This window comes from Sciurus carolinensis, chromosome 12 (assembly GCF_902686445.1).
Source record: "Sciurus carolinensis chromosome 12, mSciCar1.2, whole genome shotgun sequence".
Taxonomy (NCBI): Eukaryota; Metazoa; Chordata; class Mammalia; order Rodentia; family Sciuridae; genus Sciurus; species Sciurus carolinensis.
In genome coordinates, this window is record NC_062224.1 from 88,515,933 (window position 1) to 88,588,021 (window position 72,089).

At 37.3% G+C, this 72,089-nt stretch overlaps 1 protein-coding gene across 1 annotated transcript; it reads left to right on the plus strand.

Annotated features, from left to right (window-relative positions):
• The first annotated feature begins 26,702 nt into the window (after positions 1 to 26,702).
• Positions 26,703 to 41,691, plus strand: Atp6v1g3 (ATPase H+ transporting V1 subunit G3). Its single transcript, XM_047521622.1, has 3 exons — positions 26,703 to 26,795; positions 37,791 to 37,891; positions 41,393 to 41,691. The coding sequence occupies exons 1-3, from the start codon at positions 26,714 to 26,716 to the stop codon at positions 41,564 to 41,566; spliced, it is 357 nt and encodes a 118-aa protein (XP_047377578.1). The 5' UTR covers positions 26,703 to 26,713; the 3' UTR covers positions 41,567 to 41,691.
• The last annotated feature ends 30,398 nt before the right edge of the window (positions 41,692 to 72,089 follow it).

Sequence of the window (72,089 nt, forward strand, 5' to 3'; positions counted from 1 at the left end):
TTATAGAACTCGGCTGAGAACCCATCTGGTCCTGGACTTTTCTTTGTTGGTAGGCTTTTGATGACCTCTTCTATTTCATTGCTTGAAATTGGTTTATTTAAGTTGTGTATGTCCTCCTCGTTCAGTTTAGGTAGTTCATATGTCTCTAGAAATTTGTTGATGTCTTCAAGGTTTTCTGTTTTGTTGGAGTATAGATTTTCGAAATAGCTTCTAATTATGTTTTGTATTTCACTCATGTCTGTTGTGATGTTTCCTTGTTCATTCCGAATTTTAGTAATTTGAGTTTTCTCCCTCTTTCTCTTTGTTAGTGTGGCTAAGGGTTTATCAATTTTATTTATTTTTTCAAAGAACCAACTATTTATTTTATTAATTTTTCCGATTGTTTCTTTTGTTTCGATTTCGTTGATTTCGGCTCTGATTTTAACTATTTCCTGTCTTCTACTACTTTTGGTATTGGTCTGCTCTTCTTTTTCTAGTGCTTTGAGCTGTAGTGTTAACTCGTTTATTTGTTGATTTCTACTTCTTTTTTTGAATGCACCCCATGAAATAAATCTTCCTCTAAGTACTGCTTTCATAGTGTCCCAGAGATTTTGATATGATGTGTCTTTGTTCTCGTTTACTTCTAAGAATTTTTTTATTTCCCTCCTGATGTCTTCTGTTATCCATTCATCATATAATAGTGTATTATTTAGTCTCCAGGTATTGGAGAAGTTTCTGTTTTTTATTCTGTCATTTATTTCTAATTTCAATCCATTATGATCTGATAGAGTACAAGGTAGTATCTCTATCTTCTTGTATTTACTAACAGTAGCTTTGTGGCATAAAATATGGTCTATTTTAGAGAAGGATCCATGTGCTGCTGAGAAGAAAGTGTATTCATTCTTTGTTGGATGGTATATTCTATATATGTCTGTTAAGTCTAAATTGCTGATTGTGTTGTTGAGATCTATAGTTTCTTTATTCAATTTTTGTTTGGACGATCTATCCAGTGGTGAGAGAGGTGTGTTAAAATCGCCTAGTATTATTGTGTTGTGGTCTATTTGGTTTCTGGAATTGAGAAGGATTTGTTTGACGTACGTGGATGAGCCAATGTTCGGGGCATAGATATTTATGATTGTTATGTCTTGCTGATTTATGCTTCCCTTAAGCAGCATGTAATGTCCTTCTTTATCCCTTCTGACTAGTTTTGGTTTGAAGTCCACATTATCTGAGATGAGGATGGATACTCCAGCTTTTTTGCTGTGTCCGTGTGCATGGTATGTTTTTTCCCCATCCTTTCACCTTTAGTCTATGGGTGTCTCTTTCTATGAGATGTGTCTCTTGCAGGCAGCATATTGTTGGATTTTTCTTTTAATCCAATCTGCCAGTCTGTGTCTTTTGATTGATGAATTCAGGCCATTAACATTCAGGGTTATTATTGTGATATGATTTGTATTCCCAGTCAATTGACTCATATTTGTTTTTGACATGATTTGGTTTCTCCTTTATTTGGCTATTCCTTTAGGCTAGCGCCTCCTGTTGCTGATTTGCATCGTTGTTTTTCATCTCTTCCTCATGGAATATTTTGCTGAGAATGTTCTGTAATGCTGGCTTTCTTTTTGTAAATTCCTTTAGCTTTTGTTTATCATGGAAGGATCTTATTTCATCGTCAAATTTGAAGGTAAGTTTTGCTGGGTATAAGATTCTTGGTTGGCATCCATTTTCTTTCAGGGCTTGGTATTATGTTGTTCCAGGCCCTTCTAGCTTTTAGGGTCTGGATTGAAAAATCTGCTGATATTCTTATTGGTTTCCCTCTGAATGTAATTTGATTCTTTTCTCTCGCGGCCTTTAAAATTCTGTCTTTATTTTGTATGTTAGGTATTTTCATAATAATGTGCCTTGGTGTGGGTTTGTTGTAATTTTGTATGTTTGGAGTTCTATAAGCCTCTTGTACTTGGTTTTCCATTTCGTTCTTCAGATTTGGGAAATTTTCTGTTATTATTTCATTGAATAGATTGTTCATTCCTTTGGTTTGTTTCTCTAAGCCTTCCTCAATCCCAATAATTCTCAAATTTGGCCTTTTCATGATATCCCATAGTTCTTGGAGATTCTGTTCATGATTTCTTACCATCTTCTCTGTTTGTTCCACTTTGTTTTCAAGGTTAAATATTTTGTCTTCAATGTCTGAGGTTCTGTCTTCCAGGTGTTCTATCCTATTGGTTATGCTTTCTATGGAGTTTTTAACTTGGTTTATTGTTTCCTTCATTTCAAGGATTTCAGTTTGGTTTTTTTTCAGTATCTCTAACTCTTTATTGAAATGATCTCTTGCTTCCCGTATTTGGTCTTTTAACTGTTGATTGGTGCGATCATTTAATGCCTGCATTTGCTCTTTCATCTCCTCATTAGCTTCCCTGATCGTTTTAATTACGTACATTCTGAACTCCCTTTCTGACATTTCTTCTGCTCTGCTGTCATTGGGTTTTATTGATGTAGTATCTAGGTTTGTTTGGGACATTTTCTTCCCTTGTTTTCTCATAATGGTCAGTTGTCAGTGGGACCCTGAGATATTGCAGTTTTCCACTATTGGCTTATAGTGTCCCAGTAGATTTCCAGTGTATCACCTCCCAGCCTTCAGTAGCCTGATGTCTTGGAGGAATCTGATAAAGCAGCTCATTCGAAGAATACTGCCCCTAGCCCCCTACTGGTTCCACGTTTTGGAACTGGCTCTGTGCGGAAATGCTCTCACTGTGGGCCTGCACCGTGCAGCTGGCCGTGTGGGAAGAGCCCACTGCCGGAGTGTGGAAGACTACCTTGGGAAGACTCAAGCTGCCCTGCCCGGCTCTGCTAAGCCACCTCTATCTGGGCCTGCCACCCGGGCTGAGCTTTACCCAGTGGGCAGACTCACCCGTGGCTCCACTTCAGTCCGAGTCTCTCAATGCCTCCCCTTCTTAACTCCTGGGTTGTGGAGCGACGGAGGTGCAGTCTCCCTCTAGGCCGCCATCTTGGATCGCCCCGTGAAGAGAGCCCACAGCCGGAGTGGGCAGAGCCGCCTGAAGAGGTCTCCGGCTGCCCTGCCCTTATCCCTGAGGCTGACTGCAGATCGAGACTCTCCGCTGGTTCTTTGCAGGAGTACACTGCACTGCAGGGGCTCCGGGACTCGGAGCGTGCTCTGTTCAGACAGGCTCTCACTAGCGGGCCACTTCCATTCCGAGAACCTGGAGAAGCTGGCTGTGTGGGCGGGGCCCACCGCCGGAGTGCGCAGGACTGCCTGTGGATGACTCTAGCTGCCCTGCCCGGCTCCGATAAGCCACCTCTATCTGGGCCTGCCACCCGGGCCGAGCTTTACCCAGTGGGCAGACTCACCCGTGGCTCCACTTCAGTCCGAGTCTCTCAATGCCTCCCCTTCTTAACTCCTGGGTTGTGGAGCGACCGGAGGTGCAGTCTCCCTCTAGGCCGCCATCTTGGATCGCCCCGTGAAGAGAGCCCGCAGCCGGAGTGGGCAGAGCCGCCTGAAGAGGTCTCCGGCTGCCCTGCCCTTATCCCTGAGGCTCAATAATATTCTTTCTTATATGCTGGGGTCTAGTCCCAGCAGTGGTTGAGGGTCCTAGGTGGATGGGAGATTCAGCTTCAGAACACTTGGTGTCTCTGTCTGCTGTTTCAACCCTGTTAAGTGTCAGATCCTCTACTCCAATAGAACCATGTCAATTGTTGGAGTAGAGTAAATAGATGCAGCACTTATAGATCTTGCAAGTTAACATTAGTATTTTTTCTAATAGAATTTGCACAGTGTTTGTTGCTGTTACTCCCTATTTGTGTTAAATTGATAGGTTCACTTAAAAATTCAACATCAAAATTTTTATACAGACGAAATAGCTAATATATTGCATTTTTATAATATAATTGTTGGTATCTTCAAGGCATAACCAGAAATTCTTGGTAAAATCTAGACTTCGAGCTATATTAGAGGTCAGTAGCACAGAGTATGAAATTCTGAATTCACTCAGTAGTGGGCCATTAAAAGGTAACTTTATAAAAAATAAATAAAACTACCAAATCTGTTGGCTGAGTTTTGCCAGTGCATGGGGAACTGAACCTCACAGCCTACTATAATCAGACTGTAAACCGCCTGTTATTAAATTGTTTTTCCTGTGGTAAGCAAACAAAGATACATTGAACTCAGGCAGGTAACAGCATTAGTTCCTGATTCATTCTGCAGACTTCATGGAGCCAAATTGCGTGTTGCCAATCAATATGGAGCCACACAGTTGTTTTTAAATATCTTGCCACAGAAACTGGCATGCAGCCACCAAACCAGGGTGGTATAAGGGAGCTGATATTGCAGGAAGGGAACAAATGCTTTTTCCTCTCCAGAATCTGTGTATTTGTGTATTTTGCTACCATCAGTATTTTGAAAGCACACTACAACCAGAGAGATAAGATCAGACCTCTTAGAATATGACTTTGTTCTTTAGGATAATTCTGATAAGAAATCACTTCTTAGAGTCCTTAATGTCCCCATGCATGCATCATAAGCTTAAAAGAGGTGGAGATCCAGTCATGATTTATTCGTTTTTGAACACTGGCTCATGGATTAAAATTGTCATTGGAATTCTCTACACCTTGGCAATTTTGCAATGTGTGCATTGCCTCCAGCTGAGGAGAATCCAGCTTTTAGATAACAAAATCCAAGAAACAAAAAAATAAATAAAACTAAAAGGATGTCATCAAGTATGTCATCTCTGAACTGTATCGTTAGGGCTCACTTTCATGCCACACACTTGTTTTTTATGTCCTCACAAGAATACAATGTCTTGCTGCTTTACAATGATTTTTTTCCAACAAACAAATTCAAGTAGGTTGTTTAGACACTTTTTAGTGGTGGAAGAATGTATTTATCTAGAATCCCATTATGAGTAGTAATAGGAAGTACAGCATTTATGTCTGATCATTGCATTTGGAGATTTTATAAAGCAGAAAGCCAGATTTTTGAGAATTCTATCCCCTATAAATAATTTGCCATAAATAACAGAAGATTTCCTGTCTCATTCTGCTATGTAAAATGAAAATCCCTTGGTAGTACAATCAAAATATGCATTGATAGTTCTCATATTGCACTTTTATCCTCTTATTATGACTCAGACCTTTGCAAGGTTGAGCAGGTGTATCTAGGAGTCAAGTAACATGAAACTTTGTCTTCTCTGGTTACTTTTTCTCATTCCAGATGTATAAGCATTTATTAATTTTTTTCTCTCTGGGGAACATTATATCTTCCAAATATTTGCAATAAATTTCATAGTCATCCACAGGAGGTCCATTAGTTGTTCAGATGAGGGGAGGGTGGAGTGTGGTTATATATCCAGGGAAATCAGGAGAAGTTTCTTTCCATCTGAGCCATAAAATGTCTTTAAAACATGCCCAGATATAATACACTTCTGATAAGTCTTGGAGATGAAACATTGCTCAGTAAATTTGCATTGGAAAAAAATGTTGTTTAATTGAATTGCTGTTTCTCATTTCACTCACTGATATGCAAATAGAAATGTAATCAAGTCCTATAATCAAGTCCTGCCTTTAACCTACAACTGGGAAAAGCTGTATGGTATGGCACATTATTTTTCAAAATGGATTTATACAGACCTCTGCAGACATTACTGTACGCAATGTCTAGGAAGACACATGTTGAATTTGGGGCAAGGCATTTTTTGAAGTGAAAATTTTACTTAAGGGAGGGATGAGTCAAGAACTTTGAATTAAAATAATTATAAATCATATACAAAAGATTATACTACAGCAAACATTAGGTGTAATAGAGAAATACACTAAATTTGTACAAATTTAAAGATAGTTTTAGGATAAAAGAATTTGAGATATTTACTAGCAATGCCATGCTTCAGCAGGATATGTTCAACTGCAGCATCCCACACCCTTCAGGTTAGACAATTTCTTATGTTTTTAGTGCTACTTTGGTGGAGAATGTGAGAAATGTAAAGCAAAAGTAACACCAAGCTTCTGGTTATTCTCTTTATTAGCAGTGTGAACTTTGTCATCCTGCTCCAAATCTTTGTCTTTCAAATGAGCAAAATAGTGTCACCAAACCAATTTAACAGAGATTTTTTTAAAAGATCATATACGATAATATAGGTAGGTAAGAACCCTTTAGCAACTGGAATAGAAGAAGAATGTAGGCATTTTTTCATTTCCCTATTCTTTTATTTACATTTATTGAACACATATTCCGTGACAAGGCTTCAGTAGATAAGATTCTTCTCTTCAACGACCATACAAGCTGAAAGAAAAGAAGTGATTTAGTCAGTTCAACACAGTGCATTGAAGTCAATGACAGAGGTTTGCACTGACTTTAGTGAAGACATTTGAGAAAATACCTGAACTTAAGGAGGAACCATAATGATAGCTAAAGAAAAAGATTTTGGGGTGGAGGAAACACTAAGAAACCAAGAAGTATCATTAGTCAGGACACCATGTTTCAGGAATAGCATTTTGAGGAGTCAGCATAGGTAGGTGTTTTTCTCCTTTGATGCTTAACAGAGAACAGAAATGTTAGATATTTTCAGGACTTAGGTTTTGGTATGTGATCACAAAAAGGCATTTGAATGTATAAGCAAAGAAGTGAATTAATGGAAATGCATGGAGTACTCCAAAGAAAAACATGGTGGATGGCACCGGGAGAAAATATGCATAATGTCAATGAATGGCAGGACAGCAATAAGATGGGGAACGGCCTGAGTGAGATACTAAAGGATGAGGAACATATGTGGGTTTGGCACACAAAAACAGATAAAAGTCAGAGGGGGGAAAAGCATGTTATAAAGTCATATGCAGAGTATCATTCCAATTTTGTTAAACTAAATACTTGGAAGGATACGCAACAAAATATTAACAGTGGTTATTGCAGGGTGACAGAATTATGAGGCGGTTATATTTTATTTTCCCTGTCTTCTATATTTTCCAAATTTTCTTCATTGAATATATATTGCTTTTGTAATTGAGAGAAAATTAAAAACAGCTGTGGTAGCCCAGAAATATGGGAGTAAAACCAAACAGGTAATTAAAGACAATCATTCCCAGACCTGAAGAAATGGAGAGTGAAACTCGGCACCACAGAAGCATCACAAATGGACTTCAAGGTGGGCTGACTGGCCACATTAACTGTACTTCCTTCCCATCCCACCCTGCACCCATCTTCCACCCCCTCACATCTCACCCAGAAACACACATGGGAACTCACAAACCAGGAAGCACATGCACAGGCACGTGCGCATGTGCGTGCACACAAACACACACACACACTCACTTCTACACTTCCTTTTTCTTAAGATGACAGCAAGCCCTATAATACCATTGACATGGCAACCACACCCAGTGTATCTCTGAATATGTCTGCTTGACTGTGAAGAGTTGTGCCTGTACCTTTTGTTGTCACATGGTAAGCTCCGGCACAGGCTAGTGTACTGGGAAGGCTAATGGAAACCAGTGAATTTCCCTGTTGCATAATTCCAGTTTCCTCTTTCTGCCTTCATTTTCTAGTCCCACCTTCATTTCCAATAAAACACTTAATAGAGATAAGTATATTCCCAACCCAGTCCTGGAGATGGGATTTGGCAAAAGGGTGACAGATAATCCCTTGGCCAAATTTCAGTTACACTCTCAATAATTTATCAATGCCACTAGCCCAGCAGTTGCAAGTTTCTCTCAAAGATCATTCTCCTGAATTCCATAGACTTTCCCTCTTAGGCTCCTCTAGCAACTCCTATAATCCACAATTTCTACTATGTAACCAGCACAGTATAACATATGAGACTGGCTAATTTGGAAATCTTCATTTTCAATTCAGTTTAAAGAAATAGTAACAGGTACGATATATAGATCACTCAATGTTTTGTATGAACTGTTCTTGATCTTTCCCTCCTCTGCTCCTAGCTCTGAGTCTTGCTCCTTTTGGGATGATTTATTCTGCCACATCCAAAAGCAAATTATTTTCCCTTAGTCCCATGTTGGTCCCTGGAAAAGTAAAATTGTTTTGTTTAAGCTGTAGATTTCCAGTTTCAGTTTCAGTTTAGGTAGGGGACACTGACCCTCAACTGGATGGGATCCCCCAGGGTGCACAAATGCTCTCCATTCTCTGCCCCGATTTTGAATGTGCTTTGCTAAACTACTGAGCTTTTATTTTCATCATCCCTTACATCATTCTAGGTAGCAAACGCAGCCTACATGAGTTCAAAAGTGTCTGAGATCTTGAAGAAAACTTAGCAGCAGAGGGAGTTCTATTAGCAAGGAAGGTGTCCGAATGAACAGGAATGATTTTGACCCTGAATCACACAGACCTGAGATAGAATGTCTCTAGTACCACTTTTTAAAAGACTCTATGATCTTTAAAAGTTGAATTTACTTGAATGCTAGTTTCTTTAACTAAAAGTGGAATTATAATTACTCAACAATGTTGTTTTGAAGGGCCAAAGACATGATGAATACCCAGTTCCCAGCACAGTGACTTGCAATAATGGGTGGTAGTTCACTTCCTTCCCTCTGGGCCTTCCATTTCAGGGTGACTATCTTTTCTTCTGTTAGAGGTTAGCCATGGTATTAACACATTTGCAACTTAAGTTCAAGGGAACAAGACCAAGACCAAACATTGAGATAGATATACAGTCCTCCCCAAGTTTTCAGATAAAGATAATTAAGGTGTGGTTAAGCACTCCACTTACACAAGCATTTCTTGGGGATGCCCTAAGGTCAACTTTAGGGCTGAGCCAAACGTCCACTTGGCCCTAAGATCAAAATTATTTCTTCCCATAAGGAAGAATAATAAGACTCCTTTTACTCCCAGTCCAGCCAAGACCACTGGGATCCTTTGCAGCCTAAAACTGAACCTTGGATGAAAGAAAGAGACAGAGTTCAGGCAAGTGGCAGGGGAGGAGGAGGCAGATCACTGAATTACAAGGACAAGAGGAAAAAAAAAATCATTCTGTTAATGTTCAGAGGTTTCTGAGCCCATCGAATCCTGTCTTATGCATCCAAAGAAATCATTAATCCATAAAAACACAAAGCCCCCTCATAAAATAATATTATTTCTACCTTTTATTTCAGATTTTATCTAGCTTTTAAAGTTATTAAACTTAAACATTTTCTAATTGAGCTAAAACTGAAGAATGTACTTTTGATCACATTTTTTATGATTTTTTAACCTGTCTTCTCTGTGACCATTCTTTCTATAGCTCTTCTTTTCCCTAAATGAAGAAAACAAGATCTCTGCCAGAAGAAAATATTTTTCAGAAATAGCCCTCCAGATAGCTTTATATGAATAAAAAATCAAGGAGGGATATAAAAAGAAATAAAGAATGTGACATCTTGCCATGGGGCCTGCTGCTTTTCTGACTTGCTAATTTAGAGAACTCATTGGTTCTTTCAGGTTTTTGTTTTTGAACTTGGGCATACTGAATTCTCCAGATTGAGTAATGAAGTGTGCCGTGTTAGTCTCTTTGTCCCTACTGAGATTACAGCTAAAGCACCTAAAAAGAATGGAAGGTCCATACTGAGAAGAGGGTCACAAGTTACAAAGTAAACAAAGTCCTACAAAAGAGAAATAATTGATGCATATGCCATACTCAGTCTGTTTCTGTCTGTTAATAGGTAGCTTCCCTCCATACATCTAAATTCTAAACAGCAATGGCAGATAGTGGAAATGACCAAGTTAAATTTTTCTGAGTCGTTCCCTAGATGAATCTAAAACTAGGAAGTTGAGGCGGAGTGTAGACGCTCTCTGGAAGTCGGTGGTGGGCTTCTCAACCAAGGAAGTTTTGGACCAACCGGGAGTACTCGAAGCCATAGACTCAGCTTCTCAAGTCAGTCTTGAGACCACACTGTTCTCATGAATCCTCCAGATTGCAGATGGATGGATTGTCACCTACAATCCCAATATTCTGCATTAGAGTATTTTCTGGTCCAGAATAGCAGTTCCAGTAATTGTCCTGGCTATGGGGGACAGAGCATCATGTATGGGTAGTGATACCTAAAGACTACATATGCTCTAATGGTGCCAATGACCCTGTACATTGTTGCATTAATGCTTAGAATAGTGCGTGTCCTGTCATGTTGTAAGAAAAATAAATAAACAAAAAATAAAAATAAAAAAAAGAAATACTTGCTGAATGAATAAATGAATATACTTATTGCCTACATTTTTATGCGTTGAGCTGAACTATGTTTTGCACGTTATTGCATTGATTTAAAAACTTAACAACCACCCTAGAATTTAGGTATCATACTCCGCATTTTATAGATAAGAAGATAAATGTTACGCAAATTGTCCAAGCAAGAAACAGTCTAAAACTCCTACAGCTATATGCAATTATCCTTTTTTATCCTTAGTCTTAAAATCCAAGGACTATTAAAGAACTACTTGATATTGGACCCTGATGACAACAGAATCAAACTGTCCTATGTTTATTTACAAATTTAGATATCAAATACTTATTAAGCACCTACTACTGAATGCCAAGGACACTCCAGCCTATGGGATGATAGAGACAAAGAAGACATGAGTTCCTGTCCTTAAAGAGCAGACAAGCCCCACATGTAAATTGATAATTATTATGTAGAATGTTGGGCACCATTTTAGAGAGATGCACAGGGTATTGTGGACCTGTGATGAGAGAATATCTGTATCCCACCTCCTTTACACATGTCAAACAAATGATGCAAATTGAGACAGCACAAGGCTGAAAGGACGCTGGCGGATTCTCAGCCAGCAATTCAACCAAGATTATCACATGATAATGTCTTTATGTGTATGTTGCATTCATTATCTCAGTCTCATTTGTCATTTCCAATTTTGGTAAACTGTCATTCATCCCTATTCCAGGCTAAAAACTATCTGGTTTTGTTGCAGTTTTAAAATTCTGTGTTAAAAGGAATAAAGCCCGAATGTTATGCAAATGCTAATTCACAATAAGGGGGGCAGGGTTAGGGAATGGAGGTACTCTGGATTAGACAGAGGGGAATGAAGGGAGAGGAGGGGGCATGGGGATAGGACATTATTATCTTATGTGTATATATGATTATACAACTGTATAACTCTACATCAAGGACAACAAGAAGAATGAGAAGTTATACGCCATTTATATATGATGTGCATTCTACTATCATGTATAATTAACTGGAACAAATAAAATAATAAAAAATAAAATCCCTTGTTCTCAGATATTTCATTTTCCAATATTGTGATCATTTTTGCTGATCAATTTTTGCTACCCATCTCATTCCCTTTAAATTATGGAGCCAAAAATTAAAAGCACCTTTCTAAAATGCATTGGAATAATGATTCATACAATATAAAAGAGTTTTCCTACTACTCTACTCTTGTTTATGTACTCCACGTTTATGTGGGATGGATTTATATTTGTACAAGTAATTCTTGATGTGCATGTAAAATTTTTGATGCCACAAGTCTGTTAAATTGTATCAAGTGCAACTTTTAAATTTACTCTCTTTTTAATTAATGTCATCTAATGCCACCCCAACTTTTTAGGTTCACTAAAAAGAAAATTATAGGTTCACATTATAGGTTTACTTTATAAGAAAATTAAAAGTAGGTTAGTAGAAGAAACTAGCAAATGCAAATGTTTAATTAGAATTCAAGATTCTAGTTAAACAAATTGCTAATTTCAGTGTATTTCCTTCCTATTTACAGGAAACAACTTGCAACATTTGTCTGTTTATACCAAAATACCTGCCCTGCCTGCTGGACTCTGCATTGTGCATTTTCTGCCATGGCAGTCATAAAATATTCTTTATGGGAGTTCAAATTTCTAAGAAATTGAGAAACTCTTTTGAAAAATAATTATATTATCATTCCAACAGTCAGCAAAATACATGGGAAAGTTTGTGTAGCTATAAGAATTTGCTGAAAACACAGAACCATCCTTACTTAACTCTTTTCTTATAGTACATCACTAATCGTAGCTGTAGTTCACTGAAATATTTTTGCTAAAAGGAAAAAAGAAAGAAAAGGGAAAAAAAAACTCTGATAAAAACATATGGTGATAGTCAATGCCTCTGAGTATCACTTTGGTGCTACCATGTTATACATGTATTGTTACAACTATTAGTTGTATAGATGATGGATAGATGATAATAACTAAGTTTTCTATTTCCTAAATATTTTTCTAAGTGCTTTTAATCTATTGAATCACAGAAAATGTAACTAACTTCTCAAAGGACACATGGTAAATAAGTAGCAGAATTATGCTCAAGAGCAATACTGTCCAATCCAAAACTAATATAAGCCACACACATAGTTTTAAACTTTTCAATGGTCACATTAAAAAAGAGAGAGATCAAATTAATTCCCCTTCATTTCATTTAACGTAATGCATCCACACTATTATTTTACCAAGTAATTAATTTCAAAAAGGTATTTTATATTCATTTGTGTGTGCTCTGTTTTCACATTTCAGTGTGTTTTCACATTTATAAGACACCTCATTTTGCACTGGTCAACCATGTCTCAGGAGCTCAATTTGTAGGCATGGCCAGCAGCTATGTATTATATGGTGCAGCTTTTGAGTCTGGGCTCGATTTTTTTTGTTTTGCTTTGTTTCATTTTGTTTTGTTTTTTATGCCTGAAATTAATCAATCTCAGGCTTGAAAATGGTGAATCTTGCTGATCAGATTGGCAGATTAAAATTACATAAATATACATCAAGTCTAAATAATAACACAAATATTTTATGCCTACATCAATTTCAGAAGTTGCATCAGAAACACAAGCTGAGAATTAAATATTGCCTACCTTTGACAAGACTTGGAAGCCGGTTCATATGGATGAGCCCAGCTTTGCATTAGCTGCTTACATCTCACTATGTGCTCTGTTCTACTCTCTGCCATCTGGCTCCCTTTCTCCATCCTCCACTATCACCCATTTTCTTCCACTTGGTGTGAAGTTTCCATTTCTCCAGCCCATACTTCCACTAAGCCATCTGTGTTAACTTTCCATTGCTATGACAACATACCTGAAATAAACAACTTTAAGGACTGTTGGGGTTTAACACTAGTGAATACCTAGGAAGACTAGTTGTTCCTGGCAGTGAGATAAGAAGGACTTCAAAGAATGTGTTAACATAGGTAAGGAAGAAGGAACCTGGCCACTTCCCTCATCTCTAGTATTGAGGTGGGGATCAAAGCAAGACCACCTTGGTTGTGAGGTAAAGAAACACATATTCATAAAACGTCTGAAGGAATCTATCTGCACAGTATGCAAACAACCCATCTGTGTAAATTCCCTCTACTTATGGGCACAGTGTGACCATTGTCCTGACCTGCCACTGCCAAGGAAAATGTGAGCAAAGAAGGTCCAAGCCCTCTCCGTTGAGTCCTCCAGGTTTTCTTCAAGATGGGTAAACAATATACTGGGGCTTTTTCAGTCCTGGGTTTGAACAAGGAGGAAAAGTTAGTTTGGGCTCACAGTTTCAGAGTCTTTTTGGCCCCATTTGCCTGTGGGCCTGCAGAGAGGCAGAACATCATAGCAGGTAACACACACCAGGAAAAAACTGTTCACCTTGTGGAGGCCAGAAAGCAAAGAGAGAGAGAAGAGTGGTTGGAGAACCAGCATACCCTTCTAGGGTATGCTCCCACTGGCCTAATGTTCTCCAACTGGGTCCCACTTCAAGGTTTCACCAGCTCCACAGGCTGGTGACCAAGCCTTTAGCATATGGGCCTGTGGGGGACTTTTAAGATCCAACCTATAGCAACTTCTTTGTGTAAGTTCCCAAAGCAAAGACCTTCTGAAGCTTCAAGTGGGCTTGTGCAGGCTTTCTAATATCTTTGAACACTCTCCTGGTATGTTGTCTTGCATTCACTCTGGTCAGGTATTCTTTGACCAAAGAAAGATAATGTCTTGGAACACAGAAACTGTGCATGTAGACAAGACCTATCCCGGGGGAAAAGTTGTACTTGGCTCCTTTTGTTGAGGTGTCCTGAATAGTCTCTAGAGTCATCATGGTTAGCTAACCGGGTACTCACTCTTTTCCTCTCTCATATAACCATAAAAGGGGAGCATTTAAGCTGTTCTGAAAGACAAAACAGTTTATAAAGAGTAGTTAGGGGGGAGGTAGAAAGAAAGAGGAACACAGCCTCCTCCTTGTCCCTTAACGAGAGTTTCTAGGGAGGGAGGTTATGGGAGGTTATGGGCCAATGGCATGTAAAGCAGTCTCAGTTCTCTATAAAGACAAGCTGGGAAACACCCTCTCCTCCCTAATCTTGTGATAGTCTAAGTCACCCAGGAACAACTAAAAGCATGGTGCCACCAGGGACAGTCTCATGAATGTCTTACTAATAGTTTTGGTGCTAGGCTATCTCAATTCCTTTAATACCCAGGAACCACCTCTGCATTTCCAGATTCCATACCAAGCTTATTGACTGCTTTCTCCACTTTAATAGGAGTGGAAAAGGGCAGTTGCTAATAGGACAGATATCTACAGAAACTTTTGGATGTCACTTCATGCCTCCCACTACCCCTATGTATGCACAAAATCCAAAGTAACTGCAGATACCCAATCTTCTATGCAAATCCATGAAATGTTTTATTCCTTAAGCCTTGTAAGATTATAGCAGTATGGTAGAAAGAATATTAAAAATCAGAGTAAATATCAAATTCTGATCCTAACTTAACTTTAGGAGTCAAATGAATCCAGAAAATTACCTATTTCTTGAGTCTCAGTTTCTTTGTCTATAAAACAGATAAAGTGTTGCTTGTCCTACCTAGTTCACAGCATTTTGTGACAGTCAAATGGATAACGCATACCACATTTCTTTGAAAAGTGGCAAGTACTGTATTCATATGTTATTATCATGCCAAGTGCTATTTATTATTCTCAATATCGCAGGAGTACATGCCCTCTGTTGCTACATCCACCACTACAGTTGGCAGTAGCACTGTAAAACTCATGGACATTCGACTAACTATATCACAAAAAGTACCATAGAGAATATATTGATTTTCAGGAACCTATAACCTCTAGATTGATCTAAAATATGTCAAATAAAAAATGCATTTTTCCTGACATTTATTTTCTCTTGATGATATAGTGTTACATCTAAAATATCAAGGGTGAAGTCTCAACATACATCTGCCATATTGACATTGAAAATCTAACTTTGGGCTAATCGCTACTCCATTTACTTGTTCCATCTTCAAAATAAAAAGCAGATCTAATGATATAAGTTATGGTTATGGATTAACAGAAAACTGCAATGAAGTAAACCTTCCAGGTAGCAGGAATACTTCCCGATTATCTAACGCACCCCATTCACTGGCAGGCACTAAGAGTCTTCTGAAAACCAGAAAAGGTGGTAAACCTAGAATACCTTTTCCTGTTTTGCCTTTCTTCAACCTATGTAGGTGATTTCTTCTGAATTTATAGAATTATCATACAAAGTTTTATTTTTTTAATAAACAAAATCAAGACAACCAAACTTCACTGGGCCTCAAGTGTTCTCCCTTCTTACCTAGGCAAGCTCTAGACTTTAGAACTTATAATGGCTAGACTTTAGAACCTACAAAGTAAATCACAGGAAAATAAGACCTCTGACTATTGTCACTGTTGACTCTTCCATTTCTGCCACTCCAACAACTCAGACGAATGACTATTTCTTATTGGAATTTTCTATGTGCCTTTCATTATATATGCATCTTTTATTTATTCTCTGATACTCCACGAATGAAAACATAGTTGTAAGCATTGTTCATGAAGAAACAGAAGCTTAGACAGTATGAGCAACACTTTTGAGGCTACCTGGTTATATCATTGTCAAAACCTGAGCCCAATGTGAATCCAATGTATGTGGTTCATTTCACCATGAAATGATACAATAATGATTGCCCAAGCAAAATTTTCAAGAAAAAGTCTCTACTAGGTTAAACAGATCCAGACGGGTTACATGGTCTATGTGGTGTTTCTGTTTGTTTGCTATTTAAAGCAATCACTGGGTTTGGCAGCTTGAGAGCCAAACTCAAGAGGACTGGATCTGTAATTGGATTGACATTGATTAGGAAAGAGGTTAAGGTCTTTGCTGGTGCTTCCTGATAGACTCCTATCCCGAACTGATTAGGAATTTACACGGTCAATATCAACAAACAGGGTGTATAAAGGAAACAATCAGGAATTGTCTTCTGCTTTACAGATCTTCACTGACCCAGTAAGAATTATCTTCTGCTTTACAGAATATAACATGAACAGATGATTTTAGACTACATGATGTCGACTCAAAAGGTGTGTAAGGACAAATTGCTGCAATAATTAATGTCATGTAAAGACATGAAGGTTACTTCTTAATTTGGGTATTATCTCTGCTTTATCCAATGTCTAATAATAAAAGTGAACATTTATTGAGCATTTATTACATGACAGGCACTTAATATACTTGATCTAATTAATCTTCACACTGTACTTGTTATGGTTTGGATATGAGGTGTCTTCCAAAAACAGGAATATTCAGAGGTGAAATGATTGAATTGTGAGAGCTGTAACATCATCAGTCCACCCTACTTTGAAAGGACTGATTGGGTTCTAACTATAGGCAGGTGAGGAATAACTGTAGGGAGTAGGCATGGGGCAGATGCACCCTTCCAGGGCATGACCCCACTTCCTGCTGCCATGAGATGACCAGCTTCCCTCCTTCACTCCCTTCTGCCATGGTGTTTTGCCTTACCTTGGGTCCAGAGCAATAGTGTCTGCCAGTCATAGACTACACTTCTAAAACCATGAGCCAAAATAAACTTTCCCTCCTCTAACTCATTCTCGTTGGGTATTTTAGTCACAGTGACACTGAGCTGACCAACACAGTGCTCATGATAGGTGCTTCTTCATCTACAACATTTCACAGATATGGCTGTGTAATTGGCCAAGATCCCCTGGTTTACCAGTGATAGGGGTTTGACTTCAGTCTTTTGTTCTTTGAGTCCCACTACAGAGCCAGTCCACATCCCACCAGAGCAGGACTGGACTGCCAGAGGTTCAGTTTTTTGGAATCCATGGTGAATGGAATACAAGTGGCTAATGACCTTGTAGTTTGTGTAATACAAACTAGTGGCTATTCAGTATTACATATTTGTTAAAAGTAATTTTAAGGCAAAAAGCATATCTTTGAATATAGCTACTCCACTGATATCTGCCTTTCTATTGGAGTAGATTTTAAATAGGAAAACAATGTTTTCTAATGTTCTTTCTTTTCTCAGACTCTTTCCACTGTTTAAAACTTGTTTTTGTTATGCCTGTCTGATAGCTGGATTTCTTGCTTGATAACAGAATTGAGTTAGAAGGTCTAACTAATGCAAAGCACAATTTTTTATCATTGGAAATCTATAGAAGATTTAAGAATAAAATTAGGTCAAAAGATAGGAATTTTTATATTATAGCAGTTCACAAAAAAAGGCATTTTTGTCAGATCACTAATCCATGAGAAATTTCTTTTAGTCATAGAGTTTTGTCTTAAAAACAAAACTGTTACTTGAGATAAGGTATGTGATTTTGAATGACATGAATCTACATCGTGTACAGCCATAGAAACAAAAAGATATACCCCATTTGTGTACAATGAATCAAAATGCAGACTGCAAAAATAAAAAAAAATTAAAAAATATGAAAGGAAGGTCTTGCAGACTGAGAGAAATGAGCTCTCTTGGGCAGATGGAAAAGTTATAAGAACACTTGAGCAAGGAGGCTGACAGGGCAGAAGGACTAAGTACAAGACTTTGGACAGTTGTCATTTGATTATGTAATATTTAAAAATGTGGCAGTAACTTGTGCTGAACAGTGCTCTAAGGACTTCATAAATATTAACTAATTTAGTCTCAGAAGAATCCTGTGATATTGGTAGTAGTTTTCTCCCCTACTATACAGATAAAGAAGCTGGAGCAGATAGCTAAAGGACAGATTAAACTAGGAATCAGAACTAAGCTGTCTGCTCCAGGGACTAGACTCCAGTCTAATTTCGTGTTGTGTTTATTAATGCCAATGCATCATCATGCTGGAATGTGATGGCATGCCCATTTAGATAAACCCACTGAAGGACTTGTTCAATAATTTTGGAATAAATTATAGTGCAGTTCAAATCTAATAAAAAATTTTAAAGGATAAATACAGAAAAGTATTAACAGGCTGTTTTCCCCCACTAAGAGAAACATTGACTCAACTAGTTCCTTAACAACTCTACCTCTTTTTTCCCTCTAGTTTTTGTTCTTTTTTTCCCCTCCTCTTTTCTGCCTCATCAAGCTTTAGGACACATTTGATGATGACGGACAGGAAGGCGAGGGTTTAAGGGAACAGGATGTCACATATGCCTGACTACAGGCCAGCCCAAGCTTCTCACATGCCAGCATCCACTTATTACCAGGTGGATAACCATGATCATGCACCTCTCTCTGAGTAGCCTTATATTATTTGTGCATCCAACAATATTTGTTGTGCCCCTACCATTTATTAGATTCTGTGCAAAGTGCTGAAGATGAAGCAATGAGTCCAATAGGCAAAAATACCTAGGCCTTCAGGGGAAGTATTAGTCTAGTGGGAGGAGATAGATAAATAAGAGAAATAAGGGAAATAAAGTGTCAGATGGGGATAAGAACTATGGAGTAAAATAGAGAAGTAAAATAGTGAGTGTCTAGGTGGGGCACGAGGAGAGGGATCTCTAACTTTGGATGGGATGGTTGGGAAACCCTCTCAATCAGATCTTAAAAGAGGAAGCAGGTTGCCGTGTAGACACCTGACAGGCATTAGCAGGCCCAGTGTCTTGGAGAAAGAGAAGGAGGGCAGGGTACCTTGGTAAGGATCTGGCTATTACCCTAAGGGGGCTGGGTGATCATTATATGGCCTCAAACAGGAGTGACATTATTCTGACAGTTTTAAGAGGATTATCCTCATTGCCATCTTGAAAATGGATTCAAGTGGACTAAGAATTGAAATCAAAGAATGGTTAGAAGACTATGGTAAATTGTCTGCTCAAGAGAGGATCATAGCTTTGACCTGGGTGGTAGTGAACAGGTGTGAGAAGTCAGACTCTGCATTTGGTGTGAAAAGAAAGTCAACAGGATTTTTCTGGAGATTGGATATAGGAAATCATAGAAAGAATGACTTTATACATTTCATGTATGGAATTAAAAGTATCATTTTCTAAAGTGGGGGGAAATGTGAGAGAAGTAGTCTCATCTGTTGGGATTCAGGAATCCATACTGGGTCCCATAAAGTTTTTGAGATACCTTTAAACATTCAAGGGGACACGAGCCCAATATTCAGAGAACAGGTGCCAGGTGGAGATTTAATCTGTGAGCCCTCAGCACACATATGACATCTGAGCACATGTAACAGGCTAAGATCACCCAGAGAGTGAATATAGATGGTAAAAGGAGTGGTCAAGAGGTGGGGTCCTGGGAAATTCCAAAATTTATGTGGATTGGAAAGAAAGGGAACGAGAAGGAACCAGAAAGATGGACTAAAAGGAGCAACCAGAGAAGTAGAAATAAAAGTCAAGAGATTTGGTCCTGAGAGGCATGTGAAAGGAAACTTTCAAGTGCTTCAACTGGGAGCAGATGGAATTATGGATATTACAGGAATCACTCAGCTACCTTTCAAAATAATAGTCCATTTAGGATTATATCTTACATCTTCCTGAATAAACACCCAAACAACTCAGTGGAAATTTTTGTGTCAGTATGTAACAGAGCATAGATTAGGAAGAATTATAGGAAATTATTTAAAAATTTTTGAACTTTCTCATGCTAGAACTATCCAGATTTATTACAGAATGCACATCCCAAAAAGTAGTGTCAAGCTTCATCAGAGATGGGGAAGCCATTGATTATTACAAAAGATGTGAAACTATGACGTAAAGTGACAGTTCTCTCACTTTATGGAAATAATGAGGAAATATTGCAGTTAAAGATGAGTCCCTCTAGCATTTTTACAGTTCACAGTTCAATGTTCCTACTTCGTTTGAAATTACTACTGTAAATCCCTGTGGTCTACCTTCTATTACAGTTATTTCTATAAGACTTCAAGTTGAAGGAAAGAATGAGACTATCAGCTTTGTAATTATTAGAAAATCTAGCAGAGCATAAGTATTTACTATTTTTTTTTTGAACACATAACTGAATGTCATACTAGCAGGCACTGGGGAAAAAAGTGAAAGAGGCAATGAATTCCTCAAGTAGCCAGAAAAAAAGAAGTTCTATATAATCCAATCTTTAAAATTAACAATGCCAGGATCTATTTAGGAAACAATGTTTATAACTTCACTATGGTTAAGGGTATTTTCTTTCAGCTCTAAATATCTACTACATTTAACTAAAATATTTTAACCTCTATTATATTTTTGCCAGAAGAATTACTAAACACATGCTCATTCCTTTTATATAAGAAGTGCCATGTTTTCCCAAATGGCAGTTAGAGATATAGCAGAATCCTCATTCAAGTTTCTCAAAGAAAATGGAGTTCTTTGTAGTCAGTCCTTCATCAGAAAGAATCAATGTAATTTTAGAAAATGAATTTTGCCCACTGTGTACAAAGCAGTGTTCCAGAGACAACCACAAATAAAGCACAATGTTGATGCTCAAATAGTTCACAGTTTATGAGTAAGAAAGGGCAAGCCAAGCCTAAGAAATGCCTTATGCAAGTGCACCCAAATGTTCTAAGATGTAAAAGATAAAGAAGTGACTGACTAGGACTGGGAAGATCTGGAAAGTTTCATCTTTCAAAGCAGACATTGAAAAACGGACTTGGAATGATTGATTTGGAGGCAAATGAGAGCTAAGAATGTATTCCAGGTAGAGAGAGGAGTTTGAGTAAGACATAGAGACATATTTCTGGTATTGAAGAGCCAATGAGCTATTTGTAAAATAAAGAAGATGGGGAAAGGGGAGAAGAAAATCAGAGGATGCCAGACAGGAATAAGTAACCTTCCCCTTACCTAATCATGGACATAAGAAAATAGAAAATTATCAATATATGGCTTTAAATACATACACACACACACATGCACATTATACTCAGCTATGATGAACAAGTGAAGAAAGGAAGGATACTATGCTCTGTGGAAACACCCAGAACAAGTCTCAGGGTTTTGTTTAAAGATTGAAGTTTACAATTGGAGATACCTAGAAGGTCCAGGCCTTCAGGAAAACAGGAATTAATCTAATTGTCACCATTATTCAAATTCAAGGGCTAAACCAACACAAGAAAAAGGAGGAAGGATCATATGATTAGCTGAAATACATACTGGTAATGACAGCATAGATAATTAGAGGAAGTCTGAGTAGAAATGAAACTTCAAGATAGAAACCAAAGAAAAAAATACATGTAGATTGAATGCTTGCTAAATTTATTATTACAGTTATTCAAGACATTTAAGGCTAAGTTTTCAAGTTAGGGATAAGCAACAATAAGAGGTATTTCACTGTAATCCTTTAATATTCATCACTGGCAATTTCCCAAGGCATAGGTTTTGTTTTAAAGATTTTTATCATTTTAAGTGACTTTCTTGAATTTTGCACCAATAAAATGAAATATGAAAGAATTTAGAAAAGGAAATCAAAGATCAGGGATCTAAATTTAAACTCTACTTATTCTTACACTTCCTCTTTGCAAAGTTACTGTGAAGAATGTATTCATTTTTTATGTCAGCTGAAGAAATTCTCTCTGTTCCATGGTATTTTTACTTAAAAATATAGAGTTAAATACCCAGCTTATCATTTAAAAATAATAAAATTACATCATATAATAGACATTATGTATAATAATAAACAATAATAGTATTAATAACTTGTGTTACTTATATACTAACACAGAAATCATCAATACTAACATTCTATTGACATAGAAATGAAAAATAACTTATACCACTCCAATCAAAGAAAATATTATTTTGTTTAATTTCTAGATGTAATAGAAAAAGATGAAGTAAAAAACAATAAATAGTTAAGATCTGGTCTTAACTAAATAATCAGAATAGGAAGAATTATATGTGCTAAAAATGATAATTCTTGAGGAGGAATCTTTAGTAGTTTAAGAGACTAAGGTTAAGTTAAATACTATTTGGTTTCATTATTTTGTTATCAATTATTTAATTACTGCTATAGTTTAGATCTGGAAATTACTGCTGTAGTTTGGATCACCAAAGATCCATGCCTTAATGGTTTGATTTCCAGCTCTGCTATTGAAAGGGGTTGGAAACTTTAAGACCTGGGACCCAAAGGAAGGTCTTAGGTAGTTGGGGGTGTGCCCTTGCAGAGGACTGTAGGGCTCTGCTCTCTTTCTTTCTCTCCCAAACCTACTTCCTGGCAGCAAGGAGAGCAGTTTTCTCTATCATATACTCCTACCATGATGTGCCACAAGAGGCCCAAAGCAACGAGACCAATGGATCATGGATTGAAACCTGTATAAAATAAACCTATGTGAGTCAAAAATAAACCTTTTCTCTTTATAAGCGATTATCTCAGGTATTTGTCAGAGAGAGAAAGACGCTGACTGATACAAGCCTATAGAATTACAATTCATCCATACTTTTAATACTTTTACACAAAGTGAAAGACCAGTTGGTAATCTTTATTTTCTTTTTACATTTTTCATCAGAGTAAAAAATAAATAGGGAAGGAAATTGTTCCTGGGAAGAGAGAAAGTTGAGTGTACCATTGACTGAGATCAGCTCCATTCTTCCATTTAGGGGCCACTAGACCTTGAGCCTGGCATTCAGATTTTCTGTGCTATGGATTCCTGAGCATGAATCTGCTATTTTCTAGGCGTTTTAGTTATTTTACTGATAAAATTATTATGACACATGATAAAAAAACCTTTGTCCAGAGCATCGTATGAGATGAATAGGATTTGTAAGATTAAAAGGAGCTAAATATGGAAATACACATTATAAATCTCCAAGTATTAGCCAGGCATGGTGGTACACACTTGCAATCCTAGCTCCATGGGAAGATGAGGCAGGATTGCAAGTTCAAGATAAGCTTGTCTCAAAAGATAAAAATTTTAAAGGGCTGGGGATGTAACTCAGTGTATGATTCCCCATGTACAATTCACAGTACTGTAAAATAAACAAGCAAGTAAATAAATAAATTAAATAAGTAAATTACAAAGTATTTATCCAGTTTCTGGCACATAGTTGATATTTATTTATTAGTGAGTAGAAAAAGAAATCCTTTCTCGTCAGTTCCTCAATCACTAAACATTTTAAAGAACACACTCAAAAGTCACATTAGGAATGTGAAAAAAAGAAAATAACTCAGTTATTTCAAGTAACCCATTTGCGTGATAATAATAGTCCATTGGGTAGTTAATAAAGAGCAGATTTCCGAGCCAGGACCCACCTCTCAACTTGACTTTCTCATTTGTCTTGCCATTTAGATCATAAGCTTAGGTTCAGTATGATCTTATCTCCATGGAATGTTCTAGTAACATAATATCAAATCCACAGAGTGTAGGTTTTGCTTTTCCTCCCAGAGCTCAGGTTTAGATCTCCTTATCACCTTTCTCTGCTTCTGGTGGATTATTCTATCCCCCTTTTCACTGAAAGGGTAGTCCTTTGGGGCCAGGAGAGGAAGAAATCCACCCTCACTCCCCACTTTGAGTTATTCCTGAAGACTTCTTCTCCCTAGGAACATTTTGCAGAAATTCAACCTTGCATCTTTTGTTCAGAGGGATTGTGCAATGGGTTATCTATATTCCTATGCCAGAATAAGATTTTCCATTAAATAAATGAAGAGAAAGGAAACTTGTGATAAAATTTAAAATTATGTGTGAGTCCTTAAAGGAGATAATTAAAATCTTCCCTCATTTGATAGGTTCCTTACAAATACAGATGTTTAGAAAACTTCCTTTTACCAATTGAACATTTAGGCTTATCAAAAGTTACCATTATCATTGTCACAGCTTAAGTACAGAATCTGATTGAAATTCGATGACTTTATTAGGCCAAAATTGAATTAGGGTATTACTGAGTTTTTATTATTCAAGTTTGCATATGATTTAATTAGTCTCAAAGTGAATCACTGATATATGCTTCCTTCTGGCAATGGCAAGAAGTGATATTAAGCATCTTTTATATTTTACATAATATACATTTTTCTAATCTAAGTAAATATATGAAAGTATAATTTCCCCTTAGATGATTAAAATATATGCACATATATATCATTAATGCAAATAGATGTCAACATGTAAAATGAAGCACAAACCAAAAGATTAGGGTTAGATCAGTAATGAAAATGGAAACCTTTGGTGGGTGATAACCTAGATAAGTAGTTTTTTAAAATTATATAAGAATCATATCTGCCTCATCTAACTTTAAGGACATATGAATCCTTTCTTCATGTATTATAATTACACAAAATAGTGGGATTCGCTGCAGTGTTCAAAAATGCCCATAACTTAATTTGGTCAATTTCATTGCCCAGTACCTCCCTTTTCCTTCTTCCCCTTTTCCCCAGCCCTATCCATACTCTACTAGTCTCCCTTCTATATCCATGAAATACCCTTTTCTCCCTTTTTTCCTCTCAAGTTTCCACATATATGAGAAAACTTATGACCTTTGACTTTCTGAGTCTGACAGTTTTCACTTAACATAATGTTTTCCAGTTCCACTCATTTTACTGAAAATGGCATAACTCTATTCTTAGCAGCTGAATAAAATTCCATTGGATATATATGCCACAGTTTCTTTATCCTTTCATCTGTTCATGTGCACCTGAATTAGCTACTGTGAATTGCACTGCTATAAACAGGTATGCACATATTACTATAGTATTTTGACCTTAGTTCTTTTAGATAAATAGTGAAGAGAGGAATAGCTAAGTCATAGAGTGGTTCCGTTCCTAGTTTTCTGAGTTCCCCATACTGCTTTCCAGAGTGGTTATACTAGTCTGCAGTATATGCAAGTAAACTTTTTTCCCCACAACCTCACCAGCATTTATTGTTATCTGTGTTTTTGATGACTGGATTTTACCTAAAGTGAGATGGATTGTCAGTGCAGTTTTGATTTGCATTTTCCTGATTGTTAAGGATGCTGATCTTTTTTTATGTATTTGTTGATCATTTACATTTCATCTTCTGAGAAAATCTGTTTAGTTCATTGGTCTTCTTATTGATCACATGCATTTTCTGTACACTACAAAGAATCACATTCACAGCCCTTCCTACATAATTCCTCTCTACTAACAACATTTCATATGATTTACCCTTCCTCTATAATTCTATGAAACTTTATTCAGAAAAATTCTCACACGAAGAGATATTAAATAAATACTGTTGGTACAAGATTAAAGCAGGTTTCTTGTAAGAATCTTCACTTACCAATCATAGAATAGTTAATAATCTCCAATCATTCAGTTAGTTAAAACTGCCAATATCCAAGAAAGGCTAAAAATCAATAGAAATATATTTTTACCAAGAGCAGTAATTATTCATAAATGTGTTTATACCAGTTGCATTAGTTATTACAATTATGCAATAAAAATTGAATATTAGCTATAAGAAATTAACTATAAGCACCAAAAGAGAAAAAATGATTATTTTGAAAAAAAAAATCTCCTTTTGGAAAGATTTGTTAAAGATTATGCAAGGATGTCAGTATGGATGTGATAAATCAAAGTGATTAGGGGAAAATAATCATTAAGAACTCAGGATTAGCCTTCAGATTGTTTTACAATTGTCTTTAAAGCCGTGAACATATTTAAAGTAATTGAAACTGAAATTTATGGATATTGTAATAGAGGTATAGTTTATAAAAACATTAATACATGCAACTCCAGTCATTTCAGGGGAAAAAGCTTTCACCAAAAGCTCTTAATTTCAAACAAAATTTTTAAAAACATGTAAATATTACTGTATGATTCTTCACTGTGATCAACATTTCATTTTTCCAATTACTGTTAGATAGAATCAAATCAAGTATGTGGATTTTACTGTTCCACCTTAGGACAATACCCAACACAAGCAATGAGTAATGTAAAATGCATGTTTAAATTTTTTAAAATTTATCCTCAAAATCTACAGTTATAATTTCCCTTGTTATTTATTTAGTCACAGTACTAAGGTCTCCCCGAAATGAGAGAACAGCACAATACCCAAACAAAATCTTTTCATTCCTATCACCTGCAGCCTAGGAGAGGAAAAGAATAGATCCCTACCTAGTCCATCTTCTATGCACAAAGCCAGGAAACTTCCTTCCTGGCAAAAGGTTAATACATTTTCCCTCAACAGATAATTACTAGTTTGAATTACTAGAAACATATAAAGACCTGAAACTTAATACTGCATGGATAAAGAATAAAGAAAAATCTTGTGACCTGAAAGATAAAGTCAGTAAACAAGTCACTATTTCTTGAACAATTAGGGAAACTAATATTCTAAAAGACATCTTACTCAATTTTTTTATAAGTAGACTCAACAGCTCCTGAAAGGTGCCTATTTCACATAGAAGAACTGAAGTTGGGAGAAACAGTGATTTCTCAACTTCCTCATATTGACTTAACTTGTTTTTCTAAATTCCACCTTGGGCTCTCCTTGGTTCCCAACTATCTGGCCCAATGAAGTCAGTTCAGAGCAAACAACTGTGTGCTTGCTGTTGACACAACAATCCAAGTTATGTGGTGATTTCTCAAAAGATAATTGGACCTGCCATTTCCTGTGCTTCACAGAAGCGTCCTGATGTGGAGCAAGCTGCCATGACCAGCCAGTCCCAGGGGATCCACCAACTCCTTCAGGCAGAGAAAAGGGCCAAGGACAAGTTAGAGGAAGCCAAGAAGAGTAAGTCTTGCCAGGGAGGGGTTCATCACAAAATAGGTGAGGCAGTGGGAAGCAGAGAGATGAGTATGGGATGCCGGATCAGACCCACCTAGGTTTAAACCCTGGTTTATCATCCTCCCTGTGAAACCCCAGGTTGTTTATTAAAACTTGTGTTTTTATAGCAGGGATGATGTTTCCCAATACAAATCCTCCTGAAAGGCCATGTGCTAAGGGAAAAAAAAAAATCACATATTTTGAGATTTTGAAGAATTGGCTTAATGCCTGATTCCACAGCTTCCTTCCTACTGCCACACCTTGGTTTTCTCAATATTATGCAATGATGAAGAGATTGACAACTTCCATACTGAGTCTTCCTACTAGAGAGTAAATGTGCAAAGTGTTTATTCTTTTTAAGTATCAGTTTTCATTTCCGTGAAATAAAATCATAGTTTGTAATTCATTGCCATCCCCCTCTTCATAGCTTTTCATTCCCAATATTACATTATTATTGTTTATTTATTTATTTTTCACACTAGAGATTGAACCCAGGCTCACTTAACCACTGAGCCACATCCCCAATCCTTTTTATTTTTTATTTTCAGACAGGGTCTCACTCTCACTAAATTGCTTAGGGCCTTGCTAAATTGCTGAAGCTGGCTTCAAACTTGTGATCCTCTTGCCTCAATCTCCCAAGCTGCTGGGATTACAGGCATGAGCCACCATGCCCTTCTAATTTCCAATATTTTAAAATATATCCATTTTATTCTCATTTTCTATCCTCTTATATAGTCATGTATCTACTTATGTGAATGTGAATGTCCTCAATAAAACTCAATTTTTTTCCACCAGGTGTTAATGTCACTCCTGTTTTATATATGTAGAAACAGAATTTATGATTTGACCACAGTTATACTTAAAAAACAGAAAATATGTGCCAGGTGCCATGATCAATACTTATCTTGTTTACTACTCACTAAGACCTTTATTGCAAAAGGGGGAAAGTGATGCTTTGAGAAATTATACAATTTTCCCAAGGTCACATGGAGGGTAAGTGGTGGAGATAGGGTGGGGATGAGGTCTGATTCCTCACTCAAGATCTTAACCAATGCACTGTATAAATTGGATTCATTTTTATAATGGAAAAACTAACAACTTACAGATATACAGCTTGAATTCAGTTCCCTGAGGCCAAAACTCTATTTTTTCTACTATTCTATTCATATCACTTCATTATTTAGTTTGTAATAATTTGTAGAGTCAATCATCTTCTTCATAATTGTTTTTTCTCTCTGCCACTGGTGCCAAAGTTTGGTGAGCTAGGAGTTATATCTTAAAACTGTTGCATCTGTGACTCTTTTGGTGAATGTAGAAGCCGAATTAGAATAAAACCCTATTTAATTACTGAAAAAGGCTTATTTAATTGTTTTGAGCCAACTGGTGGAATAGTTTACTACAACACAAGAGAAGTTAGGAAGGAGTCAGGCTCTACTCCCTTCACTAGGGCTTTCAACCACGGTAAAATCTTTTGCTTTATTAAGATAAATTCATTTCTTGCACACTCAGCAACATAGGCACAACACCACAAAAGGAGAAGACTCCAGGCAGAGGTGAGAGCAGATGAAAGGAAGGAGAAAGATAAAGAACACATGCTTTGCCTACCTCCTAATTTCCTTTTCTACAACAAACCATGCAAATGATTTCGAGATGATATGAATGCAGTAATTTTATAGAAAACAAAGCAGCTCCAGACCTGCTAGTTGAAACAGTTACAGAAATTTTCCCTTAATTTTTATTGAACTTTCTTTAAAACACATTTAAAACTTCCAGAAGAGAAAAATAAAATAAAGATGTGGTAAGTATATTCTTTCCTTCCTTGCTAGGGAGGAAACCATAGGACAATACTGAGCCCATATGTAATCAAAATTATTGAACAATTCAAATCATTCTTACCAATTTTTCAAATTCAGCAGAGTATTGCTAATCTTGTAGGTTATTTGGGAGTGGGAGCCATTAAAGACAATGTGGCTTCAACTTCATTGGAAGATAAAAGCCAGTTTTCTTCCCTCTCATGCATATGCTGTCCTTGGGCAACCTTTTCTCAGATATCAACATTGAAAAATTCATGTTGTATTGCTTCTGTACAAAATGCTCATTTTGTTTTCCAAAAACCTAAAGTACGTGGATACTTTTTTCTTAGTATACTAATATTCAACTAGTAGTAACAAATCACCCAGGTTTTTGAAACATCTTGGAAAATATTCTAACATGCAAGAATGAACCCATGCACTCAGTTACAAAGAATGTCAATGCATCCTCTTTGCCTTTTTACACTGGCTTTAGTACAATTTTCCTGAACACAGTTTTCATACACAGCGATTAGCAGCAGCAGTGTTTGGTCACAACAGAACCAATCCTACTGACTCCCTGAGTATGCTGTGGCAAACGGAAATATTACCCATGTACTTGGTATGTTGTAACTTCCCTCATGTTTCAGTAGTTGTTATTTTCACTTATTTATTTAATTCAATAAGAATTGACAGGATGCCTTCTACTTTCATGCCACATTGATGTAGGCGCTAATGAGTAATCCTAGATTCTTCCCTGAGCAACTCCCTAGTGAAGATAAGTACCTAAGTGGTCATTGAAACAAGAAAGGCAGGGCCAGGGTTGGTGGTACATGCCTGTAATCCCAGCAGTTTGGGAAATTAAGATCCTGAGTTCAAAGTCATCCTCAGCAACCGTGAGTCGCTAAGCAACTCAGTGAGACCTTGTCTCTAAATAAAAAACAAAATAGGGCTGGAGATGTCTCAGTGGTTCAGTACCCCTGGGTTCAATCCCTGGTATCTGCCCCCAAAAAGGCATAATGACATGAGAGGTATAAGCAGTCATTGTTTTTACAAAGCCATATGCGTTTATTTTATTTTTTCTATAAAAAGATTAATTTGAAAATCTGGTATATCGAAGCAGAATGCATTCAGAATGAAGGTCAATAAGTCACAGCAGTTAATACCACTGTAGAAGGCTATATCACTTTCTCTTTCTTAAATCTATTTATTTCAAAGTCAGAAACTCAGGAGTCCACTTGAGTAGGACCTGGGAGTATGTATTTTAAAATGAAAGGAAGTGGTTGGGAAGAGAAAAAAATCCACAGTAATTCATTGTTAATTGTCTTAGAAAAAATCCAGGACAGGCAAGGTGGCAATATTTATATATTATGCTGCAAAAATGTTAATACATTTCATTATAGAGGACTGTCTCAGATCCCACTAAACTGTTACATTATACAATACAGAGTACAAGTGTTTTGCCTTAGGGAATAAAGATAAGGGACTGTGGTCCTGATGTATCTGGAACTCTCCTGAAGGCCAAAGCCCCATGAGGCCTGCCGAAACAGAATATGAAGGTCCCTGCTCCCAAGGCCCTCAATATCTAGAGACAGACACACTGAGAGGGGGTGGGCAGGGCTGTGGACAGGCTTGAAGAGACAACACAGAAGAAACATTGGTTTTAGTTTAAAACCTGTTTTTCTTAACAGGTTATTTCACATTTTTTTAGCTTGAGCTTTCTTTTTTAAAACAAATAAAAAATAGAAGCTTTTATCTATCTAATAACCAAAATGTTTAAAGAATAATAAAAAATATATGTAAGATAGTAAATTAGAGTTCAAACTAAGTAGTGTGGAGCTATTTTTATTCTTAATATATATTATATATATGAATGTTGCAATAATAACGACACAAGAATAAAGTGGGATAAAGCAATCTATTTCATTCTTTGTACCCTTCTTTGGGATCTATATTCCTGTTCCAGGGGAGACCTCGACTGCTTCTGGTAAGTTGACTAGAAAGGTTCAGATATTTGCTTTTAGGCACTGAATACAGACTAACATATTTATTAAACTTCTCATATATATTTTTATGTGTAAAACAACCTTACTGCATTTAGATGGAGTCACAATAGGTTTGTACTGCTTTAAACAATCTTACTAGGAATTAACATTTTTTGCCCAATAAATTGTTCATTAAGCAAAACATAAAAGTACGTGCGTTGCTCCAAGACAAGTTACATTTTTACAACAGAACATCATAGACCTGCCCTGGAGATACATTGAACTGAATATTGAACCGAGCCTTCAATCAGGATTATATTACAAATTCACGGTATCGCCATCCACACAAGGAAAAGAGACTGTGTTTCTCTGAAATGTGTGACAATTTTGCATTTAGTTATGATCTCTTATGAGAGGCGCATGCATTGCAAACTTGGAAAACTCTGCAGCTCTGCATTAACATTGTTGGAAATGCTCAAATGCATGAGATTCAACATTGCATGAAGAATCTGTGTTTCTTGAATCATTTCCTAACATGCACTATACCCCTTCTCACAAATAAGCATGCAAGTTGTCCCATTTAAAAGCTATAGAAAACAGTGTCTGTGCTTAACTAAAAATTATAAATTGCATTATAGGATATACTGTATCAGTTACAGTATAGGATACACTGTATGTAGAATAGTTTATATGGTATATAGGATAACAACCATAAATAATTTTTTTCTTACATCAGCAAGTTACCTTTTATTTCCAAACCTGCAGGTATTCTGAATTATTTAAACAAGTACCTTGATTTAATAAATTCTTCACTCTACAAGTGCATATTCTGGGTTCATGAAGACATGACTTTTAATAAACTAGTAAAATAAAAGTTGTTATATTAGAATTTCATGGCCTTGTCTTATATGTTTTGTAGGCCTGTAAATACTTCCTCTTTCTTTATAGTCCATAGCTTAACAGGGTATTTGTAAGTTTATTGAACTTTCATTTCTGTGAGTGGGTGATATTAAACTATAGAACATTTTTCTTTACTAACAGCATTTGGTTATATTTAATCCAAGATCTACACAAAGCTACTCATTGTAATTTTTAGTAGGGAAAATACAAGTGAAAGAAAAGCAAAGGAAAACGTCAAGGAAAGTGGAGATGTGAAGGGAAATAGATTAAAGTCAGAAGAGAAACTCAGTAGCAATCACTATCACCAAAGGAGAGGTGGGCTTCTTTTTAAATTTTTTCTTGTGAGTTCTTTCTTTCTCCAGCATTTGTGATAGTTGAGAAAATAATAGCATTCTTTGAGTCAGATTGGTTTTACTGTAATACTAATGATTCCCAAAAGCCAAGAACATTTTTCCCCCTGAGTAGTAGGAGTTTTTAGTAACAGATAGAAATCTCCAAACATCCCCAAACAATCCTTTGCTTTCTTAGCAAATCAAGGTGGCCTCTGTTCTGTTTGTCTATATTTTTATCAGGTGGCACATTTGTCTGGATACTACCCTTTCTACTTTGTGAGGGTACCAGTCTTAGCCTTCAGTGTCTACCTGACGTCATCATCTCTGTGCTTCTCACTGTTCTTTTGCATCTGTTTTCCAGTGCTGCTGTAACAAATGACCAAAAAGTGGTTGACTTTAAATAATAAAAAGGTATCATCTTACTGTCCTGGAGGCCTGAAGTCCCAAAACAAGTTGCCAGCAAGATTGAATCTTTCAGGAGGTGCTCAAAGAGCACTGCATGCCTCTCTCCTTGCGGGCACTCCTGGGCTTCTAGCTCTATCATTCTTTTCTCTGCCTCCATAATCATATATCCTTCCTCCCTGTGTGTCTGTCTGGTCCCTGAGTCTTTGTGTCCAAATCTTCCTCTCTTTACAAGGACACTAGTCATTGAACTTAGAACCCACTTTAATCCAGTATGACCTCACCTTAACTTGATCACATCTTCATAGACTTTATTCCCAAATAAGGTCCTATTCACAGTTACCAGAGATTAGGACTCTGACACATCTTTTTTATTTTATTTTATTTTATTTTTGAGGGAGGACACAAGTAAATTCACAATACCCTGTAATTGTCAAGTTCATTTGACCATATTGAGCCCTTATTTTTTTTACGTCCTTTGGTGGTAAAAAATACCCCCAAGAAGTTGCTTGTATTCCCTATGTCTACTATCTTTTCATTCCATTTTCCTCTGAACTCCCATTCCTACAACTCTACCAAAGCTCCTCCTGCAAAATGAACTGTTTCTAACCCGATGTGTTCAGCATCTCATCACAAGTAGATTCCTCTTTCCTCTCTAAGACTCTTCCTTCATTTGACATCGGGACACTACTCTCATATTTGACTTCTGGATCTTCTCAGTCTCCAACAGCAGGGTCCACTTGGGCCTGTTCTCTATATCTGCAGATACTCCCTATGTGCTCTCATCCAGTTCTCTGACTTTATATCCTGGCTCCATGCTGAGGATCCCAAACTTACTCTTTCCAGTCCCAGTTGTTTATCTAATCTCCAAATTCAGATGAACATCAACTTTTTCAAAACCATTACTGGATATTTGACATCTCAACAAAATTTTATCCTAGACTCTGCCTCAAAATAAAATATTGAGGTCATCACTAACTCAACTTTGTCTCTCACACTGATCGATCAACTCCTCCAGCTCCAAAGAATATATAACCACCACTCCTTTAGCCCTAGATCTCTTCTCCACCAGCCAAAAACTCCTTTGAAATCCTTATTAATATTATGTCACATCTTAGCTAAGACTCTTTCATGAATTTAGTATCTCAGAGACATGTCCTGTGAGTTGTGCCTGACCTGGCCCCACTGTACTGCTCTGGTCATCTCCTAACACTAAACCATCCTGTTCTCCTTGCTGAAGCGAAGAGGTGGTGTTTCTGCAATTCCTTGAGCATGCCAAATACCCTCCCACCTCTGTGCTTACTGTTCCCTCTGCCTTGAACAAGCTTCCCCTTCACCTACCTGTATGACCATCTCTTTTTCCTTCAAGTCTCTGCTTGCACATCATTTTATATGAGGAACCTGACCTATCTAAATTATAACCTATCCCCATTTCTCTCTATCCCTTATGCTACTTTATTCTTCTTAGTACCCCACATCTCTATCATATCATGCATGCATTGTCTATTTTCTATTTTTCTTCCCTGAACTTCATTCAGAATGCAGATCCCATAACAAGGGAAGTTTGCGGGATTTCCATACATTTAGAATAGCATGTGGCACTTATTAAACATCTGTAATGTAAATTGACTAAAAGTCCCATTTCAGATTTCTGTAGCATTTGATACCAGTGGCTACTGCCTTCTTAGGATATTCCCTTCACTTTTGATTTCTCTTTCTCTCTCCCTACTACTGTCAGACTTCTCCTGAGTATCTTATTCCTTTCACTGAATGTTGATATTCCCCCAGTTTGAGACTTTATCCCTCTTTTCTCCCTGTTCTTTGTATTCTCGCCTAACTTCTGTCCAAACACCATTACTATCACTAGCACATACCTAAACCCAAACCAAAGCTGGATGATTGACATGCAAATCTACCTCATTGCAGTCCCTCCTGGATTTCAAACTTGTCTGTCCTGTTGGACTATGATTACCTCTCCTAGGATACCCCTGGGGAAGGCCTGAGGACTTTTCCTCAAACCCAGGCCTTGCTTACTATTTTCCTTCTCAAGAAGAATTGGACCTGTTTTCCTAATGATTAAAAACTCATTAAATAACTACTTCAATTTTTTTTCTAATCTTTCCAATAACTTATTGCAATAGATTATTAGCTCTGTTTTATAGATAAGGAAATAGACTCAAAATCTAAGTAACATGCTCCAAGTTACAAAGCTTTTAATATCTTGTTCTAATGGTGCCGGTGTATAATTCTGACTCACTTCTGAGATGATAATTCAAATATCATTTTGCCCATCAGAAAAGATTCCAAAAACATTTAACAATCCAAGCAATAGAGTTGCTTTCTCTGTGTCTCAGGGCGTGCATCTTGGGACATGAGGTTCACTTGTCCAATACCAGAAAGACAAGAGCCTGACTTTGAGCAGAAAGATCCTATCTTTGAGCATTACCCTCTGTCTCCAACATGGAATTCAGTGTTAACTTGCCCACAATTGATTTTTTATATTTTTCTCCACAAAACGCCTGAAAACCAGATCAAACCTCTTATTCCCCTGCCCTGCCCCATCATTTTTTCTTCACAAAAAAATCTTTTGGAGTGTATTTCAACCATGACATGTTAACTCTAGATGTCTGCATAGTAAGCGCATGTCAAAAAATGAATGCGGCTGAACTATTTAGACTGTCGCCAAATCTATCTTAGAGAGGATCTTCTTGCCCTTTCCCAATCCATCCCTTTGCTGTCCCGGCTGGTAGGTCTACACAGCCCAGTGGTTCTCTCCTCAGAGATTTCTCCTGACCTCCTCCAACAGCCTTCTTAGAGTCCCCCAGTACATGTCAAAGTCCACTTGTTTACACTTTTGAGTTATCCTGTTAACATAAGACACAGCGTGACTGTTGGAGTAGAGAAGAAGCACGGACTCTTTAGAATTTTAGTAGTAGTGTTTCTACAAATATTGTGATTTTTAACTACTACAGAACAAATAGAACAAAGGTGTATGTTCCAGCATTTTCACAATCGATCTTGTGTACTTTTTGCAATTTTATTTTATAAATTTCCTCTTGGAAGCTGGGGCAGCATGCACACATTTCCAAAATATGTAAAATTTATGCCATCTGGAGGGAAGGACTATATAGTGTGTACTTATCCTCTGTTATTAAATGTATGCTTATATAATAGGTGACCAATAAACTTGAAGTAAATAATGGAAGAATAAAGTAAAATCATCCTTTCCTACACTATGCTACAGCATTGTTTTTAGCTTTATTTAAAATCATGATGCACAATATGAACACACCTTTTAAACCAAACACCTGATCATCCTATGTCTTTATGGGAATTTGGGACCATATATTCTATTATTATGTAGAAAGTCTGACTGTCCCATATGATTACCCCTGTATTTGAAACACAGGGTACTGAATACAAAGCTCTTTTGGTCCACAGTCACCATGTTTTTATACTTATGAGGAAACGGGTAAAATTTTAAAATTTGACCTTTTTCCTGCACAGAGGGGAGCAAGCCAGAGGTTAAGATGAGTGGATTTGACACGCACATTTGCTTCACCTCTAACCAAGCTGTAGGTTTTGGGCTTCCGTGTCTTCCAATGGATTAAATCAGGTGTAGAGCACACAGCCTTTTGCATGGTGGCAGCTGCTGAGTCCATCCAGAAAACCGCTGTGCCCGCAGCGATTTCCCTGTGGCTTTCCTATTTAATTGAATGAGAGCCAGCAGGTGACTGGTGCCATGCACAGGGAATCACAGACACACTCTGAGCCTGTCACAAGGTGGTGGAGCTAATGTACAGCCTCTGAGTGGAGCACAGGATCCTGCTCCAGGGAAGGGCACACAGCATTCCTATTATCATTATTTTATTATTCTTATGTACTGAAGAGTTATGACTTTGAAACCAATCATTTTAGATATTATGCAACTAAGCATAATGATGGTGTGTGAGATTTGTTTTATAAAATATTTAGAGGTATAGCAACTCATTATTGCTATGAGAATGTTTACACATTACCATTTTATATTTTTCTCCTGTGATTAGAAAATAGGCTGGTGACCAAGGAATAGTCTTTCCTACAAACACATCTATTGTGTTCACAGAATCTCTGTGAATATTGTTGTTGCCACAAAATGGTGAGAACCACAGAGAAAGAATGAATCAGAATACACAAAATGATCCTTAGATAACTAGGGAGAAGGTAGGCATTAATGTAACATCTGCTAAGCTGCAAACACCAAAGAACATTCGTTTTTACCAGGCTAGGATTTTAATGACAGTAAAGAAAGAGCTAATTACCTATTTGAAATGAAGTTTCACCAGTTCCCTTCAAGGATGTTAGACATTAAGAAGAAACATTTCAATTTGCAAGTCAGTACATCTATCCTTATCTCAAATATACACTCGGTGACTAGCAAAGCAACTCAAACTTAGCAGGGAAATTTAGAAACAACTACATTCAAATGCCACCAAGATATAAATAATATACTCAGATGATAGGCAAAAGTTGATATGAAGATTTTCTTTCACAAGAACGCGTTATCTAGTTCAAAGTCTACATAAAGTAACAAACAGTTGACAAAAATTGTAAACAAAATCTTGAGACACTATCACAGAAAATAAACCATACTAAATGGGCAAAAGAAGGAAGGTGTTTTACTGAAATGGAAAGATAGGAGATGGAGAGAAAATGAGAATTCTAATACAGTTCAGTTTCTTTACATCTTTAATGATCACAAACAATTAGCACCTAACCCCCTGAAGATGGTGGGGTCATAGCAGCAATTAATATTAGTCTATAACCCTCAAAACTTACACTGGTTGTCCAAAAATATGGGCACTTAGCTGATTGTATTTGTCGCAAACTTTCATCTCCCCTGTTGTCTGCTGGCTGAAGGCTTACACCTTAGTTCTTAATAAAAGAAAAGGGGCTACTTAACTAAATTTCCTAACCATTAAAAACAATTGGTTTTACAACCACTTTCAAGTTCCCCTCAGAGAAAGCTACTACAAGAAAAAAAAAAATCTACTTTGATGTGCTGTGGGGTTTAATCAGACATTCTAGAGTAACAAATGCTAAGAAAAAGAATCCCAATAAAATGTCTAAAAAAAATTGTAAGTCAGTTTGATAGAGTCTGAGTCGCATGTTTGTAGTGATTTTGGAGATCTGCCAGTGGTAAATAGGATCCAGTTGGTGTGGACTGAAGGATTCCTGGCAGCAAATCAGGACTGAAAATCTGACCAAATGATGTCTTTTCGAGTAAGTGACAGCTAAAATCTGTCCTCTGGCTGTTACTGCTGTGAGTAAACGGGCAGATATTTTATTTAAACATGGAAGTGTGAAAGAAAGTTGTCATTGCCATGTTCAAAAGAATCCAATAGAAAAATAAGAAATTTTCAATATTGCTTATTGTTGTTTAATGGAATTTGACATTCTAGGGGGAAAAAGTCTAAAAAACTGGAGAACTTATCCATTTTTTAAAAATCAAGTTTGAAATCCATGTATATCAAAAAGAAATAGCATTCCTTCTATGCCACTGTTAACTTCCAGGAAAAGGGAAGAGGCTGAAGCAAGCTAAGGAGGAGGCGATGGCAGAAGTGGACCAATACAGAATGCAGAGAGACAAGGAGTTTCGACTTAAACAGTCTCAGGTAAGCAGGAAGGCCAGCACTGATTTATGCAGCATAGAGGATAAGGTATTAATATTCATAAGGTGTAAGGAAGAACCTTGGGAGAACTATGCTGAGATTTGGCAGGTACAGTCCACTTAAGGCTAAACACCAAACTAAATCTTGAACATTACAGAATTACTAAATTTACCTTTTCATTTTCAAGGCATTTTAAATTTGTCATATGATGGGTTTATCAATAGTTGTTATCTAATGTTTACTATGTATTAAAAATCATAATTTCAAATACACAAGTTGAAGGGATTGGTTACAGCATCATTGCTACCACAGATTATTGACTGACACCTTTTAAAAAGAAAAAAACTTCAGGGAACATATATTTTGGGTTTTTTAAAATATTTTTCTAGTGAAATTAATAAAAATGTATGCTGATATAGAACGAACTTGTCAAACAGAATGTGCCATCACCAAGGGACCTTGGCACACCCCGTCTTACTCCCTGTAATTCTCTTTTTTACTCATTCATCTTTCTTTGATAGGTGATTGTCAGATTCCTTTCCTGATCGCCTTATCTAAAATTGTCTCTCTTTTAAAAATAAAGGAAAACAGTACTCCATTACAGTTCATTCTTTTTCTTCATAGTATTTGTAACTTTTGATATATGGAGTATTTACATTTTTTACTTACTGTCTTTCCTTCTCACTGTAAACACCAAAATAGCAAATGTGTTGTTTTGTTCTCTGTTGTTTTCCTAGATACTGCCTGCCCCTTGGTATGCATGCAATAAACATTAGTGGAAACAATGAATAACTAAAAATTTCCTCTGTGGTCTTATCTTTCCTATTGGATCCTGTTACAACCAAGACATTAAAATATGAGAAAATTATCATCCTTAATGACAACCAGCTTTGATTATCATAGGTAGGGTATCTCTGGGATGAAAGTTCTTTCTGTTTTCTAAATCATTACAAATCTGACCATAACTTGTGCAAGTGGTTGGATTAGACCTCTTGAAATACTCTTTCTCCTGAAGAATCCTATCAGATGTAAACCTGGCTTAAGATGTGTTGCTGCGTTAGACAATAATTAAAATTCTTTATCGCTCTCATAATTACAGCTCCAAGCCAATTTTACAGCTAGTTGATCAAAAGCTCACATAGAAAAGTCGTCACGTTTAAGCCTCTTGCTACTTCAAGCATAATGTAAAACCATTACTGCAGATCTTTCCTTGGCATGACCTCCATATGTCAGGCATATTGCTATTCCCATTAAATCTCGTCATCATTAACCCAGGGCAATTAGGAGGTCTGGGAGGAGACCCAAAAAAAAAAAAAAAAAAAAAAAACAGTTTTATGCCTGCTGTGGGTATTGTACCCTGATGTTTCGTTTTTGGTTGTCCCTTCCTAGCTTTTGTTAATACATGTTTCTTCAAATCTTCTTTCTTATCAACACAAGCAGGTTATTCAAATGTGAGTTATATGTCCACCGGTACTACTTTATCAATAACATTTATTCCTTGGTTATCATTTCTACCTAAATACCTTCTTCTCCTGAAGAGATATCACATTGCTAAAAATAAATATGAACTTCAGAAAATTAAATCTATTGTTAACATAAGTAAAACAACATCCAAACATCCAAACAAAAGGCCCAAATAATGATTACCATGAGCACACTGAAAATTTTTATATTTTTTTACTTCTGAATTCACATCATAAAAGCATTTTGTTTCCTTGAAGTAAAAAAAAATTGAGAGTCAGAACTGTTTTGCTTTAAGATTGTGGAACCTAAAGTTCTGCTATACCTGAAACTGAAACATTTAACTAATTTCTAAGGAAATTTATTGGATGTTGAAAGATCTAACCATCAGTATCAGTCATTAGGTTGGAAGTCTGCACCCATCACTCTCAAAGTTGAAGTTTTAAAAATAAAACTAAGTCCTAAAGTGGCACCCTTTGAACAAACAGATCATGACATGTTACAGAATTATCAACTTCTAATGTATATAGTGTCCCAAATGTCTATAGGCTTCTGCCAACAGCAAAAACACAACACAGGTAATGAGTTCTCTGTACTATCTGGAGATATGATCATTCTACTTGCTTAACAAGTAAGTACTCAGCATAGGTAATAGTTTCACAATAGTTTATCTTTTAATTTTTTTACCACTTAAGACATTGGATTTAGGAGAACAAATTGTTTTTCAGTTCATTATGGTCCCAATTAAGTCACTAAATTTAGAAGGAAAAAGTTTGAATGTGGTAGAATTATGATAAATAATTCTATTTTTAAACCCCTTTGGGGAATTTGGACCATGTGTGTCTGCTTCCTGTATACTCATTTATGAAAATATTATTTTGTAAAAGTTATTTAGTGACTTAGAAGCTGCATCTTCTCAAAATTATTTTCTTTGAACTGGGATACCCTTGTTTCCTGGATTATAAACAGAAAAGAACTGGAACCCAATAGCCTCAATTGCATTTGATTTTAAGCTTAGAATCCAGAAAGATTATGTGGATTCCAGATGTTAGAAGAGTCCAACAACCCTAAAGTGGAAGTCATGCTCAGTGGATTTGCTAGGATTATACCAGATGCACGTCTTCCCTAAACCAAAAGAGGAAAACAAGCAAAGCAAGCTGTCTTGTCTTAACAAAGCCACATTTAAGAAAGATTGAGTTCATAAGGAGATGAATTAGGAGTTGATTGTTTAGCAAAGGATAACTTTCAAAGTATTTTCCTTTAAAATGTTAACTTTCCCTGCAAGATGGTGCTTTGGTCCAATCACAACTCATGACTCTACAGGAGTATGAGGAGGATAGAGGAGATGGTGGAAGGTGGTAAGAGTCACAGTCAATTAAAGAGCAATCAGAAAGATCTATTCAACCAGGGTTAAAATTTAATTTAACTAAATGAACACATGTATCTCAATTTGAAAGAATTCCTATTTATACCAACATTCTCAATAGTGGTATCTATAATCCATATAGGTATCCATAGGCACAAAAGCATTTGAGATATGTATTATGGCTGCATCTTCCTGAGAATCAAGTAAGGGCAGATAATGTATTTTAACAGTAGAGAAATCAATAACCTGCTCTTTACAAAACAGCAGCAGCAGGCTTACAGGTGCCTATCAATCTTATTTTCTAGACTTGTAATTCAGAAAGTAAGCAACAGGGAGATATGAGATCAGAATGGAAACTGCTACTAAAACTTGAAAAGTGTGATGAGAAAACTTCTGAGCATGGCATCTTGACTGTAAACTGGTATGTGATTTGTACCATGTGGTCGTCAGTTAGAAGTGAAAAATATCCTGTTGTGCTCTCTCCTTATTTTGGGAAAGTCCATCCTTCACACTCATGGTCTCAGTGACCTTGTCTGTTCTCTGGGAAAAAAAATCTGGAAAAAGAATAGATAGTGTGTATACCATAAACCAATCATCAATAAATAGGTTAACGTTTATAAAACAACTAATTTTATCATGATGTATGGTGTGATGATTTCCATCTTTTATTTCGGTAGATAATGGGCTCTCAGAGTAATGTCTCCTATGAGGTTGAAGAACAAACACTTGGAAAGATTCAGGAACTGAACGGGAGTTACAACAAGTGCATGGAGCGTGTGCTTAAACAGCTCTTGAGCATGGTCTGTGACATAAAGCCGGAAATCCACATGAACTACAGAGCCACCAACTGATGTACCTAAAGCTGTTCGAGGAATAGTGTGTGGATACCTCCTGCTTGCTGGTAGCTTCATGTTTGCATTCAGGAATTTAAAATGTTAATTTTATTTACTGTACATCTTTAAAATTCAATGTGACTGAATTCGCACATGGGCAATGAATTTTAAAAAGTAAATAAAGCTATCATTTTATCTTTCCTGGTAATAGTTATTAAACGGTGTTGCCATTTAACTTGGAGTCAAAAATGCAGAGTTGTTTTTTGACATTAAAGGAAAACTGACTTTCAGGATGTTGCTTTTTTAAAAAAAGTCTTCTTTTGTCAAAACATAAGCTCATGATTTTTAATGACCAATTTTTAAAGGGGAATCTGATTACGACTCCTATACACATGTCCAAAATGAACATGTCAAGATTTTAATTCCTTAACCAATGAGGAAACCATAAAAATGTTACCAGTAGATAGAAAAAAAAAAAGATTTGCATAAAAGAAGAGAGAAACAGAAAGAGAAATAAAGTATTACACAATTATCTTAGGAGAAATGGGTCCTGTAACTATTCTATTCACCTAATTTCAACCAACCAAATATTATTCTATTTAAGTAGTTTTGTAAGAAAATAAATGACAAGTTGCCCCCAGCATAATGAGTTAATGTAACACTAGCTTGTTCTCTTAGTAATAACTAAGCAAAATCTGAAGTACCAAGTACTTCATTAGTTCAGTGTATAACTTATCTCAGTCCTATTGGCAAGGAACATAAGGAACTTGCCTGGACAACAGTGGCCTCCCAGAGCTTCACCTTGGTAATGTGATTCCAGTGTCCAGTCCCTTCCCTTCTCACCAAACTGCCTACCCAGAAAGTACCTATGTATGCATCTTTATAATCATGGATACTAAAATGCCTTTGATTTTCAAATAATACATGCAGGCAAATTCTAATTCCATTACAAACAAAAGTTAATTAGTACATTTAAGTGTTACTATTTTGCCACATAGTTTAATATTTCCTACATAATCACTTTTATGGTCACATTATATAAATTTTTAAAAAACATAATTCCAGTTGTTTTTCTACTTTCCCTGAAAACAAGGAAAACCACTCAGGTCAACTGGTTTTATGTGGTAGAGGGTGTACATCAAGTAAAGTTTTCTCCCTAAAATAGAACTGTCATGGGGGATTTCCACTTCAACACAGATTCTAAGAATTCAGCTACTCTATCCTGCAGAACTGAGATATTATAAAACATGAGTAAAACAGCCCATGTGAAAAGTTATCAAACGAAAATAAAATTCTGAAAAACACGACCTTATAGTTTGCTATACATCATAAGATTTAATTTTCATCTTATATCATGATAACCAAAACATTAATTTTCTGGATATGAAAGCTTGAATGTATTACCTGGAACGTTGAAGTTAAGAAATTCCTAAGCCTGCACAGGACATAGGATTATTTTTTAGGTCCAAAACACTTTAGAAACATATTAAAATCATTCTAGGATTTTTTCTCAGATGTACCATGGCGCCAATCCCCAAAAAAGAAATGAGAATTGGGTGTTGATAGACTGTCATCTGACCCTGCTGTGCCCAAACTCCGCACATCCCTTTGGCAAATCATTCAACTTCCCCAGACCTCAGAGTCTGTTTAGTGTTTTAATCTACAAGATGGTGTTGAACTGAAGGATCTCTATAGACCCTTCCGTATTTAACTCGACTTGCTAGGTGGAACCAGTTTCAATGAACGATAGTCACTTTTTCTTCACTATTACATTATCTGTTACTTTCTCAAAGACCCCACATATCTATTACAAATACTCTAGTGTCAGCAATATGTACTACTTCCTGCATTCTAGACTTTCTGTAGCTCACTTATTTTTATATTCAAATATGGTTTCATATCATTGCATAACTGAATGAATCATTTTCCCAGAACTCTCACATTCTCACGGATGGTGAAGTTGCCAAGTTATGCTATTTTACATACGAAAAAGTTCTGTATTTCAGAGACAACTCCTTTATTCATGAGAACTTCCTCAGTCACACCAAAAAGTTGACTTCTATGTACAATGTACTTATCCTAAAAGGTTTTGTCTGTTCATACAGGTCTTCACACAGAAATGAATAATTTGAGTATGTTTTTAAATCTTCTCTACCCCTGTTTAATCCTTTGCCCAATCAGAAACTAAAAAAACAAAAAACAAAAAACAACACTCCATTAAGTTCTTACTTATTTCTGTTGTACCTGAAAAAAAAAGTCATGCAGTATACAGAACTGTAGAGGAATAGAAAGGTGATAATTTTTTTCTCTATATCAACACAAGGACTCAAAGACGGAGATTGCCACCAAGTTGTCACCACTATTATTTTCTCAATGGGAAGAGACAGTGAGTAGTGTGGGTCAGAGTATGCAGAGCTTTTACCTTTGGAATAGTCCAGCTGAGGACATCCCAGAATAACAAACCCACGACAGGTAAGGGCAGAGTTATATAACCTGCAGCCGACCATAAAAGTGAGTGAGCAATATGGAGACCTATTAACCACGCAGAAGATCTACAGACTCATCCATCAGCTACTGAGTTTTAGGAAGCAACAGGTGAGATGCCTATTAGATAATGCTTTTGTGAGAGAAGGCGAGCCACCATCTTGACTGCTGCTGAGAGTTCAAATGAAACAGGGCAGAGCGGTGAGTGTTCAGAGTTTCATAGGGTTTGAGGAGAGAATGGGTGGTGAGATCGAGCAATGGTAGGTAACTATGAAACTATGCAAACAATCAGGATTGGTACCATGGCTAGAGGGTGATGCATCTGGCGTGGTTTTGTTTGGAATAGGAACTGTTGGAGCACATTCATATGCTTATTGAAATTCCACTAGAGGAGAAAAACTGATACGAAGATTAGAGAAGGGAAGTATTGCAGAAGCAGAGGGCCTGGGAGGGAAAGAAGCACAGGACTCAGATCCCCCGTGGCAGAAATGGCCCTGAATACAAACAGGCACTCTGTCCACAGGAAGGCCACAGTGGGCACGGGTTGACCACAAGGGGTTCAGTCAATCTAACAGTAGGAAGATAAGGATGTTCCTACCTCATGACTACTGTTTTCAAATTAAATATGAGAGAAATGGTCAGCTGAGCATGAACAGGTGTTAGGAGACTCAGCAAGACAAGAGAAAGGGTTCAATGGTCATTTTAAGAAGTAAGAAGATGACTCTGGTAGATAAGTATAATAGGATTGCCGAAGTTTTTAATGTCCAAAGGAGACCTATTGTCACACTTTTCTCTGGTGAGGGAAGCTGCCTAGGCAGGGAGGAGACAGACAGTCTGCTTCCACCCCCCAGCAAAGACCTGAGTTTGGTTCCTTGTCCTGCATCCTTCAGTTCTAAAGTTGAGCTAGAATAATGTTTCTCAAAAGACCTACAAATTTTTGTTCTAAATTAAAAATAAAAATTACTGGAAGTAAAACACTAAGCATAAAAAAATATAAGTACGGAGATCATTACAATGTAATGATTCTGTATTATCAATTTGAAATTTCACTAGGGTTCATTTACAGCACTCTCCTATTTTCTATTTTCCTATCTCCACTTTCTTGCAACTGCCTAATATTGACATTGCAAGAAGTCACTGACTTAGTGAGTTTCCTTTCTTCAAAATGTAACCTGAAGGAGCCACTGGCTAATGACTTAAATAACAGAGCGATTCTGCATCCTGTGTACATTAATCATCCATTGATAGGTGGATTTATTCAACCAAGGTTGTTGAATCCTGATCTAGCACACATTTAAGGTTGGTAGTGAAAACACAGCCATGATTATTACTAACACAGACAAATCTTATGATCTTAGTCCTACCACTTCCAGGAACCCAAGTTTTTAATTCTAGTCTAGAATGAAGTACACTTAGAATGTATTGAGGTTCCCCATGTCCTCAAATCAACTGAACTCCTGCTATTGGTCCCGTGAACAGAAAGCATATTTACTATGATTGGTATTAAAGAGGTAGTGCAGCTTAGTAGTTAGGAACACCATTGCTGGACTAGACTGCACTCATAAATAAGTGGATATATGAGTGTTTGTAATAATGAGGGCAAGTATTATTATTAGGAAGCATAACTAAGATGAACACTTGATCTAAAGATAAAAGGATCGTAGAAGGAGATTATGAAGTAAGGAATGCCAGACTTACTTGTGCAGCCAGTCTAACTGGACTGTTATAAAATTATCTCATTTTTAAAGTTAACTCTAAACTATTTTTTCATCTTCAGTAAAGTAGAATCCAACAGAAGTTTCACTGAGCCTGTTTTATCATACTAGCACTTCAGTGAAAAAGCGTTGAAACTGTCAACTTGTTATCATTTTTATTAGCGTATAATCAATTAATAAGAACATATGTGTTCTGCAGACAGACCCTAAAGATATTTACATAGAGATTCCAATGAACACAAGAACCTTGCCAATATTCTGAAGACCTGTTTCCTAGTGGAATTCACAGTTTGCAGTCACAGTTCAGAAAGATGCTTTCCTAAGCACAAACATCCCAAATAAAACCACCATCATTGACTGTTGTGTACATCTAAGTCTATGCAAGAAGCAAGAAACCTCTCCTGTTGATAATACCAGAATCAGCAAGGTTTGAAAAAAGCTGCAACTTTGGTGACTAAAACCTGCATAGAACATCGCTTGTGAAAAGACTTTCAAACTTGCCTGAGACCACACAGAACGGAAGAGGAATGAGCAGGCATGAATATAAACCAACACAAAAGGGCTCCCCACCCCAGCCATGACATAAGTAAATGTGTCTAATAAGAATTAACCAATACCATTCTCATTAACTCAAGTTAAGTCCTTGTTAGTAGTGACAAAGTCAAAGCGGCAGTGTTAGCAGCCTCATCTAGTAAAGAAAATCATAATATTAAGGCAATCCTTAGAACAATATGCTAGCTACCTTGGCCAAGAGTTTCTTTGCATTCCCTTTGGCCTCACAAACCCTACTAGTCCTTCAAAGTTTGTCCAATTTTGAAGTCTCAACTGGCTCCCTAGGAAAGGTGGCCATTACCCACCTCTCAGGTGATTCTGCAACTATGTCATAGCACTCAGAATCTTGCATGACTTTCCATCCTATTTGTCACCCCCAGGACTGTGATTTCCACAAGAGCAGAAGTTATCCTCAGCTCATCTTTCTCTCCTAAGACTGAAGTCCATGCTTAGCCCATTGTAAACATAATTGATAATTATTACTTCACAGATACAATGCAAATAACGATGAACAGTTACGGTTATGATAGGGGACTGACTCCTCATGAACATCCCAGCAGGAATCTCACAGATGTAGAACTTCATACAGTTCTCTGAATCTCCAATTGATCTGCTAGAAATACAAAGGAACCTGAAAAGAGGCTGAGTAGGGGTTAGTCCCCAGGGGGACATGGAGAAAGGAGGGATGTTATGGCAGAGAGAACACACAAATACCCAAAGATGCAGAGAATACCGGGCAGATATAGAAACTAGGGGATCCCATTTAGGAAGACGACTGAAACTGCTGTTGGAGAGGTTAGAAGTTCCTTTGCTTGAAATGGATGAGGATCCATTGAGTAGCTTTAAGCAGCGGAGTCACATACTGACAAGTATACCTCAAGTATACCTCAACGATCAGAGAGCATCCCCTGAATCAGAAAGGAGGCACAAGACTGGAGAGAAGACTTTGGTTAGGAAGCCACTGTAGTAATTCAAGTGGGTGATAAATAGGTCCTTATCTACAACAGGAATGGAGATAAGAGGATAGTCAGAGATATAATAAGGAGTAGAGCTGACCTGAGAACTGGCTAGATGTGTAAAGAAGAGAAGTGAGGACTGCTCAAGAACATTACCTTTTAAAGGGGATTTGGGTGGAATAAAGCCTGGGTACTGGGAAGAAAACATCCTTGAGAACTAAAGGAAGAATTCAAAATCAGCAGATGTAAATTGAGCATGCAACCTGGTTTGCTCACACCAGCAGACTGATCCAGTTTGTACCCAGCTCTTCAATTGAACTTTTATTAGTTCCCTGACTCACACACACAGTTATTATTCTATGCAGAACCCAAGACTAAATTGAGATGCTGCTAATTTAACACAAACAAAACTATATTGAATTCAAATTTATCCCTGCTTCTACTCCTTCTGGCCAGACTTGACCACAGCTCCCAGAGTCTGCCCAGTTCTCTCTATCCCACTTCCCTTCTACCTTCCACCGCAGGTCATTATCTTTCTCTACCACCACCCCCTCCAAACAAACAAACAAACAAACAAAACTCAATGCAAAACTATATATATATATAGCTTGGAGATAGGGAGCTTGGGTAGCAAGTGTGTGTAATTTTCTTGCAGTTTCTATAAATTGGCCATTCCAAGAAATGTCCAGCTGCCACCTCACAAACACAAGGGGTCTCTTTTCTGACCTGTGACAACCTAGAGGCAAATCTTGCACCATCACTGGTTTTCTCAAGAGAGTCTATGTCTCCAAGCAGACTACTTTCCCTAAATATCAATGGGGTCACAAAGGGATTGTTCACATCCCTTTTCCTGAGGCATTTCACTTGAAAATTCCCTTTAGTACCTGCCTCTCCCCAGTCTCTCCATCCACTCCTTCAAGAAGTCAGACTTTGCCAACTCAATACCACAGAGATCAAGTCATCTGGTTTCTTTCCTGCTGGAGTTTCCTTTCCTAAACTGACTTCCTTTTCCTTCTTTCCTCCATACTCTTTACCCCCATGTATCTCCTCTGTAAGAAATAAAATTATGTGTAGTACCAACTTCATTCTCCAAAACTAATATTCCCACATCCATCACTTTGCACAGCAAACTAACAAAGACTCATCCAGCTAGCAGGAGCCAATCTGTGTTATTGGAGGAGGGGCAGTAAACAATAAGACCCTCATCTTCAACTACTGATACTACACAAGTTCTCATGATAATCCAGAAAACTTCACCTCTGATGAAGTTATTTTATATCCCAGAAAAGAATGGGAAGACTGAGTTGCTGGAAAAGTGTTTTAGTCCATTTTTTTACTGCTGTTATCAAAACGCCTGTCAAGAACAATTAGGGGAGGAAAAGTTTACTTTGGGGCTCATGGTTTCAGAGGTCTCACTCCATAGACAGCATTCCTTGAGGATCTATGCAAGGCAGACCACCATGGTAGAAGGATGTGGAAGAGGAAAGCAGATGGAGACAGTGTACCATGAAGGAGAGAGACAGAAAGAGAGAGAGAGAGAGACTCCACTTGCCAGATACAAAATATGTACCCCAAAGGCATGCCCCCAGGGACCCACCTCCTCCAGCCACACCCCACCTGCCTACAGACACCACCAAGTTCATCCCTATCAGGGGCTTGGTACACTGATTATGTTAAGACTCTTCTAACCCAAATCATCTCACCTCTGAACTTTTTTTTCATTTTCTCACACATGTGCTTTCGGGGGACACCACATATCTAAACCATAATAAAAATCAACCAATAAATATCCATTGAAAAAAAGTAAGAGCTTAGAGACAAAGACATTTAGATTTAACAATCTATATTTTGACATAATCGTTAACTCTCTCTTTAAGAAAAATGAGAAAAATAGTTCCTACCTCACTGATTTATTGTGAAGGATAAATGGAAAACAACACACAACAAAGGGTAAACATGAAATTAAAGTTAACCATTATCATTAAGTTCCTAGTATATCTAAGAACAATGCATCAAATATAGCACATAGTGGGCACTCAATAAATATCTGTTGAATGAACAAATAACTAAACTAATGAACAAATGCTTTGTGTACACATATTTTGACCAGATCACAGGAGCGAGAAAAGCCAAAATGTTAATGAAGCTAATAAAACATTTGGATAGGCTATTTTTTATGTGCTTAGCCAGTACACTTTATAAACACAGTTTATAAAACTTTTCCCGGTCATGATTTCCCAAAAAAGACACATGAAGGCCAAAATTAAGCTATAAAACTACTTTTGAGGTATTGTAATATAAAAAATACAGGTGCCAGAAATATGAATTTCATGTTCAAATAAGCAGCACAGCATTTGTGAACTTAACTCACATAACAGGAAAAGTGGACTTTGGTCCTTGGTCTGTCAGGACTGGACATGAGCATTTTTTGCACATTTAAAGGGTAAGTACAAGAAATTCTTTTTAACTTCCAGCGGGCATGGTGGTGCACACCTGCAATGCCAGGGGCTCAGGAGGCTGAGACAGAAGGATCCCAAGTTTGAGGCCAGCCTCAGCAATGTAGGGAGACCCTAAGCAATGTAGAGAGATCCTGTCTCAAAATAAAAAATAAAAAGGACTGGGGATATGACTCAGTGGTTCAGAGACCCTAGGTTCGATCCCCAGTACAAAAGAAAAAATATACTGAGCTTCTGGAGAAATGATACTATAATCAAAACAGCAATATTATTTTTTACCATCATGCCTTGTAGATATAGGGTAATATAAACCTTGTACTTACCCTTTAAATGTGCAAAAAACACTCATGGCAGGGTGTTAGGGCATTTCCAAGTTACTCTGTGCTGGTTAGAGGTTCAACCAGATTTGTGGTCGCCATGCCACATCCATGACTCAAGTAGCTGTTGTCTAAGATCAAGAAGCAAAAGCTCAGAGAACTTAAAGTCCTCCTCCATGTCTGAGCTTTTGCTTCTTGATCTTATACAACACTGACTTTAAACCTATGGATTTGGGTATATTTTAAAAGATGGTTTTGACTATTGTTATAGATTCAGGACTTAGTCCCTGATTTTTTACAGCATCTGTTCTGGAACCTCATGTGCAGTGCCACTTGATATTCACTGCTCTTCATCTTCAGCCATCTCAAGGAACATGCCACCAACATACTCAATGGTGAAAAACAAGGCTTTTCCGCCAAGGTCAGATTCAGGCAAGATGTCCTTCTCAACACCTCTATTCAACACAGTGCTAGTAGTCCTAGCTATATCTTTAGGCAAGAAAAAGAAATAAAACATCCAAATAAGAGAGGAAGACATAAAATTGCCTCTGTTTGCCCATGACCATGATCTTATATGTAGAAAATACTAGAGTCTATTTTAGAGAGAAGACTGTCAGAATTAATAAGTTGAGCAAAGTTGCAAGATACAAAATCAACACACAAAACTCCATTGTGTTTCTGTACTCTAATAATGAATAATCCAAAAAGGTATTGAGAAACAATTCTATTTATAATAGCATAAACATAATAAAATATTTAGGAATAAACTTAACCAAGAAGGTAAAAGAATTATATACTGGAAAATACACAACATTGCTGAACAATTAAGTAGACACAAATAAATGAAAATATATTCCTCATTCATAGACTGGGAAGACTAATATTGCTAAATGTCAGTAATTAACAAAGTAGTCTACAGATTCAATGCAATCTCAATCAAAATCTCAATGGCATATTTTGGGAAACTGAAAAACCAATCCTAAAATTCATGTGAAACCATAAAACCATCCCTAAACAGCCAAAACAATCTTCAGAAAAAGGAATAAGCCTGGAGGACTCCTAACTTCAAAACACATTACAAAGCTATAGGAGTCAAAGCAATATGGTATTGGTATAAAATCATGTATACAAAGTCTAAAGATCTCCAACAAGGTGCCAAGAATAAATAACAGGAAAGAGATGACCCCTTTCACCAATGGTGGTGGGAAAACTAGATAACCACCTGCAAAACATAATGTGGATATTCTTATCTTACACAACACAAAAAAATAAAACCTTACAAGTACTCCAAATTCTAAAACTCCTAGAAAAAAAAAAACTATGACCAAAATAAAGCCTTACAACATTGATTTTGGAAGGATTTCTTAGTATGACACCAAAACCAAAAGGGGGGGGGGGGAGACAAGTGGTACTAGATCAAATGAAAAGCTCCTACACAATGAAGAAAACAATCAATGAAGAGGCAGCCTACACAATTGGAAAAAATATTTTCGAACTCTACATCTGATAAAGGGGTTAATGTCCAAAATATGTAAGGAATACCTACAATGTACTATCACCAATATTAAAAATATGAACAAAAGATTTGAATAGACAGGTGTACAATTGGCTACCAGGTATAAGAAAAGATGCTCAAAATCATTAACCATCAGGTAAATGCAAATTCAAAGCACAATGAGAAATCAGCTTACACTTGTTAGATGGCCATTCCCCTCCCCCATAAAAAAAAATAACAAGTATTGACATGAATGTGGAGAAGTTGGAACACTTGTATACATTGGTAGAAATGTAAACCCATGCAGCTGCTATCGAAAGAAAATGCTTCTCAAAGAATTAAAAATAGAACTTCTATATGATTCAGCGATCATACTTCTGGATATATATCCAAAGATATTAAATCTGTGTATCAAAGCGATTATCTTTCCTCCTTTGTTTATTGCAGCATCATTCACAGTAGCCAAGAGGTGGAAACAACTTAAGAGTTCACTGACAAATGAGAGGTTAAAGGAAATGTGATCTAGATACACAATGGAATATCATTCAGCCTTAAAAAAATAAGGAAATCCAAACCTGTGCTACAATATGGATGAACCTGAAATAAACCATATGCAGAACAAATGCTGCATGATTCCACTCTTATGAGATAATTACAGTAGTCAAATTCAGGAGCAGAAAGTGGAATGGTGGTTGCCAGGGGCCTAGGAGAGGAGAAAATGGGGAGTTGCTATCTAATGGACACAGACTTTTACTCATGAAAAATGAAAAAAGTTCTAGAAATCTGTGGAATCACCGTGTGTTAGCAACTGTGTGCACGCGCCTGGGAGGCAAAGCAGATGTCTGAGTCAGACATCTCATAGGTGAGATCCCAGCTCCATCACACCTCATGGGTTAGCCCTTGTGGAGTGTCGAAACTCTCCAGGGCTCAGTTGGCTCACTTAAAAGTCAGCATGGATACTACCCAATTCAAACATTTGCTGTCAATATTAAAGTAAAAAGAAGACAGAGTCTAGTGCAGAACCTGCTGTGAGGCAGGCTCTCTCCTCCCTCAGAGAGCTGCTGGTTTTAACAGTGGCCCTGTAAGTCCCTCCACAAGACCTTTCTCCATGCTCTACTTCTGGAATTCTTTCAAGGATCTTAGAACTGTTTATTTTCAGCTCCTGCATATGTTTTGTTCTGAAGTGTCTGGTTCCTTCATTGCTTTTTGTAGCTTCTCAGTCATACTTTTAGAGTTGAATATTATGCTTCACTCTGTCATCTTCCTTTCCATGTGTGTTTCTTGACTTGCCAAGTGCTCTTTTCCTTTTAAGACAATTTTTCTTCTCCAAAGAGTATTCAATTTCCATTGGTTATAATTCCTAGTTATAACCAACGCAAAATTTGATTCTGGGTTATTGGGATCTACCTTCTTAAAGTTGAATCACTTTGTATCATGAGATAGTTCTAGGCTGGTCTCGTTCAGTATTCTCGCTCTGCTTTCCAAAACATTTCAGAGCTAAAATGTCCCCATCACTGCAGCATAGAGAGTGATAGTAAAAGTCAGGCACAAGGAAACAAAAGGGAAATTTGCTAATCCTGGTAAATAAAATTCTTTATTATATAGTTTCATCTTTTCTTTTTCTTCTCTTTTTTTACTCTCTTATATTGTTTTTCAACCTCTGATTTTTTTTTCTGATTTCAGAAGTAATATGTGCTTCCTTTATTTCAATTTATTAATTTATTTTTCAATTTTATTCTGTCATAATTTAAATAGTAAAAAGTTTCACTAAAAACCTCCACAGATATCTTTTTTGTATTTTTATTTTTGCTGGGGATGGAACCCATGGCTCACACATGCTAGGCAAGTGCTCTACCACTGAACTGTACCCCATCCTCTCCCCAGATACTTTGAACAGTGTATTTCCATTTCCATATTCATTCCTTTAATAGTACAATACACACTTTGAAAAACTATGCATAATTTTAATAATACTAAATTTTTCATATTTAATCAACTTCACACATTTACTGGGTTTTCTTTATTCCCTCCTAACAGCTTTACATATTCACGCCTCATCTCCTATTTTTTCTGAAGAAACGATGTTCTTTATTTGGAAAGTTTTTATCTATTTTACAGATGAAAAAAACTGAAGCTCCAAAAAAGTTAAACTTTCCCAAGTTTACATAGCTATAAATTTGTAGGACTGGAATTTAAACTCATGCCTATCAATTTCATAACCCAGTGCCCACTAAGTTAGACAGCCTCAGAGATGGAACTCCACCAGAGGCAAGCCTGGGGCAGGGAAAGAGGAATGCTCCTCCTTAGAGGGCCCCCGGAGCATCCATGGCACAGTGAAGAATGTGCATCACCTTGTGGTCACGCTTCACTGGGTTCTGTCCAGGTCTCATGGCCAGGCACATCAGCAACTTGATCCTTTTGAAAAATAGCTGGAGTAATTTCACCTACAAGGAGTCAGTAAATATTAGAAGATAGAAAACATGGTTCTGGTCAATCTACTGTGAACCTTCGAATATTCATGATTCTGAGTGCATAAAAACCAGCATCCAGGATCCTATCAGGAAAAATTCTCACCTCATTTGACCTAGATAAATTTGAACATGTTTCTCACAGTCATCCCATTTCTGTAACCTTTTGTTTAGGAATTCAGTCAGAAGCATAAATGTTCATATCCTAGAAAAGTACACAAACTTAAACACTCAAGTAGTTTGGCAGTCATATTCTTATTCAAATCCATTCCTTCCTCTAGTCTGGGATATTGCCAGGTACTGTCATGCCTACTTGGATACAAGAGGGAAAAATAGTCCCAACCCTTCACCTCATTGAGTTTATATTCTAGCAAGGCAAGAAGACATTAAAAAAAAAAATTAACTATACTTTAAAGTTAGAAAGTGATGAGTGATATGAGAATGCCTAGAAGCTGTGAGGCTGGTTGTCTTATCAAACATGGTGGGCCTAGCTGTGTAGGTGAGAGTTCAGCAAAACTTGAAGTAAGAGAAGTTGGTCCAGGTGATATTTGGAGTATGATAGACTACATTCTTGTGCAAAACATATTTTGCATCTCTTTTTGATTAAGTCCCTGACTAATTCATTTCAGAATTGACAGCAGTTTTTACCTAAAGAAATGTGAGTGAACTAAAGTACCATTTCCAAGAAGCTTTAAGAACCAGGTTCTTTTATGTTTCCCTGTATTTCCTTATTCCACCACAAGTCTGATAATGTCCAGATAAGGGCTGATCTTTCAGTCTGGGTCTCAGTCTAGCACAACTTTAAGTAATCAATGGACACATAACACTGGCAGAATACAGATCTTTGTTTATATATGTCATGCAGACTCAGGGTTCTCTTAAGTTAACTGAAATGTAGGAAAGAGTTTCCAGGAAGAGGAGACAACGTAAGTCAATGCCTGAGGCTGGAGCATGCATCATATGATTAAGGAACAGAAATAATTTAGAAAAGTAGAAGCAGAGTGAGGAGTGGGAGATTAGGAGAAGACTTCAGAAAGGGAACCACATCATGAAGTTCCTCAGAGCCCGAGGGAGGGAATTTGGCATTTGTCTGAGAAAAAAAAAAAAAAAATTGTTGAGTCATTGTCAGATTTGAGAAGAAGGGTGAAATGATCTAACTCCAGTGTGCCAAGGGTCACCCTGGCTGCGGGTCACTCTGGCTGTTGTGTTGAAAATAAACTAAAGCAGAACAAGAATAGTTATAGGGAGAAATCTTATGATAATATAGGAGAGATGTTTGTGGCTTAGACCAGGGGTAGGAGCAGTAACTGAGGTCATGAATCAGGAGAAGTAGTTGGATTTTAAAAATCTGATCTTCTCACTGCTTGGTCTGGCAGCTGGAGATCCTGGGTGGTAGCTGTCATGTCCCCGAGGGGTCTTTTTGTCAAGTCTGAACAAATCAATAGTTTGCCTAGAGCACATGGGCACAGTGAAGGGACAAGGCAGGTGGTCTAGGGCTCAGGTCAACACTGCAGGTTCAAACAAAACTCAAAATTCAGCAAGAAATTGGAATAAATGTCTAGAATTGAACCATCACATGTTTGGGGAGCTATCGGACAGCCATACTCAGAGGTATACAGTTGGCCCAGGATTCACTGTATGTTAAAGGCTTACTTGCACCCACCAGGACTCACCTTTACTTACCAGAACTTGCCCAATCCATAAGATACTAAGATGTCACAGTTACAAAAGTTCTGGATTCCACCTCTGCTGCTCTAGAGCATAGAAAATCCCAGCAGCTCGGCTGTCAAAGCCAACGTGGTATGACTTATCCTTGGTTGTCTAATCTCAGATAGAATAAGCATCCTTCCAAACATCCTCATGATTTCTCTGATGATCATTCATTCAATTCACAAGCACTAACCAGTAACTACAGTTAGATCCTAGTCTAGGGGCTGGGATTAAACATACGAACGAGGGGGGAAAAAACACCTGCTTACCTGTCTAGAGAAGTTCTCCATCAACTGTGAAACCAGCACGAGGATTGGAAAAGCTAGCACAGGAGAAGTGTGGGGCAGGGCTGCAGACGGAGAGGGGTAGAGAGACCCAGTGGAGAGCCCTGGGAGGAGGAAAGACCTCTCAAGGAGGCAGTGGCTGAGAAGCTCCCATGGGACAAGGAGGAATTTGCTGCTACAACAGCGAAGACACATCACACCAGAAACCAGGTCAGCCTCATCATCCTGTGAGCTCTCATTTGTAGAGCTTTTACGAACAAGATCCAACAGAAAACTGAAAATCTATATTTTGCCATGTCATTGACATCCGCCTTTTATATTCTTTACTTTCTTTTTAGAAGTATCACTGTCTTTATCAATGATTACGCTCATCATTTCACCTTTCCCCATTAATCTGCCCCTGAAAACCAAGTTCTCCATTGGTACTTGTAGGTGCATAGAATCCAAAATGTGAACTTTGGAAAAACCAGAAAATACCACCAGAAAGCACCACCCCCACCATCCATCCCATCAAAACCCGTACTTCCTGACCTGTGCTGCTTCAGCAGGCTTTGATGTGGCATGAACCCACATTTTCCCTCCCTCCGAGGGCCTTTGTCTTGCTCTTGAACAAGGTTCTGAAGAACTTCCTCATTAGTCACAATTTCTCTTCCCCAGTCTGTCAGGTTTAGTCCTATCAACTGACCACCATGAGCAGGCCTTAAGGAGGCTCCCTGCATCCTTAACTGAACTCTTTATTCCCGTTGTCACCTTAACCTTGACTTACAGGTATTTCTCTCATTTTCTAATATGATATATATATATATATATATCAAGAGGTTTTTTTGTTTTGTTTTTGTTTGTTTTTTAATCAGTGTACGCTAGGAGTCACTTCAGTGACTAGTCAGGCTTATTCATTCTTCATAGTAATTAATTTTCCTCCTTTCTAGATGATTTCTTAATCTTCATATTTCACAGCCCAGCCATTTCTTAACGTCTCTGGTATCAAGAAGAACGAGCAAGACTTTCAATTTATGGATTATTTATATTTAAAGTCATCTATTTTTAAGAATAAATTGCTCATATTCCATATGTTTCAGTCTCTAAGTCTTTGGTTTTTATTTTTCAGTTGTAGGTGGACACAATACCTTTATTTCATTTATTTATTTTTATGGGGGACTGAGAATTGAACCCAGTGCTTCATATTTGCTAGGTGAGTGCTCAAACAATAAGCTACAACCTGGGCTGGAGGGATAGCTCAGTTGGTAGAGTGCTTGTGTTGTAAACACAAGTCCCTGGGTTCTATCCCCAGCACCACAAAAAGAAAAAAAAGAAAAAAATAAGCCACAACCCCAGGCCTAAAGTTTCCAAGTTTTTGAGACACTAGTTTTTGAAAATATAGCATCTTCCACTGTTTTTACCATCTGTCCTCCTTAGCCCATGCTCCTATCAATTAAAGGGGGCCACTTTTCTCCCTTTGGTAAGAAAAATAGGTCTTAATTTTACATTGTAAAACTCATTCTTAGCATTTGTTCAGGAACCAAAACTTATCAAGTTTCCCTTTACTCATTAACCTGCTTTAACACACATGGGGGTGTGTTTGCGTGTGTATGTGCATGCACACACACTGTAACATAACTCAACCTAATGAGCATTTCCTAAACATCTTCAGAAAATTCCAGTGAAAAGAGTAACATGGATGGTATTGTGCACCGTAATGAATCTCGGTGTTTGGACTTTGAGTTTTCAACTGTGATTTATATAATCTCGAAGGCCAGGGATGTCAGTAGTTATCTTGTCTTACATCTTTTAGATCTTACTACAGATATAATGAAAAAGATGAATTTGAAGTACTTGGATTCAGGATGCTTGAAAAGATGAAGACTGTCAAAAAAGCTAAGAAGAACCCAAAGACTGAGGGAGGTCACAGATGTATGAAAACAAAATGAGTTTTATTAACTTTCTACTGGGCACAGATGCTCAGATGTTGAAATCTCCATTTACCTTGAAATAACTGCTCACATTTTAAATAGTAAACCTCTTTCAATTGCTTTAGTCTTAAAAATGTGTCAAATGGGAAAATCGCATTGTCTTTATTTGTAACAATTTTGATGCATTTTACCTGTGTGCGAACCAACACTCAGCACATACACAAGTTTTCACTTGTCTTAGCAAACACAAACGTGAAATAGGTTGAATAATTTATTACAATTATATGCCAGGTTTTTAACATATACATGAAAACAAGCAGTGATCAATCCCACTTCATAATTTAGAAATATTTAAATCTGCAATTCACACTTTGGGTACTGGAAAGACTATTCCTGTCACATGTGCCCCCTTGAAAACCTTCCCACGTCTTTAAAAAAAAACTTCTCATATTTCTTTTCAGGGCCTGACATTCTCTCATCTTTCAATCACCTCCAAAAACAATTTTCAATTGTTGGTCTCATGTTAGACTGCGTAGTTTAGTAGAAAGAACCCTGAAGCAAGAGTCTGAAGTTTCAGGTCCTGGTCCGACAAAACTTTTTCAACAATATTCCTAAAGCAACAACAGTAGCTTTTTCCTGTTCTTTAGATCCCTTACCTGCCATTCGCTAGACATAGAATCAAGTTCTTCATGCGCATTAGCATTAGTTTTTTTTTGTCTTCATAACAATCAGATAGCGTGCCATGCTCCCTATTTTAGAGGTAACAAAACCAAAGCCCAGAGAGGTTAAGCAATTTGTTCAGCGACAGGGGGAGTAACTAGTATAGCAGGGACTTGAACAAAAGTGTGCATCATTCCAAAGAAAATCACCTAAGTTGCTTTATTAGCTCTGTGCTCTGTGACCTTGCAATTTCCCTTTCCTCCTTTAGAAAACTGGCAACTATCAGGGGAGGGTCCTGCCTACTCCCTATGGTCGGGAAGGTTCAGTGTTTGACATACACGGGGCATCAGGATATTCATCTGTCATCCCTTAAATGCCTTTTATATGCAGTTTTGAAAAACCTTATTCTGATGGTAATCCTGCCCAGAAGGCGCCTTTTACTTTCACCCACTTAGAAATCCAGGACCTAGGTCTAAAATAAATTTTACTCCTATATCCAGTTTTTTGATTCCTATTAAGACCATGTTTTTCTGCTTTCCAAGTTTCAGAGGCTGCATCTCTAGTTGTCCTGTGCTTAAGTATTAGAATATATTTCTCCTTTAAGCTGTACCGGCTCCATACTTGTGAAATTTCAGTTTCGATTCTCAGAAGCTTCATTTCCTTTTCATTTCTTAGGTGTGAAGCGCCACCCCTGGCTGAGGCTAGACAGCTCCCCCTCTCTCTGCCTCAGAGCTGAGACCCATCTGCAGAAACCTATTGTTCTCATTTCCCTTTGCTTTCCCTCCATTCAGTTCCGTGGTGCTTTCCCTCCTCTTGGCTTGTCATGCGGGACTCAGACAAAGCCCAGCTCATGAAGTGCCCTCTGTCTTCTTGAGCCAGCCTCTCCTCTCCCTATTGCTCTCTTGCTTCAAGCTCTTATTTACCTTCAGCTATTGTCTCCATTTTCATTTGTTGTTTTTACCACCACAACCAGGATTCCAGATTCTTGATTCCTCTCACACACACACACTTCAAAAAGCCCCTCTTCCTGCTTTCTTTCCTCCTCCCAGCCTCAGGAGCTTCCCTGCATTCAGGCAGATGGATGGGAATTGCTCCAGTGTTTTCTATCAGACCCTCATCTCAAGTCCTGAAGAAGGGCACAGCTGCTTCTGAGTCCCATTTCTTTTCTTTTTTTTTTTTTTTTGTTTGTTTGTTTGTTTTTGGTATCATGTATTAAACTCAGAGTCACTCAACTACGGAGCCACATCCCCAGCCCTATTTTGTATTTTATTTAGAGACAGGGTCTCACTGAGTTACTTAGCATCCCACCTTTGCTGAGGCTGGCTTTGAACTCGCCATCCTCCTGCCACAGCCTCCTGAGCCAGAGCTGTAGAGATTACAGGATTCACCATTTTGCCATACTGGGCTCTGAGTCCCTCTTGTTATAAAAAGCTATGAGGTATATATACACAATGGAATATTACTCAGCCATAAAGAATAATAAAATTATGGCATTTGCAGGCAAATGGATGAAATTGGAGAATATCATGCTAAGTGAGATAAGCCAATCTCAAAAAACCAAAGGACGAATGATCTCGCTGATAAGCGGATGATGACACATAATGGGGGGTGGGAGGGGTTAGTGTTAGGGTTAGGGTTAGGGTTAGGGTTAGGGAGGGGGGAAAGAATGGAGGAAGGAAGGACTGTATAGAGGGAAAAGAGGGGTGGGAGGGGTGGGGGAAGGGAAAAAATAACAGAATGAATCAAACAACATTACCCTATGTAAATTTATGTTTACACAAATGGTATGCCTTTACTTCATGTACAAACAGAGAAACAACATGTATCTCATGTGTTTACAATAAAAAAAAAAAGCTATGGAGAAATTTGTCCCTTAAAGGCTACAAACAGCATCACATTGACAAGGGACAAGGGTCTAAGCCCAAATCACTTCTCAACAGAACAGCAGCCCAAATGATAATAACCTCACTCACAGCTAGAGCAGATTTTGGGCTGTACCCTGTGAAAGTCAGAGCCCTTCCATTTTTTTAACTGAAAAGTTACTTATGATTAGTCACTCAGTGCCTACACCAATTTCTTTCCCAGGGCTACTACTGCTACTTTTTCCTCTCTTTCTTAAGATGTCTCCTTACTTGGTGTTTTTGTCTACCTGGTCTACCCAAAACCAAGCACCTTAGTTCATTGAATGCTTTCTGGGACTTGAAATCCTACTGCAGATTTCCCTCCATATTCCTTGGTTACTACTGATATTTGTTGTGCATTAATTGTACTTAATCAATCTTGGGGGTTTTGAATTCTAAAAGAGGAACTGGTTGTCCAAATTACCTCTACAATCCCGACAGAGAACTCTTGGGCAATTGCTTCGCCACGTCTTAGGACTGGAGTTTCTTCCAGGACATCCTGTCTCATCACACACTCTGCCAGAAAGAGGTGCTGTGTGCCCACAGGTTCTTGACCTCTTTTCATCATTTATTCCACATTCCTCAGGACTTAGCAAATAAAAATTTTAAAATTTTTAAATTTAAAAAATACGGAAAAATTGAACCAAGAGTTAGGACTCATCAAATATGGTGTGTCTAGTATAGTTCCAGTGGGATGGGGAGGCAGGGAGACAGAAGGAACTAACAGCACGGAAGTTGAAGAATAAAGTAGAAATTCACTTTTTGCAGTTAAAAGGTTTTAAAAGGTGTTATTGGGAGAGGTTGTTTTGTTTTGTACTGGGGTGCTTTACCACTTAGCCTACATCCCCCACCTTTTTTTTTTTTTTTTTTAATGAGACAGGGTCTCACTAAGTTGCTGAGTCTGGCCTTGAACTTATGATTCTACTACCTCACAAAGGTTCTTTATTGCTTCTGAGAGACAACTTTCTTAAAAGCTCATTTTTAGTAAAAATTTCTCAGTTTTATATCTTATCCTAACCAAAATGTTTCTTGATACTATGATAACTTGCAAAGATGCAAATGTGATCCTCAAATATAATATTAATCTGTGATAATATACACATACACATACACACACACACACACACACACACACACACACACACACACACACACATTGTACCCACGGGTGCTTAACTTCTGAGCCACATCCCCAGTTCTTTTTATTTAGAACCAGGGTCTCACTAAGTTGTTTAGGGTCTTGCTAAGTTGATGAGACTGGCCTCAAATTCGTGATCCTCCTGCCTCAGCCTCCCAAGCCTGCTGGAGTTACAGGTGTGCACCACCATGCCAGGCTATCTTTAATAAGGTAATATGTTGAACAGACTACAAATTAGAAAACAAAAATTGAACAGGAAAACTTTTCTAGTATTTATCATTTAACAATAGTTTTTTTTTGTTTGTTTTTGAGGTTAGCATCAATTAATAAAACTTAAATAAGAAACTAACACAGGAATTTGAAAATACTTGAATTACATAAAATTTAAACTACTTTTCCAATTTGCCTTATATTTTGACAATTATTTTTCATGTTCTTTTGTGATACTTTTTTAAATAAAAAGTATTTATTAAAACTTTAAGATGAGTTCCTGGCAGATTATTACTTTGGAACAGTCCCATGCATGGAATTCCTTCTCAATAATGGCAAGTTGCAGTTAGTAAGAGTTTACAAGTCATGAAATTTAATGTGCAACATATTAGTGGGGTTATTCTCTAAAGTAATTAATTGGTTTTATCAAGCAAGTGTTTTTATAGTGAGTCATTCTAAAACTCCTGTTGAAGCAAATATTTTGAAACTATATTAGTCAGGTAATTAATTCCTTTGATATGTGAAAGGTTTTAGTCCCTTAGGTTTTCCTTTAATGATATAAACAGCACATTTGGAGTTGAATTTCATGACCATATATAAGGATTCACTGATGGCACTAGCCAATTTTTCAGGTATGATACAGTTCAAGCAGCCATTATTTTCAGAATTTCTGTTAAAGTGGGCATTATCTATGCCCCCGTGCCTTCCCATATTCTGATTTATGTAGATATATGTAGTTGGAGGAAGCCTTTCCAGATTCAACTCCAAGGATTCAGATATTGATCCAAGTCAGCCAACCAGTGCTTTCAATTCATGCCCACAGATATTGGTGTGCAGTGATCATGTGACCTAACCCTGCCCTCTCAGTTTTTGAACTGTGTGTGTTGCCGTAGACATCATGCCTAAAATCTGTGAAAGCACTTTGCTACCATGAAGTAATCCACTTGAAATTGAAACTAACTCTCAGAGGACTCACAAGACCTAGATATCCTCAAAGAGTCAGGTCAAAGTCACTGTGAGCCTTGCTGTACCTCTGCATTTACACTTATGTGAACCAACAAATGTCCCTTCTTTAAAAAAAAAAAAAAAGTTTGGTTTGGTTTCTCTTGTTTGCAGCCTAAACAATGTATACCTGAGACATCTCCTGTGTGTTAGAATTCTCCCAGGGAGACCACAGGTGCTACCCAGTCTCTAGAAGTTTGCTTTATCCTTAAAGTGCCATGATTTCTAAGATGGTAGCTTTTAGTATGGAGGTAATATAGAATTCACATCTAAATTATGTAATACTGAAGATGTTCATACACAGAAATGTTCAATAGAAAAGAGATCAAAGAATGACTAATGCTTTCTCACCAAGAATGGATGAAGTATCCTGTCAGGTCTGGACCTGGAAAGATAGGTGGGATTTGGATGCAAAGAGGACCATGTAAGTAGAGCAGGAAGAGTGTTCTGGGGCAGAAATGGCCGTGGGGTACTTGAGGGTGGGTGCAGCTATTACTAAAGCATAGAGATCTATCTTGGAAGAGAATGGGAAAAGTCCACTGGGTTCTCTTCAGTAGTCTAAGTCTAAATAAAGAAAATCTTGCATTCAACTAAATATTTATCTCAGTTTATAAATCTCAGTTTGAAAGTTTGTGAATCAGAACTAGGCTGAGTAGTGGGAGGAAAAAGAAAGCACATTGAGGAATTTTGAATAATATTGATGGCTTTTAGTCATGACCCAAAGAGATTAAAGATAAAAGAGATTAAAGTTAAAGATGACTAAGAATGGGAATCTGATTATATAAGACAAAATAATGCAATTATGAAAGGGACCTTCAGAAGAATATAAATATAAAGGGTTTTCTTTTAAATAAACTGAGAGGGAAACCATGTCAACATAATCAAGTGGAAACATCTAATAAGTAATGAAAAATTTAGACTAAACTTACTTAGGAAAGAAAACGGAAATGCTCTTAATAGTTCCTAATTAATTTAGCTCTTTCTCAATGTCAATCACTGTTTAAGTCCTCAATTTAATTGAAGAGGAAATAAAAAAAGCTACATTACAAACTTCTAAGTGAACAAATGGCCAAAAAGTGGGGCTTCCCTGGATCTGATGGTCTGGGATAATAGTCAGTCACTTAAGGACTCCTAGAAGAATGCGTGCCACTCATTTTGTGCCCATGTCTCAATCATACATGATCAAAAATCAGAAGTTTCCCCAAAGGGAAGTCAAAGTGATGTTCCAAGAGCTGGAGGAAAGAGTCTCAGGCCTAAAGACAGAAGGCAATGTTCCGGTCATGGTATCACCTAAACTTTGTCCTCTACTCACTCTGGGTCACGTATTATACAACTGACTTATGTTCTCACAATGAATTTCTGACTTGAGTCTTGTAATTAGCTTCCTAGGGCTTCCATAGCAAATTACCACAAACTGAGTATCTTAAAACAACAAAAATTTCTTATCTCACTGTCCCAGGGACCGGAAGTCAGAAATTCGCATTGCAGCAGGGCTGTATTCCCAGAAGGGCTGGAGGCTCTAGTGGGTAATATCCTTTGCCTTTTCTAGCTTCCAGTGAATCCCGGCATTCTATAGCTTCTTTTTTCCCATATTTTTATCAGTGCATTAAAATTATACATAGTGGTGGGATTCACTGTTACATAGTCATCCATGCCCATGATATAACAATTTAATTTGGCCAATATTCCATGACTTCTTTGGTTCATGCCTCTGTCTTCCCATCACCCTTCTTCTTCTTCTTTTTTTTTTTTATTGTAAAAAAATGGGATACATGTTGTTTCTCTGTCTGTACATGGCGTAAAGGCATACCATTTGTGTAATCATAAATTTACATAGGGTAATGTTGTTTGATTCATTCTGCCATTTTTTCCCTTCCCCCCCTCCCCTCCCACCCCTCCCCTCCTTCTATACAGTCCTTCCTTCCTTCATTCCTGCCCCCCTCCCTAAACCCAACTCCAACCCCAACACTAACCCTTCCCACCCCCTATTATGTGTCATCATCCACTTATTAGCGATATCATTCTTCCTTTGGTTTTTTGAGATTGGCTTATCTCACTTAGCATGATATTCTCAGTTTCATCCATTTGCCTGCAAATGCCATAATTTTATCATTCTTTATGGCTGAGTAATATTCCATTGTATATATATACCACATTTTCTTTATCCATTCATCAATTGAAGGACATCTAGGTTGGTTCCACAATCTGGCTATTGTGAACTGAGCAGCTATGAACATTGATGTGGCTGTATCTCTGTAATATGCTGATTTTAAGTCCTTTGGGTATAGGACAAGGAGTGGGATAGCTGGGTCAAATGGTGGTTCCATTCCAAGTTTTCTAAGGAATCTCCACACTGCTTTCCAGAGTGGCTGCACTAATTTGCAGCCCCACCAGCAATGTAAGAGTGTACCTTTCTCCCCACATCCTCGCCAACACCTGTTGTTGCTTGTATTCTTGATAATCGCCATTCTAATTGGGGTGAGATGGAATCTTAGGGTGGTTTTGATTTGCATTTCTCTTATTACTAGAGATGTTGAACATTTTTGCATATGTTTGTTGATTGCTTGTAGATCTTCTTCTGTGAAGTGTCTATTCATTTCTTTAGCCCATTTGTCAATTGGATTATTTACATTCTTGGTGTAGAGTTTTTTGAGTTCTTTATAGATTCTGGAGATTAGTGCTCTATCTGAAGTATGATTGGCAAAGATTTTCTCCCACTCTGTAGGCTCTTTCTTCGCATTGCTGATAGTTTCCTTTGCTGAGAGAAAGCTTTTTAGTTTGAATCTATCCCAGTTATTAATTCTTGCTTTTATTTCTTGTGCTATGGGAGTCCTGTTGAGGAAGTCTGGTCCTAAGCCGACATGTTGAAGCTCTGGACCTACTTTTTCTTCTATAAGATGCAAGGTCTCTGGTCTGATTCCGAGATCCTTAATCCATTTTGAGTTTAGTTTCAGTGCATGGTGAGAGATATGGGTTTAGTTTCATTCTGTTGCATATGGATTTCCAATTCTCCCAGCACCATTTGTTGAAGAGGCTATCTTTTCTCCATTGCATATTGTTGGACCCTTTGTCTAGTATGAGAAAATTGTATTTATTTGGGTTTGTGTCCGTGTCCTCTATTCTGTACCATTGATCCACCTTTCTATTTTGGTACCAATACCATGCCGTTTTTGTTACTATTGCTTTGTAGTAGAGTTGAAGATCTGGTATTGCGATACCCCCTGCTTCACTCTTTCTGCCAAGGATTGCTTTAGCTATTCTAGGTTTTTTATTCTTCCAGATGAATTTCATAATTGCTTGCTCTATTTCTGTAAGGTACATCATTGGGATTTTAATTGGAATTGCATTGAATCTGTATAGCACTTTTGGTAGTATGGCCATTTTGACAATATTAATTCTTCCTATCCAAGAACATGGGAGATCTTTCCATCTTCTAAGGTTTTCTTGAATTTCTTTCTTTAGTGTTCTGTAGTTCTCATTGTAGAGGTCTTTCACCTCTTTTGTGAGATTGATTCCCAAATACTTTATTTTTTTCAAAGCTATTGTGAATGGGGTAGTTTTCCTAATTTCTCTTTCTGAAGATTCATCGCTCATGTATAAAAATGCCTTGGATTTATGTGCATTGATCTTATATCCCGCTACTTTACTGAATTCACTTATATGATCTAAAAGTTTTCTGGTGGAATTTCCTGGTTCCTCTAAGTATACCATCATATCATCAGCAAATAGGGATAGTTTGAGTTCTTCTTTTCCTATTCGTATCCCTTTAATTTCTTTGGTCTGTCTAATTGCTCTGGCTAGAGTTTCAAGGACGATATTGAATAGAAGTGGTGAAAGAGGGCATCCCTGCCTTGTTCCAGTTTTTAGAGGGAATGCTTTCAGTTTTTCACCATTTAGAATGATATTAGCCATGGGTTTAGCGTAGATGGCCTTTACAATGTTAAGGAATGTTCCCATCACCCTTCTTCTTCTGTCTATGTCTCCTCTTCTACTTCTTAAAAGAACATTTGTCATTGGATTTGGGCCCCACCTGACAATCTAAGATGATCTTATCTCAAGATCTTTAAATTAATTACCCTTTACCCATAAAAGATCACCTTCATGAGTTAGTGACTGGGACAATTAACTGTTTTGGAGACCACCGTTCAACCTAATATGTCGTCTTCATTATACAGAAAGTATATTAAAGCCTAGAAAAGTTTATGCACCTGCCTCTGGTCTCACCACTATTAAGCAAGGAAAGAATCATATTCAAGGCGAGGCTAGACTGTCTAACTCCATCATGTGGGGTCTAAACCACTGCGCTGTAGTGCGATAGAGCACAGGAAGAGAAATGTTGTGGAATAGTAATCAGAATCAGAGATCCAAGAGAAAGGGATTCTATTAATGGGATGGAGAAAACATCTCTTGACTACAGCTGGCTATGGAAGTCATCAATTTTTAAGTAAGAAGGCATCAAGATCACACTGAATTTATTGTTTTGTGTTTTTTTTAATCTTAGTCCTTTGGTAAACCATATACATTTAATTCACAATCTGAGACTCTAAACTTTTCCATTGTATTTACCTTAAGTTTTCCACCAAAAGATCTTCCCCTGTCATAGACGGGCTTTACCCACTACAGTTCTAGTCAAGAGTGTGCTCCACAGGAAAGGAATGTTTCTTCAGAGTGGCACCTTGACAACATGAATCCATCCTGAATCATCCAGGTGCTATATCCATACATGGGCTGGTGCCTCACTACATTACACAGTGTTACACTTCAGGTTGTGATCGTGTAGGTGTGTACATGTGATGTATGTACCTGGGTGTTTTCCTCTTCAGTTACAGGCTTAAGATTCTTAAAAGTTGACTTTTATCCCCAGTGTGTAGCATAGTAACGTTGCCCATAAGATGGGACCAACAGACATTTTCTGAAAGACTGATTTCTTGATCCACCACCAAATATATTTTACATGCACTTATCATGGAGCATATGGATTTTAAATGAAACAAAAGGCAATCCCTGTCCACCTAGACGTTATGGTATAGTTGGCTTTTCACTTGTCTTTCTCAGAATCCATATTCTTTCAAATGTAATCTCCTCCAAAGATCAACTACCTACTACCTACACATGACTATACACCTTTTCAGGTTCTAATTTAATTTAAATAAGAAATATGATAGTGCACTTAAAATTAAATGTGACTACATTACCAGAAACACAGATGTTATAAATTGAACTTAAAATTGGAAGAATCCTACTTATAGTTATATTTATAATTTCATAGGACCATTCTATTTTAATTCCTTTTCACTTTGTATATGAAATTTATCTACATTTCTTAAATTATGAGTTTGTTCTTACCTATTTTCTTGAACTATTGTAGAGTCTATATATACTTCAGTAGTAGTTCATTAATTTCTATTTGTGAAAAGTCACAAGATTTTCTATTATACTAGACAGTAGTTACATTATTTAGTGTTACAGTTGCTTTTGTTTTATTCTTTGTATTAGGCTTCATTTCTCCAGAGTAAAATCAATTCAAACTAGAGGGTATTTCCTTAAGGAATGGAAATATTAATTGTGAATTAATGACCCACACATCATTATTGCAAAATCCCAGCAAACATTACATTACATTATTAATAATGAGTGTCCCCTTACAGGACATGGTCAGATACAGAATTCCATGCCCTCCTGATAGTTTATTATATTTGGGGAAATTTCATTCTCCTTGTCAATGCTATCTAAGGCCTGCTTATAGAGACCTAGGTTGACCTTCTTTCATGATAAACATACTATCACATGGTGCTATTCTTAAATCATATATTTGTTGATTGGTCTCCTATTTTCCCATTATTTGATCACACAAGCTCTTCCCTGCCTGAATTAACATCCCAGGGAGATCTTCTTTGACCACCCCAGCTGTTGAATTCCCTTCCCCAAACATCTTGCTTTATTTTTCCCTTATGCTTTCCCTACTTAAAACCATCCTGGTCACATCTCTGCTTACTTGCATTACTCATTTTCATCTTTGCTATTAAATTACTACAATTCTCAAAATAAAGAACCAAGCCAGATACATACTAGATTCTCAATAAAGACTTACTGTATGAATTAATGGATAATTGAATCCAAATTCTTATTTACAATTAAAGTCCTGGGTTAATCTCAGGCTAATAGTAGAAGGAGTGAAAATTTGCAAATACTGAAAAGATATATAAAGAGCAGAGAAGGCCTAAAGGAAATCTTATACTATAGGCTTGATTTTCATTTCTGGGGGCAATTTTTCTGGAAGTCAAATCCTTCACGGGAAATTTTAGGTCTTTTTAATATTTCAAAAGGTAACAATGTCATTTTTAATATTTCAGAAGAGTAAGTTTCCAATAAAATAATAAGATTACCACAGTTAGTTGTAAGAGATATCACAGTTTGAAATCAAATTTCTAGTAAGAATAGGTGATGATTTTGGTTAATCCCAATCAATTAGAAATGTATCATCTAGCATGATGCCTGCCTCTGTAATCAAATGAAGTTCTTCTCACCCACTTCTAGATTCTTTGCCACACTGAGTTGCTGTCTGACAGTTGTAAATGAACAGTATCTTCATCCATATTGTTATTGCTGAGACTGACAAACAGATTTAGCATGTGTTTATGTATGTGTTTTGTACATTCTCTGAAACAGGATCCATACCCATCTACTTTACGTCTTGACTCTACAGTAATCACAATCTCTCAGCATAGAAGTTTCCCAAAGGAATGGTCGAAAATAATTGCCAGTTGTCTCTTACGTTCAGATCCTAGGTTTGCCTCTAGAAAAGCAAAGACATATAAGAAACAGAGCTGAGAGTCCAGGGAAGACACAGTTGAGAAAACAATCTTTGATGGTGCAACGTAGAGTCCCATTGCAGTTGAACAACTGGACTGCATTTAATCCAGTCTGGTCAGAAGGTGTTTAGTATGTTCTAGGTACTAGAACATCTTTATCCATTATTTAGAAATGCATATCAAAAATTCAAACTACTGGACTTTAGATGTCACTTTTACTTGCCGAAAGTGCACCTAGGATCTTTTTCCTGCCAATTCATGGATCTAGAGATAGTGATTTTATACTTCCTTATGTTAATAACTGAATATAGTTCTCTTATCCTCCAAAATTCTCTGAAGAAAGACAGCATAGTTTCCTGATTTCCCTCTAATATCAGCAATGATTTGTTCAAGGACTATGGATCCTGAATATCATTCTTTTCTTCTATTACTTTCCCTCGTTTTAGCCAGAGTAATAATGTTAAGTCATAGCTTAATTTATATTCTCCCTGCCCCCCAACCCCCCATCCCTGCTTCTCGGCACCAAGGATTGAACCCAGGACACTAAACCACTGAGCCAAATTCCCAGCCAGTTTTTTAACTTTTTATTTTGAGACAGGGTCTCACCAAGTTGCTGAAACTGGCTTTGGACTTGTGATCTGCCTGCCTCAGCCTCCTGAGTTGTTGGGAGTACAGGTGTGCATCAGCGAACCTGGCTATTCTCTTAATAAATGTTTTGAGGCCTTGTACTGTATAAGCCTGTGAAGAACTGAGGCAGGTGCAGCTCAGAGCCCTGGAGAGAGCTGCACCACTGATCTCCTAAAGTGCATGTTCTAGTTGGGGGTACATGACCAAACACGCAGAGTAATTTCAGCAAGCAATCAGAACTGTGGACAATTTGAAGCAGGAAAAAGTTATTGAGAGATTGGGAAGGGCTACTTCAGTTAGGTGGTTCAAGAAAGCAGTCTCCCAAAAAAGAGGTTGGGACTGCAGCCTGAAAGGTAGGGAGATTCGACAGGATAGGATCTGGGAAGCAGCAAGAGCAGAATTCCTGAGCCAGAAACAGGAATGCTGTGATGGAGTGTCAGAAATAGGACTGGAGTGCCTGGGTTATGATAGAGAGGGAAGAAGGGTGGGTGGGGAGAGGAGAGAAAGAGAGATGAGAAGATGGTCAAAAGGTGGACAGAGATCAGTTCCATTTTTTACCCCAAATCCAGCGACACCTTACAATCGTCTCAATAAGTGTGCAACCCTGATCCCTAATACTGGTGTGGTATTCAATAAATAGTGTCAAGACAATGGAAAATAGAGAGAGGATGCTGATCAAAAATGATAATATTTCCATCAGTTCCTCGGCAGCCTGCAAAGAATCTTACTACGTCACCCCTTGTTGATGGTCCCCAAGATAGTCGCAGATTAAACTCTCAACTTGTCACTCCTCTGACATGAAAACATAAGGATTGTTTGCTTCCCTTAAGCCCTGATGCTACCCAATGCCCTTTCCACACCCTTGTCACATCACTGATCCTGAACATCATAGGCATAGGGAAGTCCATTAGGTGATAAATAGCTTAGATATGCCATGTCACACATAGTCTGGGGGTTGCCATACATATCATCTGGAAATGAGGCACTGGACTCCTCTGCAATTAGATCCCCCGACCCAGTCACAGATTCTGTTCCTTAACCTAGAAAATCAGATGGGGATTGGGTAAAGCATAGGCAACCTCTTATTTTTTAGGAATCAACAAAATCAGTTTTCCACTTCCTCTTCCTTTCTCTCTTTCCTCTGCTGAGACACCTTGTCTAATCTTAATGAGATATATTTCACTTATATCACACATTCCACAGAATGTATTGTATGATCTTTGTCCATGACTCCCATCCATTTCTATGAATCATAAAACTCAGTAGTCAAGTAAACTTGTAGTGTTAAGCTCTTTCTATTGTACTATTCTTTCCTTGAGTAGATAAATGCCTAGGAAGAAATACTGCAATAAAGCCAAAAATTAAAAGAGCACTTTGGAGGAAAACTTATTAATATTTCAAAATATTATACTATCACATAGAAAGATATAGTTGGTCATCACTTTAAAGGGGACCATTGATGAATATCCCCATGTGAAAGGATATATTAATGTTTTCAATACCTCCTCTTTGAAAAATAGAGATAATGTTGTCCTTATAGACAGAGATACAAAAAAGAAAGAAGATAGCAATGTCTGTAAAACAATTTATAGAAATATGGTGATGTCAAATTTTCAGAAAATCCACTCTTTGCCCCATATTCAACTTGCAAGATGTTTTAGGTAATAGAATGTTATCCTCCTATGCAGAGTTAAAAATTCACTAGTGTTCTCTTGAATCTATGTATTTGGTTCCAAGTTCTTGTAAAGCCAAGGTAAATCCTTCATTGACTAGGATTAATATTCCTTAAATTCTCTTATCAAAGAACTGACCTACAACACAAAGTTTTCTTTATTTTTCTAAGA

What these genes read in the sequence shown, in the direction of transcription:
- Atp6v1g3 (XM_047521622.1), top strand. Translation starts at nt 26,714, where the DNA reads ATGACCAGCCAGTCCCAGGGGATCCACCAACTCCTTCAGGCAGAGAAA. An exon ending in GTTAGAGGAAGCCAAGAAGA is followed by an intron (nt 26,796 to 37,790) that starts GTAAGTCTTGCC and finishes GTTAACTTCCAG; the next exon opens with GAAAAGGGAAGAGGCTGAAG. An exon ending in TTCGACTTAAACAGTCTCAG is followed by an intron (nt 37,892 to 41,392) that starts GTAAGCAGGAAG and finishes TTATTTCGGTAG; the next exon opens with ATAATGGGCTCTCAGAGTAA.